The sequence below is a fragment of the Hyperoodon ampullatus genome, assembly GCF_949752795.1.
Source record: "Hyperoodon ampullatus genome assembly, chromosome: 12".
NCBI classification, from domain to species: Eukaryota; Metazoa; Chordata; class Mammalia; order Artiodactyla; family Ziphiidae; genus Hyperoodon; species Hyperoodon ampullatus.
In genome coordinates, this window is record NC_136925.1 from 41,378,553 (window position 1) to 41,439,500 (window position 60,948).

General features: G+C 39.9%; 3 protein-coding genes across 3 annotated transcripts; all 3 read left to right on the forward strand.

Moving 5' to 3' along the window:
• Window positions 1-11,412: 11,412 nt before the first annotated feature.
• On the forward strand, window positions 11,413-18,507 carry GTF3C6 (general transcription factor IIIC subunit 6; the record flags this gene model as incomplete). Its single annotated transcript, XM_079716290.1, has 6 exons — window positions 11,413-11,532; window positions 11,884-11,964; window positions 13,173-13,236; window positions 13,342-13,386; window positions 14,895-15,008; window positions 18,154-18,507. 6 exons carry the CDS (start codon window positions 11,413-11,415, stop codon window positions 18,453-18,455), a joined length of 726 nt encoding a protein of 241 aa, XP_079572416.1. The 3' UTR covers window positions 18,456-18,507.
• A 6,938-nt stretch (window positions 18,508-25,445) lies between these two features.
• Window positions 25,446-60,677, forward strand: RPF2 (ribosome production factor 2 homolog). The gene is made up of 9 exons (XM_079716225.1): window positions 25,446-25,517; window positions 26,465-26,502; window positions 31,839-31,878; window positions 36,333-36,414; window positions 37,080-37,156; window positions 43,056-43,155; window positions 52,633-52,735; window positions 59,568-59,712; window positions 60,489-60,677. The coding sequence occupies exons 1-9, from the start codon at window positions 25,461-25,463 to the stop codon at window positions 60,666-60,668; spliced, it is 822 nt and encodes a 273-aa protein (XP_079572351.1). The 5' UTR covers window positions 25,446-25,460; the 3' UTR covers window positions 60,669-60,677.
• LOC307061600 (ubiquitin-conjugating enzyme E2 D3-like) lies at window positions 39,198-39,641 on the forward strand (the record flags this gene model as incomplete). Its single annotated transcript, XM_079716784.1, has 1 exon — window positions 39,198-39,641. The coding sequence occupies one exon, from the start codon at window positions 39,198-39,200 to the stop codon at window positions 39,639-39,641; it is 444 nt and encodes a 147-aa protein (XP_079572910.1).
• Window positions 60,678-60,948: the final 271 nt, after the last annotated feature.

Consider the following 60,948-nt stretch of genomic DNA (forward strand, 5'->3'; position numbering starts at 1 on the left):
CTTTGATCGTTCATCCATAAGCAAATGCAATTTTATTTTAAATTCTCTTCTCACTCTGAAAGAAAATGCTTCAGTGTATTAGGGGAAAATAGGGGGGAAAACAGAGAAATCTTTGTTGAGTTCAGCAACTCTCAAATGAGCAAACTATGAACATGTTTTATTCTTTCATCATTTAGGGCACCAAAATACTCTTTAGTAAATACCTATTGAGCTAAAAGACTGTATTAATAATTCTTACAGCTAGATTTTTATCTACCATTGTTCAAGTCAGAAGATGCTACAATTTGAAAATGATGCTATCAACAATGATTATTATCTGCCTGAGTGGGTGTTGCTGAAAAGACCGATACTGGATTACTCTAGAGTTACTGGGTGTGGTACACTTTTTCCAGTTAAGAATTAAGGTTAGAAGGGCATCATGTCTGCAACTCACTCTTAAATGTCTCAGAAAAAGAAAAAGAAAAAGAAAAAAGTGGATACATGAATAGAACTAAAGAAATATACTATATGTATGCAATGTTTTAAGGTGAAGACTATCCAGGAGATTCTTTATACTATTCTTGCAACTTTTCTGTATATCTGAAATTATATTTAAAAATCTTTAAGTATGGGCTTCCCTGGTGGCGCAGTGGTTGAGAGTCCGCCTGCTGATGCAGGAGACACGGGTTCGTGCCCTGGTCTGGGAAGATCCCACATGCCGCGGAGCGGCTGGGCCCGTGAGCCATGGCCGCTGAGCCTGCGCGTCTGGAGCCTGTGCTCCACAACGGGAGAGGCCACGACAGTGAGAGGCCCGCGTACCACAAAAAAAAAAAAAAAAATCTTTAAGTATAATTAAAGTTCATGGAATTGAAATATACTTTTGATGAATGATGGAAAATTAGAATCATTTTTAATTGAGATATAATCATATACCATAATGAAATAATTTTTTAAAAGAATTTTTTCATTAAAACATCAATTAAAATTATGATCCCAAATTATTATGAAAAATATGTATTCACAGAAACCATAAAAATTCTATATCTTATGTTTAACAGCAAAGCTTCTATTATATTCTCATTAGATGAAATACTAGAAAATAATTCTTTATGTTTTTAGTCATTAGCTAGATTGTCAGAAATAATACCAAAAAAGTAAAATACCAATGCATTAAAATTTTTGGCCTTCAAGCAAAAATTTCATCATTTCCCCAATTTTATCCCTTTGTTAATAGCAAAATTAACTAAATTCCACATGTTTTATTCCTGACCCAACCACTTACATGCTCTTTAACCTTAAGTAAGTCCCTCAACCTCTGTGGACCTAGCTTCTTTATAAAAATTTACTGAGTTGTATTAAATTCTTAGATGTTCCTTCTAGCACTAACATTCTAAGTTCCTTTTTACAAATAGGGAAATAGAAATTCTAAGTAACTTTCTAGAAGTCACATGATAAAAGTCTAATTTTAAAAGAGTCCATTAATCATATCCAGTCTGGAGTCATACACCAACATGAAACCCATTGTCAAAAAACCTTCCTAAACTTCCCAGGCACACCTGCTGTCAAGGACTCATCCTCGAGTCATCAGTTGCCAAAGCTCATCTCACTCTATGAGGGAGAGTTATAAACTCTCTGGTTTGGTCTTGGGAATGTTCTCCATCCACCAGAGGCTAACAAGTGTCCTGGAGACAAGAGTAGGAAGGAAGAAGAGGCCCCACAGTCAAGGTGATCTCCACAGAGACTTGGGACAAGAGATGACTTGGCTGTAGGACTGTGGCTACAATAGGCTGTTTTGTTACTCTTCGTAGCTATCCAAACACTTTCTGGTAAGTGAGAAAACACGTTAGACTCATTTGAATCCCTGCCCTTTTTATTTGATTTTAATTATGGGTAAGCTGTACAAAAGACTGAATACTCATCTCCGGCTCAGCAGCGTGTGGCAAAAGATCTAAGCATTCTTTGTGCAGGTTTGCCCTGCAATAAGGTAATACCCTATCCTGAAGTGTCTACTCCTTTAAAACAGAAAAGGAGAAAGGAAATAAAGAACAAACTCTGCGGGTTAGGTCTTCTTACAATAAGACAGGCTATATATAGAAATGTATCATTTTGTTGGAAAGTACATACTTTTCTGATAATGGGAAGCATACACGTAGTATTTACACCAGACTCTGTATTTACACTGGCCAGACTCTGTTCCAGGCACCTTACATATACTGACTCATATAACCCTCACAACAACTTTCTGAGATAGACTGTTCTTCCCATTTTGTAGATGAGGAAACTGAGGCACAGAGGTTAAATAGCATGCCCAGAACATACATTTAGTGATAAGCTAAGGCAATCTGGCTTCAAGGTCTGTGCTCTTAACTGCTGAGCATTCATGGGCCTTGTTTATTAATCCTACAATACCTTGTACTTAGGGCAATGGTGTTCAGACTTATGGGAGCATCAGAATCACCTGAGGCACTTGTTAAAAGTGCATATTTCTGGTCTTCACACCCACCCACCCACCCACCCAACCTCACCCCCAGAAGATTCTGATTCTGGTAGGTCTGTGGCTGAAGAATCTCTATTTTTAACAAGCATCTCAAGTGATTCTAATATAGGCGGTCCAGTATCACACTGAGAAACACAGACTTACGGAAGGAAGACTCTTTCTTCTAAGGGTAAAACATTTTTCTTTGCAATATATTCATCCACCCCAGAAACATTTATTAAGTATCCACTGTAAATTCAGAATTATATTAATTCTAAAAATTTGTGTGTGTGAAATTACTTCAAGTATTGGGTCCCTGCAATGAAAGAACTTGTACCATTATTGCAAAGGCAACAGTAATTCCTTTTAATAATTAATAACTGTTTTCTGAACACTTAACATGTGTCAGTCACTGAGTCAAGTCTTCTGTAGAGAAGAAATAATGTAAACAGTGAATGAATAAGGGTAAAAATTGAGTGATTCCAGTAAAAAATGCTTATGGAGGACTGCACAGTATAGAGATAGGTCACTCAGCTGAATCATCTACAACATAACCCTCAAAGCTGTTTGGACTTATAATGACTTTAAAAAAATAATAAATTTATTTATTTATTTATGGCTGCATTGGGTCTTCGTTGCTGCGTGCGGGCTTTCTCTAGTTGTGGCGAGCGGGGGCTACCCTTCGATGTGGTGCGTGGGCTTCTCATTGCGGTGGCTTCTCTTGTTGCAGAACACGGGCTCTAGGTGCGCAGGCTTCAGTAGTTGTGGCATGTGGGCTCAGTAGTTGTGGTTCACGGGCTCTAGAGCGCAGGCTCAGTACTTGTGGCGCACAGACTTAGTTGCTCTGCGGCATGTGGGATCTTCCCGGACCAGGGCTCGAACCTGTGTCCCCTGCATTGGCAGGCGGATTCTTAACCACTGCATCACCAGGGAAGTCCTTTGAATGACTTTTATCTAGTTAAGACTTAAATTCTAGTTAAGTATTTCCCTCAAATCCTCTGAGTTAAACCAGTTTCACATTATTTAATTCATCCATCCACCCATTCATTTAATAACCTTAATGAACCCACAGCAGTGTGCAAGGAAGCCAAAAAAATTAACTCAAAGGGGCTTCCCTGGTGGCGCAGTGGTTGAGAGTCCACCTGCCGATGCAGGGGACACGGGTTCGTGCCCCGGTCCGGGAGGATCCCACATGCCGCGGAGCGGCTGGGCCCGTGAGCCATGGCCGCTGAGCCTGCGCGTCCGGAGCCTGTGCTCCGCAACGGGAGAGGCCACAACAGTGAGAGGCCCGCGTACCGCAAAAAAAAAAAAATTAACTCAAGGCACTTAAAATCAAGTTGAGAAAAAAATACACATACGTGAACTAACAAATACAAAGCAGATGTGAGCAATATGATTTAAAGTTGTCTTAAAAGATAAAGTGAAGCATATTAAAAATTTTAAGAGTTTATTTGAACAAACATCAGGTCCAATTAGGCAGTGCCAAACTGGAAGTGGTCAGGAGTGCTCCATCCACAGAATCTGGGGACAGACTTTTTAGAGAAGACAGGGAAGCAAAGTAAGGAATTTATTGGTTGGTTTTAGCTTAAAGCTTAGTTGGCTGTTTGTGATTGGTTGTCCTTAGGTTTCAATTTCATAACCTTGAGGCATGTACAGGCTTAGATCTCCAATTGCTTACTTAGTCTGCCACAGAATTAGAACCACTTCAGTCTAATGTACTTTTTGTTTAATTAACAGCTGCATAGAGAAATTCATAGGAAAAGTAGAGGGAGGGTCTGGCATATATTAAGTGCTCAGTAAATGTGGGTTGAATGAATGAATATACTATTAGAGTAGGCTAGTCAGGACAAGTTTCCTGGAGTATGAGAAGTAATAGGCAGAGAGAGACTAAGGAGCAAAGGTCAGCCTGGCAGAGCAAATGACATTAGGAAAGGCCCAGTGGCAAACAGAAGAAAAAAAAAAAAAAGGCAGGATGTAGAGTTTCAACAGATTGGCTTGGTTGGAACAAAAGGGTTAGTTGATGGGTGAAAAGGAAGAGTGTGAGGTTTGATAAGGTATGGTACATTGGTACATATGGTACATTCTGATACAAGCCAAACTGTCATAACAAATTAAAACATTTGTAACACCCTAAGTATAACAGTTTTATTCTTAAAACTTTGACTTCCTCTCTTGAAATGTATTGATAATAAAACGTTAATTCTGTAAGACCAAGTTATTTAAATAAGTAATATTTTGTATATAGAATAAATGCCATCAAGATGATAAAGCAAAAATATAACGGTCTAGGCAATGTCATGGATGGAGAAAATTTAGAGATTATCTCTTCTAATTTAACCCCTCTTTATAAGCTGAGGGGTCAAGGATCCAGGCAGATTAGGGTCCTAAGGTATTGTCAGTGCCAAGCTAGGCTGCTGCCCTATTTACCAACAGCTGATGGAATCTTTAATGTTTACAACTCCACCTGAATTGCATAATTGTTATTATTTGAAGATCAATACAGAAAATATGAAGCATGTAAATAATTAGAAAAAGAAAAGATAAAGACATCATATACAGAAGATGTTGAAATTGAAGGGTGGGAAGTTTAGACCTGGATTAGGGCAGTAGCTGAGGAAAATGAAAGGAGAGGTCAAGAGATATTCCAGCTAAAAGTACTAGAAGTAAAAAGTTTGTTTGGGTTTTTCCAAATGAACTTTTTGGCCAACCCAATACTTTTTTGAGTGACTGCCTGAATAAGGAGGCCAGTAAGAGAGTAAAAACAAACAAACAAAAAACTGCAAATATGAACCTGAGCATCAGACCTGATGGTTAAGTTTGGAAGTTGCTCAGTTGTTCAGGTGGAATGGTGATAGTATTAAAATAGATTTCATCAAAAATTAGTTCTTTAAAAAGCAATTCTTTGGGCTTCCCTGGTGGCACAGTGGTTAAGAATCTGCCTGCCAATGTAGGGGATACGGGTTCGACCCCTGGTCCAGGAAGGTCTCACATGCTGAGGAGCAGCTAAACCAGTGCGCCACAACTACTGAGCCTGCGCTCTAGAGCCCGCCAGCCAGAACTACTGAAGCCCGTGTGCCTAGAGCCCGTGCTCTGCAACAAGAGAAGTCACCACAATGAGAAGCCCACACACTGCAACACAACAAAGAGTAGCCCCCACTCACCTCAAGTAGAGAAAGCCCACGTGCAGCAACAAAGACCCAATGCAGCCAAAAAAAAAAAAAAAAAAAAAAAAAGAATAGATACCTCAAACACCTAAAATTAAAAAAAAAAAAAAAGCAATTCTTTGCAAGATGAAAAAGTTCTGGGAGTTCCCTGGTGGTCCAGTGGTTAGGACTCACGCTTTCACTGCCGTGGCCTGGTTTCAATCCCTGGTCAGGGAATTAAGGTCCCGCAAGCCACGTGGTGAGGCCAAAAAAAAAGGAAAGAAAAAGTTCTGGCGATTGGTTGCACAACAATGTGAATATACTTAACCACTGGACTGTACACTTAACCATAGTTAAGATGGTAAATTTTATTTTAGAAAAGAATAAAAAATAAGTGCATAATTTTTTTAAAAGGAATTATTTCTATTAAACTTTTGCTCCATCTACTCTGGAGCTATATCAGCTTTTTATGTTTTAGGAGCACAGACTCACAGGTCACCTCAAGTAACTGGAAGCCTATCTATTTTAAGGATACACATGACAATAAAAGATAAGAATATCATAGGTACCTAAGAATAGCAGTATGATTAGGCTTCAATTGGGAACTGAAATGAACATGGAACTAGACAAATTCCATGTGCACCTAGAGACTGGGTTAACTTGTCACTCTTGGCTGCCGCAGGAATGCAGTATTCCCCAGCCATAGTGTGTCACCATTCCTGTGTCCCTGTGACTACCAGCCAACCACCTCATTTAGTTAGTTACTCTGCTTACTCATAATTCCAGCTTACTCATAGTATCTATGACTGACTTCCAGCTTCTCTCCCCACAACCAACAGACTGATCCTCTCTGTATATCCATTTCAAATTCTTAAAAGGAAAAAAAATCTGGCCTAGCTCCATTTTCACCTTAAGTGTGAATCAGAATCACCTGGAGAGCTTGTTAAACCACTAATTGTTGGGCCTCATTCCCAGCATTTCTGATTTAGTAGCCTGGGGTACGGTCTGAGAGTTTGCATTTGTGGCAGAATCCCAAGTGATGCTGACTACACGGGTCTGGGGACCACACTTGAGAACCGCTGGTCTGGTTAGTCCCTCTTGTATCTGTTTGGACAGAGCAGATGGGGCTCTACCTCATGTTGTAAATACCATACTTCTGACTCTCAGGCTCATAACTGGAGACTTTTTAAAACTTCCTTCTCTTTTTTAAAAATTTTATTTATTTATTTATTTATTTATCCTGTGTTGGGTCTTCGTTTCTGTGCGAGGGCTTTCTCTAGTTGTGGCAAGTGGGGGCCACTCTTCATCGCGATGCGCGGGCCTCTCACTATCGCGGCCTCTCTTGTTGCGGAGCACGGGCTCCAGACGCGCAGGCTCAGTAGTTGTGGCTCACGGGCCCAGTTGCTCCGCAGCATGTGGGATCTTCCCAGACCAGGGCTCGAACCCGTGTCCCCTGCATTGGCAGGCAGATTCTCAACCACTGCGCCACCAGGGAAGCCCAAAAACTTCCTTCTCTTAATGGCCTCTTCATTTAGGCAGTCACCCAAGTCCTATTGCTTGTTCAACTGGAATGTCTCTGACCTGCCCTTTTATTTTCCTCTGTCACTGCCCTAATCCAGGGTCTCATTTCCCCACACCTGAACATCTACAGAAAAGCGTCCTGTTCCAAGCCACGCCGAACTACCTCTCCCACTGACAGTCCCCAAATGCTTTTTCTATTGGCTCCCTTTGCCGATCTCATGAAACTAATCACTGTAACACCTCTAAATTTTTCCCTTTTAAGTCAATAGTATTTACATGCTTACTTTTCCACACTGACGTTTCCTTTCTATCATGACCTCCCACTCTTTCCCTTGAGAAACCCACCTATCTGAGAGCTCTTAGGACCAGATTTACTTAGGAAAAAACTTCAACTTCTTTTTTATAAAGATGACTCTAGAATTTAACTTCTAAACCCTCTCAAGTTCCATCACTACATTTCAACTACTAGCTGCTAGCTCCACCTAACTACTCTGAGAAGCTCGAACTCGGTGTCCAAAGCCAACCTCAACATTTATCTACTCATACAAGTTCCTCCTCGGGTTTTTCTTATTCCTTTAAAAACAAAACAAAATAAAAAACAACACACACACACACACACACACACACACACACACACAGTCCCGTTGTACCAGTCATCCAGGCTCTTGATCACAGTAATTTCGATTTCTCTATTGGCTCCTCTTCTTTCCACTCCCCTCACCCTACTCCATCTAATGAGAAGCCAAGTTCTACAGATTGTACCACATATCACAGGTGCTGCTGAAACCTGGCAGTTTCCAACTATGAATGTCATCGTGATGTTCTAAGCCATCAACCATTTTGATCTACACCAGTATTCCTCCAATGTTTCTACAAAAGGACCTCTAACAGCAGAGAAAATATAAACGGTGGGGAGGAGGGTACCCTTATGGAATGTAACCCTTAGCGGCTTTTAAAACTTTCTATACCCACTTTGGAGAAATTTCTTTGTAGACTCTTGTTATCTTTTTTTTTTTTTTTTTTTTTTTTTTTTGCTGTACGCGGGCCTCTCACTGTTGTGGCCTCTCCCGTTGCGGAGCACAGGCTCCGGACGCTCAGGCTCAGCGGCCATGGCTCACGGGCCCAGCCGCTCCGCGGCATGTGGGATCTTCCCGGACCGGGGCACGAACCCGTGTCCCCTGAATCGGCAGGCAGACTCTCAACCACTGCGCCACCAGGGAAGCCCCTCACTAAAGGCTCTTCTACTAGAATTCTGCTACTAAATATAATTTTCATATAGGTTCTTCTTAATTTAGAAAATGTGTTCTAAAGGAAGAAGAACAGGTTAAACAATTTTTAGTTCATTTGTCTCCTCCTAGTGGCAGGCTTTTAAATATTGACCACGACAACCTCATTTATGTTTCTCAGAAATCATAGCTCTGAATTTTTTTTCATGATTCCTCTTATTAGCTACAATTAAAGTCAATTGGCCCTCCTACCAAATTACATAGATTCTTCTATATTAGCTCCAACTATGGCTGTAGAAAACCATGTAATTTATCTCTTCCTTGGCTCTTTTTAATCTGACTTGTAAATCTTCCCTCATTTTGTTACCAACTTCTTAGCAGTAGAAATTCATTACTTAGAACATTTGAAATAAGTTTTCTTCCTTTACAGAATGTCAACAACATCCAGGTGTTCACCTTTATTCCTCTCACCACCGCTCCCTTTCTGGCAATGCCACGAGAACCACACAAAATCTCCAGGGTACTGGGAGAGCCACTGCCTCCGAATCTCTTTTCAGTGAGCACTTTGAGCCCTCAAGCCCCTAGGCTATATTGACTTAGGGTGTGAACAGATTCCTTTGACTCTTAAAATCAACAAGACAGGTTTGATTTCTTCCAAAAGATTTTATTAATATGGCAGGATAATTTATGGAGATACTAGTACACTACATTTTCCCCTTGATCCCTTCCAAGCGGGCAGCCAGGCCATTTGTATTCCTTTGTCTTGGATGTCTAAAGGATGGAAAGCTGAAGCTACTTGAAGACCGTGGCTTTTCCCATCTATTGTTAAGAGTCTGAGCTCACTGAAGAAATTATGCTACATGTCTGAGAGGTAAAAGGGAAGAGGTGCCTTTATTTACACTGGAGGAAATAAATGAGATTTCCTTAGGCTGGGAAGGAGTGTAAACTGGTGCATCCTCATTCCCCTAGCAGCACCCTGGAGAAGTGTCAAGACCTATGGTCTGCTTAGAAAGGCTAGACCGCTAAGCACTAATTGCCTATAGAAAGGGGAGCTGGGGGAACAGGGATGGAAGGCTTACTTTTCAGTCTCTTATCTTTTCGTAAATTGTTCAAAATAAAAATAATAATTATGTCTTAAATAGTAAACAATAATAACCTCGGCTAGAAGTATGAGGCTTGTTTCTTTGAAAGGGACATCTTGCGTCATTACACTGACCTCGTAAAACATATTTTCATTCCTCAAGCCTTCACTGTCTGCTGCTCCCTCAGCTTGGATTGTCCTTCTCCTCTTTATCCTCCTTGAACCCTCAATAAAATCTGACAATTTATATGATTTTTCAATTTACAAAGCACTTTTTTTTTTTAATTTTTTGGCTGTGCCGCAAGGCATGCAGGATATGAATTCCCCAACCAGGGATGGCACTCTGTGGCCCCTGCATTGGGAGCAGGGAGTCCTAACCACTGGACCACCAGGGAAGTCTCCTACAAAGCACTTTTAGATACATGATCTAATCTTCAAACAAAAAAAATATATATAGTGAAGATGAATAATTTTATCCTCATTCAATAAATAAGAACACAGGGGATGAGAAAGTGCAGCAGCTTCTGCCAGGTCACAATTATTATATTTCAGAGCTATAATTCAAATCTACAACTGCTAACAAGTCCAGTGATTTTTCCACTTTTTTTAAGCTACGAAATCCTATTCATTTAATGGAGGAAGTGGGTAAAAATGCACAAAGATGTTTACTGAAGTGTTGTTCAATATCAATATTGCACAATAAAGACCACCACATAGATCTGTACTTATCATGGAAAATATGGACAAACATCCATAATACTACATATAGTGAGAAAAGCAAGTTTAAAACAGATGTACACATAAACAATGTTTTTATGTAGAAAGAAGCTGGAAAGATATATTGTGTAGGAAAATGCGTTTTTTGAATAAACTTTTTTTTTTTTTTTACTTTTTATTATTATTTTTTGGCTGTGCCATAGGGCACGTGGGATCTTAGTTCCCCAACCAGGGATCAAACCCGTGCCCCTGCATTAGGAGCTCGGAGACTTAACCACTGGGCCACCAGGGAAGTCCCCTCGTTTTTTTTTTGTTTTGTTTTGTTCGGCCGCACCGCGTGACTTGCAAGATCTTAGTTCCGGGACCAGGGATTGAACCCAGGGTCACGGCAGAGAAAGCACCAAGTCCTGCCCACTGGACCGCCAGGGAATTCCCGGAAAACGTTTTTTAAAAGTTGTAATGCTCTAAATTTTTATATATTATTACTAATACCAGATTAAATGCATATTAGTGCTTAATATGTGCTGAATAGTGGGCTTATCTCATTTAATCCTCACAATAACCAACTTGCCTAAAGGCTTACTGTTAAGTAACGCAGCAGAACCGGACGGGTATCAGACCCCAAACCTCATGCTCTTTGGAGGTAGATCATCCTGTCTCACGTACAAAGATCATTTATTTTATAATCAGAAAAATCCATGAGGTTACTTTAGGAAAATCCTGTTCAAAACTTCACTTCTCGGAGTCTTCTGTACTCCCCAAACAATCTGGGTCTCTTACAGCACCTAGGGCCATCTGATTAGCATTGGTTGGTCCCTAATTCTACGTCTCCTGGCTGCCTGAAACCCCAGCTCACTTCCTCGCGCAGTGGGCGCCCGATACGTGGAAACTGAGAACTGCCCTTTACTTGGCTCGTGGAGAACTTGAATTGATGATCAGTGCTCACACGACAGTAGGAATTTCTTTCCAAGCATTGGAGGCTGGGGCCACACGAGGCCTCTCCATTTCCCTCGCGCACCGTAGCCTCCTTGCCTGCACCTACTTCATCCCCTCGGCTTCCACAGTGCTCTCGTCCCACCTGGGCCGGGAGCCCGAGGGTTCCCTAGGTCGCGGGACCTGCCCGGCCGACCCGCCAGGGCCCCGGCTCCGGCTCTCGGGACAGGGACAAGGGGCTCCACGTGGGCCCCGGAGCCGCCATCTCGCGTGCTGGCAGGAGCAGCGGGCGCTGTCGGAGCCGCGGCGGGGCGGGAGCTGCTGCCCGTACTCAAGATGGCGGCCCCGGCGGGCGGGGTCCACGGCTCGGAGGCCGCGCGGAGGAGCGGCGGCATGGCGGCGGCGGCCGAGGAGCCGAGTCGGGGGTACTGTGACGAGGAGGAGGAGGAGGAGGCAGTGAGTGCGACGGCGGAAGCCCGCGCGGCGGTGGCGAGGGTGGCCGCTCGGCTGTGTGCGGGGAAGGGAGTCGGGACGCGGCGGGCGTGCGGGGGCTCCTGGCGGGATTGTGCCCCAGGGCGCGCGGAGCGGCGGGCAGCTGGCCCCAGCCCTACGGGCCACACGGAAGTTCGAGGGGAAAGGAGGGAAGTTACCTTAAGTAACGGCGCGCGCTTCCTCTTGTTGAAAGCAGGACCTAGTTTTCACAAAGGTGGGATCGTTGCACTGGGGAGGTTTGGCTTCTCTCGTTAATGCCTGCTTCTTCCTGCACACTCGCAAGCTAGCGCCTTTAACCCCTCTTTCTTCCACCAGGAGCAGTTGGTTCTGGTGGAATTATCAGGAATTATTGACTCAGACTTTCTCTCAAAATGTGAAAATAAATGCAAGATTTTGGTGAGTCTTGTAGAATTGGGGGGTTGTTGTAGATTTTCTTAAATTTAAAACAAGAATGAGTGGTGAAATATACCCGTCCCTAAGATTGATATATTAATTTCACGTGAACAAAGCAGTGAACGCTGGAGACAATCACAGAAGTGCAGGGGGACTGTGGGAGCAGCTGGGAGAAAGTTAATGCCTAACTCTGCCTGAGTGTCTGCCTGTGTGGCTGGAGAGAGGTAAAGATTTGGAGGGTTAAAGCATTTTGATATGGAACATTAGGTTTTGAAAAAATACACCGTTTTATATAGTGAGGAGGGTGAGAAAAACACAAAGGGTAGAGAGGATAGTTAGATATGCACACAGAGATTAAACAGATGCAAACTGGTATATATAGAATGGGTAAACAACAAGGTCCTACTGTATAGCACAGGGAACTATATTTCAATATCTTGTGATAAATGATAATGGAGAAGAATATGAAAAAATGTATATATGTATAATTGAGTCACTTTGCTGTACAGCAGTGATTACACAACATTGTACTTCAACTATACTTCAGTAAAAAATAAAATTAAAAAAACTTCAAAAAATAAAATAAAATATGGAAAACAAACAAAAATAGTGTGGAGAAGGGAGAGAGAATACCTATTAAGAAAGGACTTCAGAGACCTCACACTGTGCTGTTGACTTGTTACGGTATCGTGAGTTACCATCTGTTTTATGTTTAAAATCTTTTGAGCATTTTTGACAAAACTTCCTCTGTTCTTACTTTATCTTGAAGAGGATGTTAATTGAAATAGACCTTGCTACTTGGGTATGAATTAAGTAGTCTTCAGTTTGTAGCTGCTGTGATGAGAGCAGTTTTAGCTTATCTTTTACTTGCTAGGACAAGAAGCTCCAGAGGTTCCCCAGCTTTGGAAATCCGTCTCCTTGGTAGCAAGGTTTCATGTAAAAGTCTTGTTCTTTTTTTGCCATGCCACACGGCATGCGGGATGTGGGATCTTAGTTCCCTGACCAGGGATCGAACTCGTGCCCCCTGCAGCGGAAGCGCAGAGTCTTAACCGCTGTACCACAAGGGAAGTCCCTTGTGCTTTCTTTTTTATTCATTTTATAACTGGAAGTTGGTATCCTTGGAGCCCCCCCTTCACCCATTTCACCCATCCCCCCACCCCCAAGCCTTTTTCTAATGATGATTTTTTTAATGATCCTATATTCTGTTGTAGGGAATTGATACTGAGAAGCCCATTCTGCAAGTGGACAGCTATGTCTTTGCTGGAGAGTATGAAGGTAGGAGGAAGTCAGAGAGATGAAACTCCCTTTTTTTTTTTATATGCCTTTCCGAGAAAGTAGCTCTGTTACTTCTCAACAAGTTGCCTTCATGTTGTTCTGCAGACACTCTTGGGACCTGTGTTATCTTTGAAGAAAATGTTGAACATGGTAAGTGATTGCTATGTTGACTCAACTCTTTTTACTATGAAATATTTCAAACATACTTATGTATGGTGGATATTAAAATTATAAGATCTCATGTACCCCTTGTCTAGCTGTATCAGATCCTCCCTTTTGGTTAGGTAGTTAAAAAACATTCCACATACCTTTGAAGCCCCTTGTATACCCCTCTCCAAACCTACTCCCTTCCTCTGTCTTCAGAGGTAATCACTCTCCTGAATTTGGTGTTTTTCTTTCCTATACCTGATTTTATATTACATGTATGTATGTATCCGCACACAATAGCACTTTCTTGTATTTTCACACGATATAAGTTATAGCATATTATACATGTTATTCTATGTCTTTTTTCAATTAGAGATGTTTCGAGATTTATACGTGTTGATATATATGTTTTCCCTGTTGCTTAACATTCTATTTGTGACTATACCACAGTTTATTCTCCAATTAATGGACATGTAGTTGCTTCCATTTTTACCAGTAATTATTAATAACTATTAAAATTTATTGAGTGCTTTCTGTATGTCAGGCACTGTTCCAGGTGCTATAAGTACTAACTCATTGAATCCTCACCACAAGTCTATGAGGTAGATGCCATTGTTATCTTCATTTTATATTTGAAGAAACTGAAGCACAGAGAGGTAAGTAACATTCCCGAGGTCATACACAGAATAAGAGGCAGAGCCAGGATTTGAACCCAGGGGGTCTGCTCCAGAGCCCATTTTCTTAATTATGCTTATTAACTCACTACAGGAATGCTGCCGTGAATATTTTTATGTTTCCTTGTGCATATATGTAAAAATGTCTCTCAGGTATACGCTTAGAAAAGGAACTGCTAGATTGATGAGTGTGTGTACTAGATCCAACCATATGAAATTACCAATTTGGGCTGAATAGCGACAGTTTCATGTGGTTGAACTTAATAGATGTCACTGTGTTGCTTTCTAAAGTGTAGTATCAGCCACACACTGGCAGGGTGTGGAAGTTTTCCGTGTGCTTCATATCCTTAGCACAGAGCCTCATCCTCCCTCCTGCCTACGCCCACAGTTTTTATAAAGCTGTGACCCCCAGCAGCAGGTTGGCAGCAGTTCTTTTCTCATTTTCTTTCATGATCGGTAATGTTCTCCACTCCAGTCCGGCTTCAAGCAGGAGGTCTGCCTTTGGTCCTTCCCTTTGAGTGGCAGAGTTTTCGACCTCATTACCCTGTGAGGCCAAATTCCTGGCCCCCCCTTCCTGCTTCCGGGCTGGAGCCTGATAGGCCCATAGCTTTAATCTCACTTTGTGTTTCTGTCCCCTGGAGATGTTTGTTGCCTTCTGTTCTTATGTATTTTATCTGATATTTCTCTGTGCTTGGAGCTGGAGGAATGAATTAAATCTTGAACTTACTACACTATCTTGACAGGAAATAGTTTAACTCTCTAAACTGGAATCATTGAGGCTTAACATGATTATTTGATGGCATCAAGCAGTATAACAGTGTTCATTTTATATTCTAGTGGATGCAGAAGGCAATAATAAAACAGTGCTAAAATATAAATGCCACACAATGAAGAAGCTCAGCATGACAAGAACGCTTCTGACAGAAAAGAAGGAAGGAGAAGAAAACATAGGTTAGTTCACTTAGTTCTCTGAAAATAGGTGATTTAGTATTGGCTTTATGAAACACTGCTGCCAGGATGTTCTTTGTACTTTGTAGGAATAACTATATGTGATAGGTAAAGTATATTAAAATTGAGGGTACTCCATGAAAAGTACCAAACATAGATTTAAAATTTAGTTGAATTCTCACATAGCAGGGGGCACTGGAGACATATAAGAAATTTCTGTCTTCTTTGCATTGGAAATGATTGTGAGGAGTTTGTCAAGAAACTTGACATGATTTCAACCCCAGGGAATTCAGCAAATACTTCTCTCTCTCTCTCTCTCTCTCATTAAAACTTCTTTGTAAGTGCAGAAGATATGATGATAGCAGTTCTTGATTCCCAAGGAGTAACCCCATAGGATCTCCTGAACTTTTGGCAGATGCAGTAACCTTCCCCAAGATGCTCAAAACTGGAAGAAGCTGGCTTTATATGTGGGAGGGACTCTAGGACCAGAGTTGTTAGTCCTGTGTCTCGTTCTTAATAAGCATCCATTTAGCCTTCTCCAGTTGCTCGTCATCCCACACTAGAGACCTTAGGCCAGGGCTTCTTGCACCCATAGCAGGCGCATGTTTGTGGAGATGAACAAAGAAACACTTGGTGGTTTAAAAGCCCATTGCTCACCACACCAACCTCTTTCTCTTGCCCTAGGGAATTTGGGACACTGTCAGAATAAAGGTGTTTGTCCACCAAAAAAAAAAAAAGGCTTATTGCTCAAAGACATATTTGAAACTCTAGTAAATGAGACCCTATTGATGAATATTCATGGTTTGAGTTATTGTATTTTAAGGAATAAACATTTGAAGGTACATTAATCATTTAGAAATTAATTATACCAGCTACATGTAACTATATAACACATCTTTGTTCTTATATATTCCACAATTATGTGCCTTTTTTAGGCACTCCAAAAATAATAGGAAGTAGGCACTTGAAGTTCTAGAATGAATTCGAAAAGCAGATACATACCAGATAGCTTAGCTATCATTTAGATATTCTTTTTAAAGGAAGTTATACAATTACCTCTCCTATAGTCCTTAATAATCTAATAGATCTTTGGGAAGATTTGGGTGTATCTTTCAATTAAATAAATTAGTAACCAACTATTCAAGGCTGTATTGGTTATCTGTTGCTGCATAAAAAGTTACCCCTAAACTTAAAGGCTTAAAACAACAACAGAACACCATCTTACACGTTTCTGTGAATCAGGAACTGGGGAGCAGCTTAGCTAGGTTGTTCTGGCTGGGGTCTCTCATGAGGTTGTAGTCATTGTGTTGGCTGGGCTGTAGTCATCTGAAGGCTTGAGTAGGGCCGGAAAACCTAATTGTAAGATGGCTCACTCACATAGCTGGTGAGTTTGTGCTGCCTGTTAGCAGGAGGCCTCACTTCCTCACCTCCTCACACTACCGTTTGAGTGCCTTCCTGACACGGCAGCTGGCTTTTCCAGACTAAGTGATCCTTAAGAACAAGGTAGAAGCCACAATGTCTTTTATGAACTATCCTTAGAAGTCACATTCTGTCATTTCTGTGATATCCTATTCCATGTGGGAGGGGACAACACAGGGGCATGCATTTCAGGAAGGTGAGGATCATTGGGGACCATCTTGGAGGCTGGCTGCCAAATATGGCAAGATGCTGGAGGCAGAACAAAACAGACAGGAGATATGGTCCTTAATTTCTAGGAACTTGTACTCTAAAGCAAATCACATTGAAACAGACATGGATGACTATGACTCGACACCCATTTCACTCAACTTATTTTAAGTATCTGTTATGTGCCAAGTATTATGCTAGATAACAGAGTAGGCTTTAGGATGGCTTTGAGGTTTTGAACTTGGTGACTAGGAGAATGACATTATAGCAAGAAAAAACTATGAAGTCAATAGTTGAAGCTGAACTGGAGGGAAAGAACAAATCGATTTTTGAAAGAGGGAGACTTTATAGTAGTAATACATGAGAAGAGATACGGGATCAACAGTAAGGATGTTTCAACAAACAGCTGCAGAAGAGTTAGTTTATGATGGGGGACAGGAACAGATGGATGCATGAACAGGGTGACAAGATAGGTTGGTATATCTTACAGATATCTAACGGAACTTTGAAGGTGAGAGTAAACAGCTTGGGCTATAGGAATTGAGGATCCATTGAAAATACTTAACTGAAAGGGTCATAAAGATGAAAGAAAAAATGGCTAGCATTATTGGAGCAATTTTTTTTAAAGATTTATTTATTATTTATTTATTTTGTTTATTTTTGGCTGTGTCAGGTCTTAGTTGCAGCACACGGGATCTTCGTTAAGGCATTTGGGATCTTTCGTTGCGGCGCATGAGCTCTTCATTGTGGTGCACAGCCTTCTCTCTAGTTGTGGTGCGCAGGCTCCAGGGTGCGTGGGTTCTGTAGTTGGCAATACGCAGGCTCTAGTTGAGGCGCGTGATCTCAGTAGTTGTGGCATGTGGACTTAGTTGCCCTGCAGCATGTGGGAGCTTAGTTCCCTGACCAGGGATCAGACCCATTTTCCCCTGCATTGTAAGTAGGATTCTTTACCACTGGACCCTGGAGCAATTCTCGATTATGGGAGTTCATTGACAGGTAAGGGCTTTGACTGTGAGTATGGAAAGGAACAAAAAATTTTTTCATGTGTTTTTTTGGAGAGGTGTCTTCTTTCACAATTGGATTTTTCAACTCAAAATGACAAATAAATGTTGACTCAAGATGATAGAGTGGTATTATCCACTGTATTATGAAAACTGAATGGGTAAGGAGAAAATTGTAGGGAAGGGACAAAATTTTCTTCAAGACAAAAGATGGCAGTGCGAGCTCAGTTATCTCTCAGAATGAGTTGGGAATTGGACTCTGGGAAAAGGGCTTGGAATAGTAACTGAAGTTGATTACTTTTAGTGATTTTGATGATGCATACCCTATAGGCATTCCAAGGTCTCCATGTAAGATGGAAATTACATGATCATTTATCAACAGGTACAGGCACCATGTTCCTTTCTTTACGTTGGGGTTTTATTTTGATAAATATTCATATGAACATTTAAATTAAAAATATATAAGTAACTGAAATTACTTTTTCATGTTTCTTGGTTTGTCCTCCTGCCCCCTCCATTAGGTGGTGTGGAATGGCTGCAAATCAAGGAAAATGATTTCTCCTGTAGACCCAACATGATTTGTAGTTTTCTGCATGATCATGAAGAGGATGAAGTTGTAGCTCCAGACCCAGATAAATCTTTGGAGTTGGAAGAGCAAGAGATTCAAATGAAAGATAATTCAAACCTGAGTTATGAACAGGAGAAACCACCAAACTTGGATATAGAGGATTCTGGTCCTCTTATTGATATCCCTTCTTCTGAGACAGAAGGCTCTGTTTTTATGGAAACTCAAGAAACTGCCTTAGAAATCACTCCTAGATGAAATGTTTCTCATAAAAACTAGTCGTGAACTTTTTATTAGAGTTTTTATATAAAATAACAGGCTTTGTAGTTTTCAGTTCACAATTTTATTATTTTTGTTGGCTATATACACATTTCCAATTATAATATAGTTTAATATACTAGAATCATTAAGGACCAGATACGAGTTTTTAAAAATATGGTTTCAATGACTGTAGGCACCCTTCTGTGATGAGTCCTTTAAAATGGGGGTTTTACTAAGGTAACTGTGAGTTTCTATTGCAGCCGTCACAAATTACCACAGACTTAGTGGCTAAAGTGTATTAAGCTACACAAATGTATTGTCTTTTAGTTTTGTAGGTCAGCCATCTGACATGGGTCTCACCTGGGCTAAAATCAAGGTATTTGCAGAGCTTCATTCTCTTCTGGATGTGGCGTGGGGGACTCCATTTCCTTGTTCATTAAGTTGTTGGCAGAATTCAGTTCTTTGTAGCTGAAGGATCATGGTCCCATTTCCTTGCTGTTGGCTGAGAGCCATTCCCAGCTTCTAGAGGCTGCCTGCATTCCTTCACTCATGGTCCCCTTCTCTTCAAAGCCAGCGATGGTCAAGTCCCTCTCAGTCTTTGAATCTCTCCTGCTTCTTCCATAATCCTATTGATGATGGACCCTTCTGCCTTCTTTTAAAGGTCCATTTGATTACACTGGGCACATCTGGGTAATTTCCCTATTTTAAGGTCTATAACCTTAATTCCATCTGCAAAGTCCCTTTTGCCATGTAATTTAAACAGGCATAAAACTGAGAATTATGGCATGAAAATATTTGGGGGGCCATTTTCCAGTCTACCAAAGTCAGTATTACTCCTAAGAACAGAAAAAGAATTCAGAAGTGCTAAGGGTGAAGGTACAGTTCTGATATTCCAGCTGTAATTTCACTTCTTTCCCACTGAAGAAAGATGATTGGAATTCAGCTGTAACATTCTACAATATTATGGTGATAACCTAGATCTACCCTAACTTGTATTTTTTAAGTAAATTAGTCACAAACTTTGATACAGGTTGAACTATATGAAACTACCAATATTTGTTTCTGACTATAAAACTCTGCAATTTTATATGGTTTAACCTGGTACTAATAAGTTAAAACACTCCTCACGTTAATTACATCTCACAACTGTTGGAGGTGTAACTTTGTTGTGACAGATTAGAGAACTAATGTTCTAGGATGAGGAATTTTTTCCTTCAGTAGGTTTTGTAAATTTTTACTGTTTATTTGGAAAACAACTTACCCTGATTAAAAGCATTTCCAAATCATAAGTGTGTATCCTCCCAATTTTTATATGACTTTAGTGTCAGCTTTTGTTTAATCAAAAGCTTTTTTTTTTCTACCAAATGGTATGAAGTCTCTATGTGGAGAGACTGCTAATTACTTGAGCCAGCACCTGGTCTTCCTTTATTTCTTTGTAACAGAATCCCAGAATTTATTCAGGTTAGCAGTGTGCCCAGCTTTCCTCATGTATATGAAAGTGGCCGTATTATCTAGATGTTAGTTCTTCCCAGCTTGATCTATAGTTTCAATGCAATCTGAAATAAAATCACAGCAAGGTTTTCATGGATATTGTCAAACCAACTCTAAAGTTTATATGGAGAGGGAAAGACCCAAAATAGCCGATACAATATTGAAGAACATAGTAGGAGGACTTCACGACTTACTATAGAACTACAGTAATAGAGACAGTGGGAACTACTGAAAGAATAGACAAATAGCTCAATGGAAGAGAATAGGGAGCCCAGAAATAGACATACATATAGTAAACTGATCTTAGATCAAGGAGCAAAGGCAATACAATGGAGCAAACATAGTCTTTTCAATAAATGGTCCTGGGACAACTGAATATCTATATGCAAAAGAATGAAGTGGGATCCCCCCATCTCTACTATATGTATATACAGATTTAGTCAAAATGGACCAAAGGTCTAAATAAATGTAAGAGCTTAAAATGATAAAACTCTTTGAAGAAAATATAGGTATAAATCTTTAGAGACTTCCCTGACGGCCCAGTGGTTAAGAATCTGCCTGCCAATGCAGGAGACATGGGTTCAGTCCCTGGTCCAGGAAGATCCCACACGTTACAGAGCAACTAAGCCTGTGTGCCACAGCAACTGAGCCTGCACTCTAGAGCCTGTGAGCCACAACTACTGAGCCCATGCTCCACAATTACTGAAGCCTGCATGCTCTAAGGTCTGCGTGCTGCAACTATGGAAGCCCATGCGCCTAGAGCCCGTGCTCCCCAGGAAGAGAAGCCACCGCAATGAGAAGCCCATGCACTGCAACGAAGAGCAGCCTCTGCTCGCTGCAACTAGAGGAAGCCTGCACGCAGCAACGAAGACCCGATACAGCCAAAAAAAAAAACCAAAAAACTTTTATTATGTTGGATTAGGAAATGGCCTCTTAGATATAACATGAAAATTGCAAGCAATGAAAACAAAATGGATACATTGGACTTCATCAAAATTGAAAAGTTTTTCGCTTCAGAGGACACTATCTAGAAAATGAAAAGGCCTACTCAATTGGAGAAAATATTTGCAAATTATATATCAGATAAGGGACTTGTATGTAGAATATATTGGAAACTATTACAACACAATAATAAAAAGACAACCCAATTTAAAAATGAGCAAAGATTCGAATAGACATTTTCCTGAAGAAGGTATACAAATGGCCAATCAGCCCATGGAAAAAATGCTCAAAATCGTTTGTCATCAGGGAAATGCAAGTGAAAACCACAATGAGATACTACTTTACACCTGCTAGGATGGCTTAATGAAAAAAGATGGACAATAGCAAATTTTGGAGAGGGATGGAGAAATTGGAACCTGTGATTAATAGAATAATGCTCTCCCCAAAATGCCCATGCCTAAACTCAGGGATCTGTGAATATGTTACCTTATTTGGCCAAAGGGAATTTGCTATATGATTACGTTAAGGATCTTGCGATGGGGGTTATTATTGTGGATTATCCAGTTGGGCCACATGTAATCACATGGGTTTTATAAGAGGGATTCAGAAGTGTCAGAGAGAAAAAGAAGTTGTGGCAGTAGAAACAGAAGTTCAAGTGATGCCTTTTGAAGATGGAGGAATACCAAGGAATGCAAACAGCTTCTATAAACTGGAAAGGCAAAGAAACAGAGTCTCCCTGGAGCTTCTGGGGGAATGTAGCCCTACTGACAACTTAATTTTAGACGTGTAAAACTAATTTTAGGCTTCGGGTTTCTAGAACACTAACATAATAAATTTGTGTTATGACAGTAAATTTGTGGTAATTTGTTATAGCACCAATAGAAAAACCAATTCCAAACCCACTTACATTGCTAATGGAAATGTAAAATGGTGCAGACATAAAATAGTTTGGCAGTTCCTCAAAATGTCAAACATAGAATTACCACATGCAATTCTACTCCTAGAGAACTGAAAACAAAAGTCTACACAAAAACTTGTACGTAAATGTTCAAAGCAGCATAATGCATAATAGTACAAAAGTGGAAACACAAATGTTCATAAATTTTTGAATGGATAAACAAACATGGTATATCCATAGAATGGACTATTATTCAGCCCTAAGTAAAGAAATTAATGTACTAAGAATGAAGTACTGATACATGTTACAACACATATGAACCTTAAACATGAACACTTATGAGCATAGTAAGTGAAATAAGCCAGATACAAAAGGCCACATATTGTATGAATCCATTTATATGGTATGTTCTCAATAGGCAAATCTATGGAGACATAGATTAGTGGTTGCCAGGGGTTGACAAGGGTGGAAAGTGGAGAGTGCTACTGGGTTATGAGAGGGGTGATAAAAATGTTTTGGAATTAGATAGTGCTGATGGATGTACTAAAAACCAAGAAATTGTACACTTTACGGGGGTAACTTATGGTATGTGACGTATATGACAACTTAAACGTTGGGGGGAAAATAACGATCAGAAGTGTTATTTTCTGCATACATTTTATGTGCCAGGCCCTGTGGCAGTTATAAACTCTGTTTATAAACTCTGCCTCACTGATCTCACAGTTTTGTCAACAGTGCATATTTCACATTGATAATTTTAGTGACTATGTGAGTACCTACCATGCCACCAACCTTTCTAGCATCCTGGAGGATTCCCAGATGAATAACACCTGGTCCCTGAATAGCTGAGTCCAGGTATACACATGAGACAGGCTGGGACCTGGGACCATTTCCTGCAGTGCTGCAATGCTTGCACCTGAACAAACGTCTCCTGGGGTAACAAAATACAAAGAAACTATGAGAGACTAAAAATATGTGCATGCACAGTTGGGGTAAATTATGGGCAAGAAACAAAAAGATCAGAAGAACCCCACTGCCACTTCTGGAGAGCTGGAAGCAAAGGGAGCAAAAGCAGGGTACTGTGCATGCCCCCTGCAACCAACACCACCAAATGCATGAGCAAACCACCTAAGCTACCCCTCCAGCCCACCCCTGGACACACCCTACCCTCATCCCATATAAGGAACCAGCTCACCTGCGCCCCACCCCCTACCTTCGGGAACTAGCAAGGGAACCTGTTACTTGGTTTTGCTCCTACCTGCAGCCACAGAAGCCCCCCAAAAGCCTTGTCTGAATTTCTTGACTGGCCTCTTACCAATTTCTATTGATTGGGGAAGGCCGAGAACCCTGGTCTATCACACACAGGTGTGTACATCAAGCTCCAAGAGGAGCCTGTTGATTTCCGGAAAAGAGCCAAGACAAACACCTGTAACCAAGGAAACAGAGCGCTATCTCATCCCAAACAGCCGCCAGCGCCTCCACGTCGGCGGCGGTGCCAGGAAGTGACGTCACGCCCAAGTTCCGGTTCCGCCTCGGTCGACGCGCTGCGGTATCTCGTGTAACACTGAGGTACACGTGCGTGCGCCAGGTGGGCGCTGCGGTAGCATGGACGCTTTGGATCGAGTTGTGTAAGTGGAGTGGGTTTTTCCCCCGGGTAACGTTGGGGAGAAGGGCCTCTGTAGCGGGACGGAGGAGTAGCGCCTCTGCCTCGCGCTCCTCCTGGCCGCCCACGCTCCGTCCTCACACCCGTTGCCACTCCGTGCGGATGTATCCACTAGTTTGGGTCTCCGTCTGTTGGGGCGGCCTGCGGGGAGACGGAGAGCAGGGAAGGCCGTGTGTGGGAGCCGCGGCGTGGAGGTGGCACCGAGGCGTTGGCCGCTTTTATCCTAGACAATTAGAAGTGTCTCGGCTTCCGCAGAAGTGAGAGGAAGGTGAGAGAGGTGTTCTGGGCACAGAACACCTGAGTGAGGTGCTCTGAGCACAGGCCTGGGAATGTGACAGATTTAGGTGACAGTCCGGGCCCGTCCACTTAACGCTGTGCGACTAGGCCATTTAGTCTCCCTAAGTCTCAGTTTACTCTGTAAAATAGCGTTCATAATAGTCGTACTTCATAGAACTGTGAGGAATATTTGCGAGAATTTATGTAAAGGTTTTGCGGCAGCACGTAGAGATGCTCATTAGCTTTTTTTCTTTTTCCCAAACTTGTACACTTCTCTGAGTTATCCTTGGGTAATGTCTGCTTCATATTAGTCCAGAAAATGTTTATTGATCTCATAAATAGTTCTGCTATTATTTGCTATGGTTTTCTTGCGTTTTACCTGGGTTAACATGTAATCAAAAGGACAAATTATTCTTTTGGTCATTAAATCAGGGATTTTTGCACATGTGCTGAATACTCCTCTGCAGGTGTGGGGACCACAAAGATGAGTAAGACTAGTGTACTGTCTCATTGTGGGACAAACAGCTAATAAAACGTACAAGGTGTTATTTGCATTAGTTGCTGGTTAGTCAGAAGTAATAAAGCACATGGAATATAGAACATATAGCACTTTTATTGGGTTATAGACACACTAAATCTCTCTTGGTTTGACTTAAAAAGTACTGTGTATCTTTATCAACCAGTAAATGATTAGAAGCTTTCAATGTGCTTGACATTTTATCTGGTGAATTTTTTAAGTCTGCATGGTAAAGTAAGTTTGTGTATATTCTGTTTTGCTTTTACTTCACGAAGTATGTGTGGGACCGGAAGGAGGGAGGGTCATAGTTATTTAAGAGAAGAGGAATTATTTCAGTAGATGGCAGAGAACTGTTGGAAAATCAAGATTCTCACCGTAGTGTAAGCAGAGGTGAACAGAGTGTATAAAAGCGTTCTACTCCTGCTGTCACATCATACAATCAGAATAATGGATTTGTTTTCCCTTCATAAATTGCAGAGTGATTGGTCTAGGTTAGTTTTGTTTTTTTTAAAATGCCTTTTGTATTTATTTTTTAATTTTTTGGCTGCATTGGGTCTTCGTTGCTGCGTGCGGGCTTTCTCTAGTTGTGGCGAGCGAGGGCTACTCTTCGTTGCAGTGCGCGGGCTTCTCACTGTGGTGGCTTCTCTTAGTTGCAGAGCACGGGCTCTAGGTGTGCAGGCTTCAGTAGTTGTGGCACGCGGGCTCTAGAATGCATGCTCAGGAGTTGTGGCGCACGGGCTTAGTTGCTCCGCGGCATGTGGGATCTTCCCGGACCAGGGCTCGAACCCGTGTCCCCTGCATTGGCAGGCGGATTCTTAACCATTGTGCCACCAGGGAAGTTCTATCTCTTTTTTTAAATAAAAGGTTTAGAAAACAGTAATAAAAGAATGCTGGGAATATAAAAATGGGAGTCTTTTTAAAGACCATATCTAATAAAATTAACACTTCTTTAACAGTAATAGCTGAATATCTTTTACTAATATTCCCCTAAAAAGTGAGATTTTGTTTAGTGGTGGAATCCTAACTGATAAATGTCATGTAATGTCTCTGTTGATTTTTAAGAATTTGCACATAAGTCATGGTTTTGTAATATGAGGAAAATGTTTTAAGTTGCTATGAATTGTGATTTTTCTGAATAGAAAGCCCAAAACAAAAAGAGCCAAGAGATTCCTTGAGAAAAGAGAACCGAAACTCAGTGAAAATATTAAAAATGCTATGCTGATTAAAGGGGGCAATGCAAGTTCAACAGTGACACAAGTACTTAGAGATGTGGTACGTATATATATACTTACTTTTTAAATGGTGTTGAAATCATCTTAGGAAATTTTTAGCATACTAGTTGGACTGCCTGAGAAATACATAGATAAATTTGGCTTGCCTTAAGAAATGCTAGCCTTAGAGAAAAACTAACATCTCACCAAGGCACTGACTACTGGTTTTCCTTACAGCAGCTAGTTCCCTTAGTAAATTTCACCTGATTTCAATTACTAGCATTTGATTTACTCACATTTCAGGAACATATCTAACTTGTAAAACGAGGTAACTGCATATTACTATCTATTCTTTCAACAATACCAACTACTGTGCTAGGTGCTAGGGATTAATAGTTACATAAGACACAGTCTTTCCCTTCAGTGAGCTTAGTGAGGAAGACAGACAAGTAAAAGTTAACAGCATTGTGAATGAAGTGCTGTGCTGGAGGTACACACAGGATAGGATGGGAGGCTGAGTTAAAATCCCATGGGGGTTGCCACACACAGGACGGGCTTCCTAGAGATGACACTTAAGCATCATTTTGAAGGAGGAGTTGGAACAAGAAGGAGAAAAGGAAGCGGAAGAGAAGGGCTTCCAAGGCTGAGGAAAATGCTTGTGCAAAAGGGCGTGTGAATGAGCATGATGCATTTGGGGAACTGCAGATAATTGGGGATGGCTAAAGGAGAGTGGGCTAGATGAAGCTAGAATTTAAGGAAATGAAGGGAATCAGTTAAATTGGATAGAATATTGAAAGGGCATAGAAATTTTTAATTAGGAAAATCCCAGCTAACAAAATTAAGCTCGTGTTGCAAGTTATAAGTGATCAAAAGGGAGCCATGCAGAAGATAGCAGAATAGGATTCAGGGACCAGGATAATCTTGTATAATGACTGTTACAATGCTTGATTTTTACCTCTGCTTTTCAGAATGTGTTTTGTTTTGAAAGCTATAAATTATGTTTTACAGTATGCACTGAAGAAACCATATGGAGTTCTGTATAAAAAGTAAGTCATGATTTCTTTTTTTTCACTTATTAAATTATATTGTTTCATTATAAAAGTAACAACCAACCACTTTATGGGAGATTTAGAAAAATATTTTGGTTAAAAAATACTACAGTTCCTTACATACATAGCTATGAGTATTTTACTTTTATTTAATTAATTTATTTAAAAATATTTATTTATTTGGCTGCACTGGGTCTTTGCTTGTGGCATGCGGGATCTGGTTCCCTGACTAGGGATCGAACCCCGACCCCCTGCATTGGGAGCATGGAGTCTTAACCGCTGGACCACCAAGGAAGTCCTGCTATGAGTATTTTTTTTTTTTTTTTTTTTTTTTTGCGGTACGCGGGCCTCTCACTGTTGTGGCCTCTCCCGTTGCGGAGCACAGGCTCCGGACGCGCAGGCTCAGCGGCCATGGCTCACGGGCCCAGCCGCTCCGCGGCATACGGGATCCTCCCAGACCGGGGCACGAACCCGTATCCCCTGCATCGGCAGGCGGACTCTCAACCACTGCGCCACCAGGGAGGCCCTGCTATGAGTATTTTAAAATTTGTTTCTTTCCCGTCTGTGTTTTCATTTGTACTGAATATTCTTACAGAGTTGTAATCATAGCATGTATGTATTATTTTTAAATAGTAATAGACTTACAGAAAAATTACAAAAATTGTAGAGTTCCCATATACCCTCTCCCAGCATCTCTTAAATGTTATAACTTCCATAACCATAATACAGTTATCAAAAGTAAGAAATGAACATTGGTACAATAATGTTAATTAAATCACAGGCTTGATTTGGTTTACACCAGTTTTTCCTTTTTTATAAATTTATTTATTTTATTTATTTATTTTTGTCTGTGTTGGGTCTTTGTTGCTGCGCACGGGCTTTCTCTAGTTGCAGTGAGTAGGGGCTACCCTTCGTTGCAGTGTGCGGGCTTCTTGTTACGGTGGCTTCTCTCATTGTGGAGCACGGGCTCTAGGCGCACGGGTTTCAGTAGTTGCGGCATGCGGGCTCAGTAGTTGTGGCTCACGGGCTCTAGAGCACAGGCTCAGTAGTTGCGGTGCACGGGCTTAGTTGCTCCGTGGCATGTGGGATCTTCCCGGACCAGGGCTCAAATCCATGTACCCTGCATTGGCAGATGGATTCTTAACCACTGTGCCACCAGGGAAGCCCCAGTTTTTTCATTAATATTCTTTTTCTCTTCCAGGATCCCACATTGTGTTCAGTTGTCATGTCTCCTTAGTCTTCTCCAGTTTGTTACAGTTCCTCAGTCTTTCCTTGTCTTTGATGACCTTGACACTTCTGATGAGTATTTGTCAGTTATTTTGTAAAATACCTTCAGTTTGCACTTAAGTTTCTCATGAGTGGATTGAGATTATGCATTATGGGCAAGAATACCACAAAAGTGATGTGCCTTTTTCAGTAAATCATACCAGGGAGTACATTATGTCTTATTACTGGTGTTGTTAACCTTGGTTAAAGTGGTGTCTGCTGGGTTTCTCCACTATAAAGTTTCTATTTTCCCCTTTGTAATTAACAAACGTTTAGAGGAGATACTTAGAGACTATGCAGATAATCCTATTTCTCCTCAAACTTTTGCGTATTCATTTTAGCATTCATCAGTGGATCTTGTCTACAACAGTGATTACTGTGGTGTTCTAGTAGTGGTTTTCGATTTCTCTCATTCCCTCTACGTTTATTAATTGGAATTCTGTAAGGAAAATCTGTCCCTTTTCCTCCATTTGTTTAATTAATTATTTATGTCAGTGTGGACTTACAGATATTTATTACGTTCTTTGGGGTTATAATCCAGTGCTGTCATGATTTATTTATTTATTTAATTTTTGGCTGCATTTGGTCTTCGTTGCTGCGCGCGGGCTTTCACTAGTTGTGGCGAGCAGGGGCTACTCTTTGTTGCGGTGCGCGGGCTTCTCATTGCGGTGCTTGTCTTTGTTGCGGAGCAGGGGCTCTAGGCTCGCGGTCTTCAGTAGTTGTGGCACGCAGGCTCAGTAGTTGTGGCACATGGGCTTAGTTGCTCTGTGGCATGTGGGATCTTCCCGGACCAGGGCTCGAACCCTTGTCCCCTGCATTGGCAAGCAGATTCTTAACCACTGCGGCACCCGGGAAGTCCTGTCATGATTTATTTTGTTGCCTAAATTGTTCTCTATTTGGCCATTGGGATCTCTGTCAGGTTGGCTTTTCAATTTGGCCCCCTGTGTTTGAGCACTTCCTTTCTGGCACCACAAGATGCTCTGGGTTCATCTTGTAGTTTTCATTGCCACAGCCTTGGAGTCAGCCCTGGTTCCATATATTGGAGACAGATAATTTAGAAACGGATCTATGCTCAGTTGCTACTGGAGTGTCATTGTCTCTAGGTCCTCTCAGCAGACAGAGCTTGAAAATAAATATTATGTACATTAACCTATGCATGTACGCATGTCTATATTTGTTTATATTTATTTATTTAAAAAACCTGAGTTGATACTGATACTTCCTAAAAAATCATGAGTGCATACTAGTGCTTCCAATTCCAGTCAAATACCAGAGACTTCATTCCAGCCTTTCTCCTTTTTTTCTTTGTATCTTCTATCTTCTGACAGTATGAAACCTTGCTTTTGTTATAATATATTTACTTATTTGTGTAATTCTAGTAGTTTCAGAATTTCTAACCTTATAAGAAACAATTTTACTAACTAGAGTATGGAATTTATGTGCAGTTCTTTTTGTCTTTAACCTCACAATATGCAGTAAAAATATTGTTTTCCAGTGTAAGTCAGGTTAGGTTATTTTTGTCCCTTCAATGTGATTGATTGTGTTATTCATTTCTACTATAGTTAAGGTAATTTATTACAGTCTGTATTCTGTTTTGGGTTTTCTATCACTTCCTGGTTGTTGTTTTTTTAATTTATGTATGTAAAATTTACTGTTTGTGGTGTATACTTTCATGGGTTTTGACAAATACATTGAGTTGTGTCTGCCACTGCAGTCATGGTACAGAAACAATTTCATTATTCTGACAATTCTTTTGTGCCTTTTTCATTTGTCTTGTAAACATTTTTCTATTGATAGGTGTCCTTTAGATATTATTTTTAATGCTAGTGTAATGCCTATTAAATGGTTATACTAAAATTTACTTAACTGTTCCTTAACTTGAGGAAATTTTGATTTTCTTTTTTGTTGTTGTTGTTCTTATAAATAATGTTAAAATGGCCATTTTTACACAAATGAGTTCTTCTTTTGTATTGGTTCCTACATGAGATTTCTAGACGTGAGATTACTGGGTATAACTTCATGCCCAATCTAGCATATTAACAGTAGTGCTTTTTGAGAAGTTTGGCAGAGTAAAATGTACGAGTTTCATGGGTCTCTACCTACTTTTGGTTTGTTTTTTAAAATTAAGAAGTGAAAATGACATTTTGTTTAAACTTGCATTTTCCCAATGTTTCCAACAGGTCGTATTTGCTTATTTGTGAATTGCTGTTAGCTGTTAATCATAAAGGCTGCAGTAATTTTTCCTGATTTGTTTGTCTTGCATCATTTTTTAAATACATTTTTTGTTTTTTACTGATTATAAAAGTAATATATATTTATTTTAGATAACTGGGAAAAGAGTAAATAATCACCCATAGATAAGCACTATGTATATTTGCACTATGTATATTTTCTCTTCATGAAGTTTTATATCTATATATATAGTTTTTCTTTGAACAAAATTGAGATCATGTGTATATGATTTTATTTCTCTTTAAATTCATAAAAATTATGAACTGTTTTATACTTTACGTACATGACTAAAAATCCAAAAATATACAGTGAAAATATAAACACACAGCCACTATCATTAGTTTCTTATATATCTTAACAGAATTTCTTTATGCATATTTAAGCAAATAAAAATACATAATCTTATTTTTCTCCCTTTTGCATGAAAGATAGCATTCTGCGTTTCTCTACCCACTGTTTCTCCATCTCCACTACTACTATTCTTGGTCCAACCCACCATTTTTTTCTTTCTCTCCTGGATTACTGTGATAGCTCCTTACTAACCCCTTCACTCTTGCTGTGCTACATTCCATCCTTACATAGCAGACAGAGCAGTCCTTTAAAAAGAACATTTGGGGCTTCCCTGGTGGCGGAGTGGTTGAGAGTCCGCCTGTTGATGCAGGGGACACGGGTTCATGCCCCGGTCCGGGAAGATCCCACATGCCGTGGAGCGGCTGGGCCTGTGAGCCATGGCCGCTGAGCCTGCACGTCTGAAGCCTGTGCTCCGCAACGGGAGAGGCCACAACAGTGAGAGGCCCGTGTACCGCAAAAAAAAAAAAAAAAGAACATTTGGGGCTTCCCTGGTGGCACAGTGGTTAAGAATCCGTCTGCCAATGCAGGGGACATGGGTTCGAGCCCTGGTCCGGGAGGATCCCACATGCCACGGAGCAGCTGGACCTGTGTGCCATGACTACTGAGCCTGCACTCTGGAGCCCGTGAGCCACAAGTACTGAGCCCACATGCCAGAACTACTGAAGCCTGCACACCTAGAGCCTGTGCTCTGCAACAAGAGAAGCCACCGCAATGAGAAGCCCGTGCACTGCAACGAAGAGTAGCCCCCGCTCACCGCAACTAGAGAAAGCCCGGGGAACGCAACAAAGACCCAACGCAGCCAAAAATAAATAAATAAAATAACTAAATTAAAAAAAAAAAAAGAACATTTGAATCCAATCATATCACTGTCTTGCCTAAAACCCCCCCAGTGCTTCCTGTTACTCTTTTAGTAACTTACGTTCCTTACCTTGACCAACAAGGCCCTACATATTCTGGGCCGAGTCTACATCTTTGACCTCATACCCCGCCGTTAACCCTTTGTTCACTAAGCTCCAGTGACATTTGTCGTCTGTTTCTTGAATAGTCTAAGCTTGTTTCCATCTCAGAATCTTTTCTTATTCTGTTTCCTTTTCCTGGAATACTCTTAACCTCAAAACTTTTCCATGGCTAACTCCTCATTTATCAGGTCTCAGCTCAAATAATCATTTTCCATTCTTCACTCTAACACAGTGCCCTATTTTATTTTTGTCACAACAGATATTACTTTTTGAAATTGTTCATTTTTCCTCTAGAATGTAAGCTCCGTGAAAGCAAGGATCTTGTTTGACGCGGTATTATGGTATCCCTAGCTCCTAGAACATTTCTGTGCCTGGCACTTAATAGGCACTAAATAAATATTTGAATGAATATTCTTCTAGCTTTTTTTTTGATCATCTGAATATAAAATTATCTTAATATTTATTGTTATGGGTGAATTACTTATTAAGATTATTAAAATTAGGGTAACTTTTTTTTAATATTAGGAAAAATATTACAAGACCATTTGAGGATCAGACATCATTGGTAAGTAGAATCTTTCTGATTTAAGAAGGCATGTAAGTGATTATTCAAACTAATTTGTTTAATTTAATAGTACTCCTAATTTTTGATTTTGAATTAGAAATCATCCTATGTGAGGGAATTTTGATGCAGAATGCAGGGGAAATAAGACTTTTATGCTTTCAAAAAGATTACTATAGAGCTTACATTTCACTGTGAATGTTATGTATTCACTGCTTGCAAGTATATTGATAGAATTTTAAAAAATTGAATTACATTTTAAGTGCATAATTAATGGATTGTCAAAAGGAAGCTTGTTATGGATCTATTTTTATAGAGCAAGTTTGATTTAAAAAAATTTTACTTTTCTTTTTTTGAGTGGTTTTAGAACAAGAAACACTACCCAAATGATTACTAACAATTGTCAGTTGCTTTTCTAGAGTTAATCAAATTCCCGTTTGAGTGTGTTGACAATCAAAACTAAATGAAAAAGTCTAGTGAAGGAAATCAGAAGGTAAAAGGTGGTATATAATAAATGGTGAATGATAAGTGGACTTTGAGTATGTGATGATATTAGTTTCTTACTGAAGCAAATCTTAAGGGAATACGTGGATTAAACTATTTAAGTTGACTTAAAAAAAATCAGAACATGATTATGTTCTCTTGACAGGACCGCCATTTTTTGTTCTTTTAGTTAGTGAATTTAAAAGAAAAAATTTTTGAAAAGAATCTCAATAACTAATTAGAAAACTGAAACTGAGCATCTTATCCTAATTTGGCAACTAACTGCAGTGAAAATTATATTAAAAAATATTGTCAAAATAAATAGCTTTTTAAAATAAAATTGCTTTTATCATAGTCTTGGGTTTTTCACCATCATTTTTGAAGAGATCATGAAAGTAAAAATGGAGGGTCTAACCCAGAAATCTCTCTCTTCCACACGTGACTTATCCAGGGCTGATTTTGTTTTGTGACACCATGGTGCTTTCAGTTGAGTGACCACTTTGTAGAAGTGTTATGTTGTAGAATCTGTAGCATTCTGTACTTTTTTTTCAATCCAGTGTCAATATGACAGCTTTTCTTATACTTAAAATTGTGGCATTTCCTCTCTTTGATCTCCCGCTTCCAGAGACAGAAGATATTTCATTGGCTGTAAATCTCAGACCACTAGAGCTCAAAATGGCTGTGGAAACAGTAATCATGTTGGAAATTTGGTTGAATTCCTCCTCCTGACTGCCCATCCCCCAATAGCACATTTCTTCTGCTGTAATCTTGGAACTGTGCTTTAGCACAAGAGTTAGCAAATATACCTCCTGTGGGCTAAATCCCTGTTTCTGTGAGGACCACAAGCTAAGAATGGTTTTTATGTTTTTAAAGTTTTTTTTTTTTACACCGTATAAAAAGTCTAAAATATATACTATCTAGTCTTTTGAAGATAATTTGTCTACTCTTGCTGAGAATTTTAACAAAAAGCAGATTTTATGGAGAAGGATGACAGATGAGTACTATATATATGTGAAAGGTAGTTTATGGAAAGCTTTGGGGTGTTAACATGCGAATGTAAAAAAATTTTTTTTTTTTTGCGGTACGCGGCTTCTCACTGCCGTGGCCCCTCCCGTTGTGGAGCACAGGCTCCGGACGCGCAGGCTCAGCAGCCATGGCTCACGGGCCCAGCCGTTCTGCGGCATGTGGGATCCTCCCGGACCGGGGCACGAACCTGTGTTCCCTGCATCGGCAGGCAGACTCTCAACCACTGCGCCACCAGGGAAGCCCCCAAATTTTTTTTTAAGAAAGGATTTTCATTGATTTGGACATTTAAAAAACATTTTTGAACACCTGCTTTGTGCCAGACACAGTGTAAGTTGCTTTCACATATGACGTGTCACGTGGCCCTTGCAGATTTTTTTCAGGAAGTGTTAATTGTCTTTGATTTACACATGATAAAACTAATTCTCAGAAAGGCTGACCAGATCCCATAGCAAATGGCAAAGCCAGAATTCTTGGACTTTCTGACTCTGTATCCTCTACACAGGGAGTGGATAGGCAAGTAGGCAGTTGTTTGTTCCTATTTGCTTCTGCTTAAACACTGGAATGAATGATAACCAAACGAGGGGCCCATACCTCAGGGGGTCTTGCACTCAATAAAGAAAAGTTGAGGACTATGGTTGCTTCGAGTGTTCTTTAACATTTTTGTCATTAATTTAGGAGGCTTTTCCAACTATGCTAGAAGTAGACAAGAACACATTCAATCTAATTTTTGTGCTAAGATTGGGAATCTCAATAAACTGAATCAAAGTATGTAGGATATAAAGTTTAGGCACTAGTGTAGAAGGAGCTGTTCAGGATTGAAACCCCATAATTGTGTTTCCATCCCTCTCAAATCTGTAATAGAAGTCAATATTTTTGAGAGCCAGATGGAGGAGATATCTCTTACTGGTAGGAACATCATAGATCTGTCAGTCAGTCCTGGCTTGGTATATAAAATGGAACTAGTCACAGCTGGGATGGTGTGGAGATTCTAGGGCAAGAATCCTGTGTGGATGAAGTTTGCAGTGAAAAGTAGTTATATGCATTGTAAACTCATGAGTACAGTTATAAACATCCAAAGGAACCATATTGATTAATTCATATAAGTCCCCAGTATATTCGTGTGTGTCCTTTGAGTGAAGGCATTTGTTCAGCAAATGGAAAACTTGGTGTGCTATTCCAAAATAACTGCATAGCTGAAAATAAAGGGCCTTTTAAAATTTATTAACCTAGTAGTTTTCATATATTTTTAGTCTTAAACTTATATCTTTTCCCTAGGTACCCCAAATCAGAAAATTTGAAGTAAAAAGCTACAAATAAAGTCCTTTTTCTTTGTTTATTCCTATCTAGTTCATTAAGTCTTCTTTAATTTCCACTGAAAAAAAAAACATGTACATTTTGTTTTTAGTTCAGAGGTACAATTCTTTTTTTTAAATTGAAGTATAGTTGATTTACAATGTTGTGTTAGTTTCTGGTGTACAGCAAAGTGATTCAGTTTTATATAATATTCATTTTCATATTCTTTTCCATTGTGATTTATTACAGGCTATTAAATATAGTTCTGTGTGCTATACAATAGGACCTTGTTGTTTATTCTTCCAGTAACAAGAAAAACCCGAACGAACTTCTTGGCCACCCCAATATATATAGTAGATTGTATCTGCTAATCCAAACTCCTAATTTATCCCTTCCCCACCCTCTTTCTCCTTTGGTAACCATAAATTTGTTTTCTGTGCCTGTGAGTCTGTTTCTATTTTGTAAATAAGTTCATTTGTTCCACATATAACATATATAACACATATAACACATATATCATATGATAAGTGATATATTTTGTCTTTTTTCTGTGTAATTTCACTTAGTATGATAATCTGTAGGTCCATCCATGTTGCTGCAAATGGCATGATTTCATTCTTTTTTATGGCTGAGTAGTAGTCCTTAGTATAGGTATGTATCACATCTTTTTTATTCATTCATCTGTTGATGGACCTTTAAGTTGCTTCCATGTCTTGGCTATTGTAAACAAGGCTGCAGTGAACATTGGGGTGCATTTGAATTATAGTTTTGTCTGGGTATATGCCCAGGAGTGGGATTGCTGGTTCATATGGCAACCCTATTTTTATTTATTTATTTATTTATTTTAATTTTTTGCGGTACATGGGCCTCTCACTGTTGTGGCCTCTCGCGTTGCGGAGCACAGGCTCCGGACATGCAGGCTCAGGGGCCATGGCTCACGGGCCCAGCCGCTCCGCGGCATGTGGGATCCTCCCGGACCGGGGCACGAACCCACGTCGCCTGCATTGACAGGCGGACTCTCAACTACTGCGCCACCAGGGAAGCCGTCTATTTTTATTTTTTAAGGAACCTCCATACTGTTTTCCATAGTGGCTGCACTAACTTACATTCCCACCAACAGTGTAGGTAGGAGGGTTCCCTTTTCTCCACACCCTCTCCAGCATTTGTTACTTGTAGACTTTTTAATGGTGGCCATTCTGACTGGTGTGAGGTGGTATCTCATTGTAGTTTTAATTTGCGTTTCTCTAATAGTGATGTTGAGCATCTTCTCATGTGCCTCTTGGCCATTTGTATGTCTTCTTTGGAGAAATGTCTATTTAGGTCTTCTGCCCATTGTTTGATCAGGTTGGTTTTTTTGTTACTGAATTGTATGAGCTGTTTGTATGTTTTGGAAATTAAGCCCTTGTCAGTCTCATTGTTTGCAAATATTTTCTTGCAGTCCGTAGGTTGTCTTTTTGTTTTATTTATGTTGATCAGTTCTAGTAGTTTTTGTGTGGAGTCTTTAGGGTTTTCTATATATAGTATCATGTCATCTGCGTATAATGACAGTTTTACCTCTTCCTTTCCAACTTGGATACCTTTTATTTCAAAGAGGTACAATTCTTAAGGTTCTTATATTTATGCATTGATTGAAGGAGATTTCTTTGGTTTTACAGGAATTTTTTTCAAAGAAGTCAGATTGTTCTTTATTCATGTTTGGCTCCCATAATAAGAAGCGGCCAAATAATCTAGTAATAGGTAAATATCATTTACTTTTTAATACTTTTATTTTATAGAGTCAGTTCTGTGACTCAGATTAATTGATGGTATTGAGGATTCAGGAGTAGCCAGTTAGCACTAAACTAGTTTTTTATTTTCCTTGTGAGTGTGAATAAAATTTGTTTTTACCTACCAGTCTTCAGGTAAAGAAGGGGCATGTAAATATCACCCTACCTCAAGTTGTGGAAGTTTTTCAAATATAAAACATATATCCTAAATCAGTATTAGAGTTAGAAAAAAAGTAGCATACTTACACACACAAATTAACCCTTCCCTAATAAATACCTGTGTAATGAATACATTTGAAAATGAACCCTTGCCCTGTATTGTGTATTGAGGCTTGGGCTGACGTGCTCACTGGCTTAGGTAAAGCCCTTTACCCTCTGTGGGCCTTTATTTACTCTTCTGTAAAGTAAGGGAGTTTGGCTAAGTGATCTTTTAAGATCCTTTCCAGGTCCAAAGTTGCAACAGTACATTCTAGGTAGAGTTGAAAATTTAAGAAAGAAGAGACATGTTTGGGAGGTTTAAGGAGAAAGAAAAGAGGCAGATATTAGGACATTTTGAACACACAGATAAGTAGGTGAATATAAGGCAGCTGTTTGGGAAGAAATAAATGGTTAAAAGAAAATGTATTTTCCTTCTAGGTCGTATGTATGACTACCACGTGCTGGATATGATTGAAGTAGGTATCGAGAAGTTTGTCTCCCTTAAAGATATTAAGGTAAGATACTGATCATAAAAATAAGCATTTTATAATGTTGCTCTTGGGCAATAGTGACATCTTGTGGTAAAGAGTAAAGATACAGTTTTGTAACTTAAATAAGAAAGAACTTTGGTTTTATTCTAGTGTGCTCTAAACTAAAAAGCACAACTTCATTTTACCTTTAAAAAGAGGGAGATGTTTACAGCGTATAACACATATGTAGGCAATTAGACTTCAGAGTCGTTACTAACTCTTGTCTAGGCCCATAGTTGAGATGCTCTCCTCTCCCTCTGAATTATCACAGTACCCATTTTATGGAACCTCAGAAATACCACAATTTTCTTTGTTTCTTTCTTTTTTAAAAAATTGTATTTATTTATTTATTTGTTTATTTTTGGCCGTGTTGGGTCTTCGTTGCTGCACACAGGCTTTCTCTAATTGCAGTGAGCAGGGGTTCTGCTCTTCATTGCGGTGCGCGGCTTCTCATTGTGGTGGCTTCTCTTGTTGCGGAGCACGAGCTCTAGGTGCGCGAGCTTCAGTAGTTGTGGCATGTGGGCTCAGCAGTTGTGGCTCGCAGGCTCTAGAGCACAGGCTCAGTAGTTGTGGTGCGCGGGCTTAGTTGCTCCGTGGCATGTGGGATCCTCCTGGACCAGGGCTCGAACCCATATCTCCTGAATGGGCAGGCGGATTCGTAACTACTGCACCACCAGGGAAGTCCCCACAATTTTCAAAGTGAGCCCTGTTTTAAACCTAGGAAGCTTTGGCTGATCCTACAGTATTTTGGCTGCTGGGAACCAAATTGCTAGCTCACTTTTCCCCTTGAGGACTTGCATCTTTGTGTCTCCTTTGTTTGAATGGGATTATGAAACAGAAAGGCAAGAAAACTGTCCTAATGCAGTTCCTGGATCCCAACTGGGCTTCTGCTCCCTCAGACCTCTGCTCCTGGCTTAATCTAGTCCATCAAATACGTTATTTCACTTAAGACCTCTTAGCTACCCTCTAAGGCTGAAATTATTTTCCCTGTTATATAGATTTGATGACTGAGACCCAGAGGAATTCCACTGGTGACCTAGAGTCATACATACAGTAAATGGTATAACCATGATTAGGACTGAAGGGCTTTGAAAGAAAGGATATTGAAGTTTGTAATGGAAAGTTACATAATTGTTCTCAGTCCATGGGTCTTCATATAGTTGAAAGAATTATAGCAAATATATAATCACTCCTTTCCTAGCCTCCCCTAAGAAGAGGACGTGCCTTCTAAGTTTCCTGTGTGTTTGAAAAAAGGCTCTTACCAGATCCCTACTTGGTCAGCTATACCACCTTCCTCAGGTACAGGGCAGAACAGTGAGATTGGATTTGGAGGCAGAACACTTGGGTTTGAGGCCTTTCTTGCTCATTTAGATAGCATTTGTGACCTGACAGTCAGTTACTTCCCTGACCCACAATCGCAATCAAGTATTAAACAGGTATGACAACATCAAACGAGATGATATATGTGAAAATGCTTACCAATGAATCTAATATATTGAAAGGTATTTTGAAAACTGTATCAACTGTGATGCTTTATTATGGATGCCATCATTTTATTACAGTTTATTACAGGTTGTCTTTGGGGCTGTGTGTGAATTCCTGGAGATGAGCAGTACCACTGCTGTTAGCATGGTTACCAGTTAGTGGGTGTGAGCACTGGCTGATGCCTGCATGCTAACCCCTCTGCTCTTTCCACTTCCCTTCCAAAGCAAAGAAATACCCCGTCACTGTGCAGCTTCTAAACTGAACCACAAAATCAGTAGCGTTTGGCAGGCGTGTTCTTAACAAGAACCATTTAAGTCGAGTACTGGATCTTGGGGCTGTGTCGTGCGCGTGAGCCCTGTAGGGCCAGGGAGGCACCAGTTGCTGCGTGGGGAGGAGGCCGAGGCCCCTCTGCACCTGTGTATGGTAGAGCTGGTGTGAGACCAAGAGACAATCCTTCCCAGCCACTGGGATCATCAAGAGTTTTGGCCGGAACTTTGAGCACACACCGAAATAGTGAGGAGCCAGGTGAAAAGCACAGACGATGGTGCTGAAACGGATTAATAAGGAACTTAGTGATTTGGCCCGTGACCCTCCAGCACAATGTTTTGCAGGTCCAGTTGGGGATGATATGTTTCATTGGCAAGCCACAATTATGGGACCTAATGACAGCCCATATCAAGGCGGTGTATTCCTTTTGACAGTTCATTTTCCTACAGACTACCCCTTCAAACCACCTAAGGTTGCATTTACAACAAGAATTTATCATCCAAATATTAACAGTAATGGCAGCATTTGTCTCGATATTCTAAGATCACAGTTTTCTCCTGCTTTAACTATTTCTAAAGTTCTTTTATCCATTTGTTCACTGCTATGTGATCCAAACCCACATGACCCTCTAGTGCCAGAGATTGCACGGGTCTATGAAACAGAGAGAGATAAGTACAACAGAATATCTCGGGAACAGACTCAGAAGTATGCCATGTGATGCTACCTTAAAGACAGAATAACCTGCATTATAGCTGGAATAAACTTTAAATTACTGTTCCTTTTTTGATTTTCTTATCCGACTGCCCCCCATCAGACCTCATCTTTTCTAATTTTAGTTTTTGTTTACCTCTCTCCATTCATTCACATGCTCATCTGAAAAGACTTAAGTCCTTCCAGCTTTGGACAATAACTGCTTTTAGAAACTGTAAAGTAGTTACAAGAGAACAGTTGCCCAAGATTCAGAATTTTTTTAAAAATAGAGTATGTGTATTATGTGGCCAGCGTCTTCACTCTAACTTGGTTATGAGACTAAAACCATTCCTCACTGCTCTAACATGCTGAAGAATTATCTGAGGGGGAGGGAGATGGATGCTGAGTTATCACATCAAAGGAAGCAGCATTATTCTAGCAGCATCCATTCATGTGTAAGCCTTCCACTGTTAGAGATTTGAGGTTACATGATATACTTTATGCTCGTAACTGACGTGGCTGGAAAATTTGTATTGAATTTATAGCATCAGCAGGACAGAAAATGTGATGTATTTTATGCATGTCAATAAAGGAATGACCTGTTCTTGTTCTACAGAGAATGGAAATTGGAAGTCAAACACCCTTTGTATTCCAAAATAGGTCTCAAACATTTTGTAATTTTCATTTAAATTGTTAGGAGGCTTGGAGCTATTAGTTAATCTGTCTTCCAGTACACTGTTTAATATAGCACTGAATAAATGATGCAAGTTGTCAATAGATGAGTGATCAACTAATAGCTCTGCTAGTAATTGATTTATTTTTCTTCAATAAAGTTGCATAAACCAGTGAGTTAGCTGCCTGGATTAATCAGTATGGGAACAATCTTTTGTAAATGCAAAGCTGTTTTTTGTATATACTGTTGGGATTTGCTTCATTGTTTGACATCAAATGATGATGTAAAGTTCTAGAGAGTGAATATTTTGCCATGTTCAGTTAAAAGTGTGCTGTCTGTTACAGGCTGACACATTGATTGACCCAATTTATGCAGAATTAATAAGCTATTCAGATAATGTAGCTTTAATATGCTGCACATGATACTGACAGCCCAGGGATTCATAGATGGACTTGGGACCCAGCAGTTTTGAAACATGTATATGGAGTTTAAGAAATTTATTTTCCAGGTGCAACCCCCATCTAACTAAATTTTTTCTTTACCTTGTACACTTGACAGCTGAAAAAACCATAACATGGGAGTAATAATGGGTCAAAATTTACAAAATAAAGTACTGTTTTGGTGTGGGGAAAAAAATAAAAATAAATTGAATACTAAATTTTCACTCATGGAGCATATCCATAACTATAAAATTCATTAATGATGAGAATGTGCTTACATTGGCAATTCCTACATAGACTATTAGCCAGTCCCCTTCACTTTGACCCCGTTATTTGGTTACAACCTCATATTTTTAGTTTGTTTTGGAGTTGCATGTTCTGTTGCACTTGCCTTCCATATTTATTTCTTTATTTCTACCTCCTCGGGTTTTTTTTTTTTTTTTTTTTTTCTGCGGTACACGGGCCTCTCACTGTTGTGGCCTCTCCCGTTGCGGAGCACAGGCTCTGGACGCACAGGCTCAGCGGCCATGGCTCATGGGCCCAGCCGCTCCGCGCCATGTGGGATCTTCCCGGACCAGGGCACGAACCCGTGTCCCCTGCATCGGCAGGCAGACTCTCAACCACTGCACCACCAGGGAAGCCCCCTCCTCGTTTTTAAGACATCTTTACCAGGCATTTCTTTCTTACTTGCCCACTTTTATTGCCAAGCCTCATCCCTCTGTTAACTCTTAAGCAATAGGTGATTAGATGCTACCAGGAAATAGAGTGATTGTTCTAGAAGCCTGTTTTCTAAGATGACCAAAATTCTAGGGATGGTTATTCTGCATAAAATAAGCCTAAGAAATGAGATGATTTAAAATTAAAGGTTAGTTGGGCACAGATGGAACACAGAAGAGTCATTGGGCCTGGAAGGTCTATTCAGGCCCTCAATCAGACAGACAGATTTTAGGCCCATCTCCTAAGTATAGACAGTTCAGGTTCACACTGGAAGCAGAGAATGTCAAGAGTGGTCATGGTGAACAGGGAAGCAACACTTGACCTCTGGTCCAAGGGCAGAGGATGTTTGTTTGTTTGTTTGTTGTCCTGTCTCCCCCCACCCCCTCCACTTGGATAATCCTTGATTAGTGTCAGAGCAGAGATATTAGAATCAGTGGGAAGCTCAGACCGATTCTTCTTCCTCCATAAATTAACCCTTCAATTAAAGAATTTTTTCTATTTGATTTTTTCTTTCACTTTGGTAAAACAAAAATTCACATTCTTTTTGGTATAGAAAATCCAGAACTAGGGAGTTCCCTGGCGGTCCAGTGTTAGGACTCCACACTTTCACTGTCGAGGGCTCGGGTTCATTCCCTGGTGTGGAAGCTAAGATCCCACAAGCTGTGTGGTGCAGCCAAAAAAAAGAAAGAAAAGAAAATCCAGAACTAGGCAAAATATTTTTTAGAGTAGAGCTTCGATCCTGCTGAGTGAGAATTGCCCATATTTTCTGTAGCTTGTGTAACATTATATTGCTTCCCATGTGAATGTTTAGTTGGTAGTTTAGCTTTCATTTAAAAATACTGCTGGTGTGACACAGTAGGAAAGGCACATTGTTACAAATAATTCAAAGAAATTAAATTTATTTTGACTCTGACATGTTGGCTGTTAGAGGGCTGTGTTTGTTTTGCAGCAAGTTTAGCTTTTTATTTTATTCTTTGCATAGAAAGTGATAAAAAGTAGCTTACATCATTCTTTAATCACTTATTAATTTGGCACTAAGAGGGAGTGGAATGAAAAATTATTTTTTAGTATAAAAATCTGTAAATTAAAAAATCCCCACTCTGGTTTTAAGTCTAAAATCAGTGTTCATAGGGACATCCTTGGTGGTCCAGTGGTTAAGGCTCTGCGCTTCCACTGCAGGGGGCACGGGTTCGATTCCTGGTTGGGGAACTAAGATTCTGCATGTCACACTGTGTGGCCAAAACAAATAAAATCAGCATTCATAGACATACTTTTAGGACAGTTAAGAAAATGTGAAAATGAGTCACTGTATATCAGCGGTCCCCAACCTTTTTGGCATCTGGGACCAGTTTCATGGAAGACAAGTTTTCCACAGATGGATGGGGGGATGGGGAATGGTTCAGGCAGTAATGCGAGCGATGGGGAGCAGCAGATGAAGCTTCACTCGCTCGCCTGCCGCTCACCTCTTGCTGTGCGGCCCGGTTCCTAACAGGCTGTGGACCGATACCAGTCCAGGGGTTGGGGACTCCTGCTATATATAAATATTGACTGCTTTAAAATCAGCATATAAACAATTTAGACTTGATAATAATTACTTTTTTTTATTTCCTAGAATAGTAAATGTCCGGAGGGAACAAAACCCATGTTAATATTCGCAGGTGATGACTTTGATGTAACAGAAGACTACAGAAGGCTAAAAAGCCTTCTTATTGGTAAGTATTTTAATACATATCTGCAGGATAGCTCAGGTAGGCATTCTAAGAGTTGCCATTGGTTGTGGCACTTTGCAACTTCACTCTAGATATACAGCTTTTTCTCTTTGATCTCTTTTTTTTCCTTTTCATTATTTTGTTTATTCCCCACTAGAAGCAGGAGAGAGTTAAAAGGATGTTATACTCTACAGATCATTATTACTTTTTGATGGTATAGTAACTTTGGTACCAACCTATTTAATGCTTGCACCCATCTCCTGTCATTATTGACATTATTAAATTAAATTTAGAAAATTGAAAAGTTAAATTTTCAAGATTATTATACATCATCCACTTCCAATTCAAAAACCTCTATTAGGGCTTCCCTGGTGGCGCAGTGGTTGAGAGTCCGCCTGCCGATGCAGGGGACATAGGTTCGTGCCCTGGTCCGGGAAGATCCCACATGCCGCGGAGCGGCTGGGCCTGTGAGCCATGGCTGCTGGGCCTGTGCGTCCGGAGCCTGTGCTCCGCGACGGGAGAGGCCACAACAATGAGAGGTCCGCGTACAGAAAAAAAAAAAAAAGAGGAGGAAAAACCTCTATTAGTTTTTCTTAGTGTGATATACAAGGCTTTTCACACTGTAACCCCATATAACTTGCTTTCTTAATCTCCACCAATTTCATTCCTCCCTTTTCCATTTAAAAAAAAAAAACAAAAAAAACCTTGTAAGGTTGTTCTAAAGGTGATCGGTTCTTAGTGAACTCTGCTCATTCCTAATGTTTTATCTAATGACTACATTACTTTTTATGTGTTCACAAGCCACCTTCTTAAAATCCAATATACAATATATAGTTATTTTCTGAGATTGATGTTAAATTTACCAATTTTAAACCACTTTTTCTCTCCTTTTTTGAAAAGCTGGCATTATTGTTCTCCATGATTTCTTAACGGTTACTAATACTTAATATTGTGTGATCACATCTGCCAGCTCTGTTCTAACTCTGGAAGGTAATTTAGTTCATCCCTAGAGATATGAACTCTTCTTATACTCAGTGGCATTTTCTAAAGTTTAAATAATTTATTCTATTTGAGCTTTTCTTGCACCATTCTTACAAGCTATGGCTTAACTTTTTTGGTTGCCCTTCTTTTGGATTTTTATATACTTTGCCTTAGATGACTTTTGAAAAGTTGGTGGGGTATATATTATAAATAAATTATATGCATGCTCTTTACAGATCTGAGCCAACCAAAGAAGGTTTGTGGGCAGACACATTGCTTTCATTTTTCCTTATTGGGATTACTTATGCTCTTATTGTTAGGAATACAGTTTTCGGGACTTCTCATTTCTCTTGTTCATAATGGCTATTTTTGAAAAACTAACTATCACTGTTACCTGTTTAATCCTTACTAAAGCTCTTGAGTTTGGTAACATTTCATTTTACACATGGGAAGTTGGAGGCTCAGAGAGGTTAAGAGCTATTATAAGTAGGTGAAGCAGAATCAAAACCCAAAGCCTGTGCTTTTCTGCTTCTGCTCTTCATCCTGCCCATGGTGAATAATTCCTTTACAGAGTCTTTGCTATAGGTTCTTACCTCTGTTTTCCATGAATTAAAAAAAAAAAAGAAAAGAGAGTTCCCTGGTGACGCAGTGGTTAAGAATCGGCCTGCCAATGCAGGGGACACAGGTTCGATCCCTGGTCCGGGAAGATCCCACATGCCACGGAGCAGCTAAGCCCATGCACCACAACTACTGAGCCTGCACTCTAGAGCCTGTGAGCCACAACTACTGAGCCTGCGTGCCACGACTACTGAAGTCCACGCACCTAGACCCCGTGCTCCACAAGAGAAGCCACCGTAGTGAGAAGACTGTGCACTGCAACGAAGAGTAACCCCCACTCACCTCAACTAGAGAAAGCCCGCGCACAGCAACAAAGACCCAACGTAGCCAAAAAAATAAATTAATTTAAAAAAGATCATACATGGAAGACAGCAACCAACATTTCTTTGAATATTACATAGCCCAAAACATCAAGGGAGTTTTTTTTAGCCAAGATTCCTAGTACTTGTACTGCGTTGGCTCAGATTTCCAGCTTTTTTCCCCTCGTTCTTCTGTATAATTATTATTAGTGAGGGAAGTACTTATAATTTGTTATAACAGAGCTTTGTTGCTTCTGTTTAAATGGTTTTATCTTACTATTTTGTGCTTCCACTAGATGGCAGGAATAACCACATAATGCAGTAATGAGAGGGAGGGAGTGAAAACCAAAAAGGAATAAAGAAAGAAGAAAGACAGGTAGCAGGATGGAGTGACATTGTCTGGCACTAAGCAAAGTTGAGTTAATATAAATAAGACGAAAGTTGCAGACTTCTTGGTTTGTGTTGTGTGTTCAAATGAAATAATGTAGAGCAGTAGGTAAAGAGAATTTTATCAAGGGTTTTTTCCTGTTTGGAAGTTGTGTTTTTGTTTTCTTTTTGTAATTGGCCAGAAAGAAAAGTTAACTTCAGTGTTTTCATGCCAGATACCCATTTTGTTCATTCGAATTTTGCTTCTCTTTTGCTTTAAATATTATATAGATTTGTAGTTAATCTTAGCAGGTCCTGCTTTTCTTTACAGAAAACCAATGCCTTTTTTTTTTTTTTGGGTGGTACACGGGCCTTTCACTGCCGCGGCTTCTCCCGCTGCGGAGCACAGGCTCCGGATGTGCACGCCCAGCGGCCATGGCTCATGGGCCCAGCCGCTCCGCGGCATGTGGGATCCTCCTGGACCAGGGCACGAACCCGCGTCCCCCGCATCGGCAGGCAGACTCCCAACCACTGCGCCACCAGGGAAGCCCACCAGTGCCTATTTTTTGATTCAGTCCATCCTAATTTTTTTTTTTTTTTTTTTTTTTTTAATTCTAGTTGTGCCGTGTGGCTTGCGGGATCTCAGTTCCCCAAAAAGAACCAGGGATTGAACCTGAGCCACAGTAGTGAAAGCGCCAAATCCTAACCACTAGTCCGCCATGGAACTCCCAGTCCATCCTACTTTTTATGATTATTTTTTAGTATGACTACTCCTTGTATATAAAGATGATAATGAATCAAGTAATAGGTTAGTTTTATTAAGTGTCCCTTTAAAGCCTATCTTTAACTTAACTACCTAACTGGGTTTTTTTTTTTTTTTCTTCATTGCCTTTGTCTATATTAGTGGTCATATCTACACCTGTGGTCATTGTTTTAATTTTTTTAACCTTTCTCATTTCCTAATTCTTATTCCACTTTAATACAGATAATAATCAAAATAACTGCCATAGATTAGGTCAGGTAATTTGTTAAATTTAATCCTTTCTACAGCTCTACAGAGATAATTATATTAGTCTGCTCGGGATGCCATACAAAAGACCATAGACTGGGGGGCTTATAAGCAACAGAAATTTATTTTCTCACAGTTCTAGAAGTCCAGGTTTCTGGTGAGGACTCTCTTGCTGGCTTCTTGCTTTGTACTTACAAGGCTTTTCCTTGGGGAGGAAGGGAAGGAGGGAGATAGACAGAGGAAAGAGGGGGTTAAGTTTTCTGGTGTCTCTTATATGGACTCTAATCCTGTGGGAGCAGACCCTACCCTTATGACATACCTCATTTAACCGTAAGTACTTCCTTAGAGGCCTCATTTCCAAATATAGTCACACTAGAGCTTAAACAAACATTCAGTTCATTATGGTAATATTATTCCCATGTTGTGGATGAAGAAATTGAGACCAGCTCACTTACGTCCAGAGTGAAGAGTTAGTAAGTGTCAGAATCAGTATCTTATCCATTCTCTGACTGCACATCCCCAGGTCTTTCCCGTCAACACCCTGGTCATCCTCCTGTGCCCTTTCCCAGTGTTTTTACTCATGGACACAGTCACACTAAAGGTGTTATTTTTGTTTGGAATTGATCCATTGAAAAAATGTCCAAACTGGGGCTTTCCTTCTAATTATAACCAATTTATCTTCTACCCCCTTATTTCTGTTTAACCAGGTTTTTCTCCTTATCCCTGTTCTCGTAATATCTCCCTTTTTACCTCAACCATCATTCCTGCCCAGTTTAGGGTCAGCCTTTTTGACAGTGCTCTGAGTTTCAACACATTTTAATCCATCACCCCCTTGATGTTTTAGACTCCTCTTGTACTTCAATTGCTCCAGTCCTGGAATCAGCTATTTCTATAAGGATCTTGGGGTTTTTTTAAGTGAGAAATTATTTTAGAAATCACATTTTGTGTGCTAGGGAGTATTTCTGGGTTGGTCATTGTTTCTAGGCTTTTTCAGTGGACAGAACTATGAGATTTATTTGTTAAGATAAAATATATCCTGAGTTCATACTGAAACTTCTAACTCAAATTTAGGACAGAAGGATATGTACACATACGTACCTTCTTTCATCCATGACGAAAATCCAGGTTCTCAATGACTCCAACATAACGATGCATTTACTTTATACTGTGCTACACATAGAACAGTCTCAGAATAAAATACCATTATTACTACTGGTAATATGAATATTGAGTGCAACTGGAGGGTGTTTGGTTTTGTTTTTTTGTGTGTGGTGTTTTTTTTTTTTTTGCAGTTCTATATGTCTATATATCCTATTAGGAATATGGTCAAATTACTGTGTTTTGAAGTCACTTGAAACAGTCCTTTTCTGTATGATTATGCCTTCAGCCCAATACACAGGTTCATTTCATTTTGTTTTCAATTTTTAGGGATAACTTTATTAAGTTTTTTCATTTTAAATTATTTTTAAACAATTTTTGGGGTATGATTTACGTACAATCAAGTGCACATATTTATTTTTAAATTCTTTTTTTTAAATTATTTTTTGGCTGCGTTGGGTTTTTGTTGCTGCACACGGGCTTTCTCTAGTTGCAGCGAGTGGGGCCTACTCTTCGATGCAGTGCACAGGCGGTGGCTTCTCTTGTTGCGGATCATGGGCTCTAGGCGCGCGGGCTGCAGTAGTTGTGGCACTCGGGCTCTAGAGCACGGGCTCAGTAGTTGTGGCGCACAGGCTTAGTTGCTCCGCGGCATGTGGGATCTTCCTGCACCAGGGATCGAGCCCTGCATTGGCAGATGGATTCTTAACCATTGCGCCACAAGGGAAGTCCAAATGCACATATTTAAAGTTTTAAAATTTAATGGATTTTGACATATTTATATACCTCTAAAACACCACTGCAATAAAGATACAGAACCTTTCCATCACTCCCCAGAATTTCCCTGTGCCCTTTGGTAATCCATTATTTTTCTCTATTCTAAGCAAACATTGATCTGCTTTCTGTCATTTTTGCATTTTCCAGAATTTTAGATAAATGGAATCATACAGTATGTACTTTTCTTGGCCTGGCTTCTTTCACTCAGTTTGTTTTGAGATTCATTCATGTTGTTGTATGTATCAACCCTCCATTTCTTTTTATAACTGAGCAGTATTCCATTTATAGCTATTCTGCAGTTTGTTTATACCTTCATCTGTTGATAGACATTTAGATTGATTCCAGCTTTTAACTATTACCAGTAGAACTGCTATGAACATTTATATACAAATTTTTGTGAGGACCTATGTTTTCATTTCCTTTGGGTAAATACCTAGGAATAGAATGGTTGGATCATTTGAATAGTGTATGTTAAACATTTTCTTTTTTTTTTTTTTTTTTTGCGCGGGCCTCTCACTGTCGTGACCTCTCATTGCGGAGCACAGACTCCAGACGCACAGGCTCAGTAGTTGTGGCTCACGGGCCCAGCTGCTGCACGGCATGTGGGATCCTCCCAGACCAGGGCTCGAACCCGTGTCCCCCACATTGGCAGGCAGATTCTCAACCACTGCGCCACCAGGGAAGCCCTATGTTAAAACATTTTTAAGAAACTGCCAAGCTGTTCTCCAACATGGTTGCACCATTTTGCATTCCCACTAACTTTAGGTGCTCCATCTCCTTGTCAATACTTGGTAGGCCGTTCTTTTTAATTTTAGTTACTCTAATAGGTGTTGAATACTGACAGTAATATGTTTCCAAAGTCAAATCTACAAGATAAAGGAGTGGTAGCATTGCAGTTTTAGTTTGCATTTTCTGGTGACTAATAATGTTGAACATCTTTTCATGTGCTTATTGGCCATTTGTATATCTTTGGTAAAGTGTCTGTTCAGATCTTTGCCTGATTTTTTTATTTGGTTATTTGTCTTATTGAGTACTAATGTGGAAGAGTGTGTGTGTGACAGAGAGAGAGAGAGATAAGTCTTTTGTCTGTCTGACATATAATCTTTGAATATTTTCTCCTGGTCTGTGGCTTGCCTTTTTGTTTTATTGATTTATGTATTTATTTATTGGCCACACCATGCAGCATGTGGGATCTTAGTTCCCCAACCAGGGATCGAACTCGCTCCCCCTGTAGTGGAAGCACGGAGTCTTTAACCACTGCACCGCCAGGGAAGTCCCTTGCCTTTTTGTTTTTAATGGTGTCTTTAAAAAAAAATTTTTTTTTATTGAGGTATAGCTGATTTATAATATTATGTAAGTTTCAGGTGTACAACATAGTGATTCACAATTTTTTTTTTTTCTTTGCGGTACGCGGGCCTCTCACTGCTGCAGCCTCTCCCGTTGCAGAGCACAGGCTCCGGACGCACAGGCTCAGCGGCCATGGCTCACGGTCCCAGCCGCTCCGTGGCATGTGGGATCCTCCCGGACCGGGGCACGAACCCGCATCCCCTGCATCGGCAGGTGGACCCTCAACCACTGCGCCACCAGGGAAGCCCCTCATTGTGCTTTTGATTAGCATTTTTCTGATGATTAGCAGTGTTGATCACCTTTTCATGTGCCTGTTGGCCATCAGTATGTGTTCTTTGGAAAAATGTCTAGTCAGGTCTTCTGCTTTTAGGTTTAAGTAGGTCCCATTTGTTTATTTTTGCTTGTGTTTCCTTTGCCTTAGGAGACAGGTTCAAAAAAAATATTGCTACGATTTATGTCAAAGAGTTTTCTGTCTATGTTTTCTTCTAGGAGTTTTATGGTTTTTGGTCTTACATTTAGATCTTTAATGCATTTTGAGTTTATTTTTATATATTGTGTGAGAAAATGTTCTGATTTCATTCTTTTACGTGTAGCTGTCCAGTTTTCCTAGCACCATTTACCGAAGAGATTTTTCAACATTGTATATGCTTGCTTCCTTTGTCATAGATTAATTGACATTAAGTATGTGAGTTTATTTCTGGGCTCTCTATTCTGTTCCATTGATCCATGTGTCTGTTTTTGTGCCAGTATCATACTATTTTGAGTACTGTGGCTTTGTAGTGTAGTCTGAAGTCAGGGAGCATGATTCCTCCAGCTCTGTTCTTTCTCAAGATTGTTTTGACTATTTGGGTCTTTTGTGTTTCCATACACATTTTTAAATTATTCTAGTTCTATGCCATTGGTATTTTGATAGGGATTGCATTGAATCTATAGAGTATTATGGTCATTTTAACAATATTAATTCTTCTAATCCATGAACACAGTATATCTTTCCATGTGTTTGTGTTGTCTTCAATTTCTTTCATCCATGTCTTACAGGTTTCCAAGTATAGGTCTTTTAACTCCCTAGGTAGGTTTATTCCTAGGTATTTCTCTGACAGTGCGCTGTTAGTGTGTAGAAATGCAACAAATTTCTGTGTATTAATTTTGTATCCTGCAACTTCACTGTATTCATTGATGGACTCTAGTAGTTTTTTGGTGGCATATTTAGGATTTTCTATGTATAGTATCATGTCATCTGCAAACAGTGATGTCTTTTAAAGAGCAGAAGTTTTAAATTTTTGTGAAGTGTACTTTATCCAATTTTTTTCTTTAATGGTTGTTCATACAGTGTTTTGTTTTAAGAAACCTTTGCTTATCCCAAGATTGCAAAGATTTTTTTTCCTCTTATAAATATTTTTTTGAAGTCTTATAACTTTAGATCTTACATTAAGGTTTATGATCCATTTTGAGTTAATTTTTGTGTATGGTGTGAGGTAAGGGTCAATGTTCTTAAAACTTTCTACCTTGTTTCATTCTTTTTTTTTTTTTCTTTCTTAAAAGCTTATGGAAAAAGCACATGCCTGTAAGGTTTGCATTACAAAAACTGTTTCAGGGGAGACTGGAATGTACATATCTTGTTCCCCAGAATGACTCTGACTTCAGTAATGCTGCCACAACCGAGAGTGGGGCTTTATTAACTTGGCCACTGAAGGGGAGTCAGGTTTTGGCAAAACTATGGGAAAGTTCTTCATTAATTAAAATCAATTTTTAGATCAAAATACCTTGAAAAAGTACATATTTGGTTTATAAAAGTACTCCCAAGGGATTTTTATTTGTGGTAGTAAGGAAGGGTGGTGTGTACAAGGGTATGCACACTTAACGTCTGCTTTATGTATGTTAGTGATGTGATTTTCTTTTAGTTACCTATAAGAAGGAAAAAAACTATAAAAGATGTATATGTCCATGCACATGGAGATAATTCCCATCTTATGAGCTAATGGGAGGAGGGAAGCAAGTGCTAAGTGGCTATAGATTGGGACAGAATGAGATATATTTCCTGTTTATGACATCACCTGTCTTAGGGCACCTCTTCCTAAGTAATTAATTTGGATGACCCTTTATGCATAACTTTTTCTTAACTAGATGTTATTCGTGTGTTCCCATTTAGCCTCCCCCCAAGTTCAATCTTTTTATCTGTAAAATGAGGTGACCAAACTTGTTTGCTGTTTTCCAAACTCTTTTCATTCATATGCCACCTTCATGACATTAGCCATGTCCGTGTAGTATCCATAGCATTGTTCACTGGAGATTTTTCTTTAAATTGACTCCTCTTTTTAAAAGGAAATTTTATGTCCCTACTCTCAATGGAAAATGGTGTATGGTAACATAAATAATGCATTGTAGATTATATCTGTCTGTGTATCATTTAAAATTATCTCATATGTGCCACTTGGGTATTATTACCACTCTGTGGGAAAACAGTCTACTCATTGATCTTGATGGTTCTTTTCTGACTTTGACACTAGATAGCTTTTCTTTGCTCGTATAATTGAGATTCCTTGTTAGAATTTTCTTGCTTGTTGGCGTCTGCCATATAACAAACACTAGTTCAATTTAATAGTCAAAGTTTGAACAGCCGTTTTTATAGACTTTTGCCATCTTAACCTATCTGTCTTAGTTGATTAAAATTTTATACCTTGTTTTACATTTTCTAAAAAGTTACTATTCACAATAAACCTGTTATACTCTGGTGCTGAGCATTGGCTTAGAGGGAGAACTGCAAAACTGAAAAATTACATGGCTCAGTGAACTAAACAGAAATACAGTCATGAGATTAAATGGTAGAGGGGCGGGACCATCAGATTTTTCAGGCATCAGTTTTTGTGCTGCTTTTTAGATAAGATACAGAGAGTTGCGTTTAGAACGCAGCTGATTTGTAACTGAATTTTAAAGGTATGGTAATCTTTTTTTTTTTTTTTTTTTAAACAACCTGATGTGTGCTTTTAGATTTCTTCAGAGGCCCCACAGTATCAAATGTCCGCCTGGCTGGTTTAGAGTATGTTCTGCACTTCACTGCACTGAATGGGAAGATTTACTTTCGAAGCTATAAGTAAGTGCATTTCTTAACATGTTTTTGTTAATCCTCAGGGTTAGCATTTTAGTGTGACTGTTTTATAGAGCTCAGACTTAGAATTGGTGTCTGGCCAAAAGTTTATTTGGAGAGTTTGCAGAATAGCAGTGACAAAGTAGCTCTGTGCTGATCCTCAGGTCTGTCACTCCCCTGCTAACTTCTGCCTCCCGGAAACCCTGCTTTTCCAGGGCCCTGGGGCATCAAACGCTACACTCCCTCTGAGCTTAGAACGCTTATTCAGTCCTGACTCGCCATACTTTTATGCAGTATCTCCCTGTTTTTCTTGACTAAATTTAGAGCGCCAAGCCACAAGTCTTAGCCCAGCCAAAGCAAATCTCAAAGTCCTGAGTCTAAAAAATGGAGTCTGAAAGTAATAAGAAGATTCAGTGGCTAGATTCATTTTACCTTCTTTCTCCAGCCCAGGCCTCTACCTGTACCCCCACCACAATATAAATATAAATCCTAACAAGCACATTCTGTTTTCATAAAAACCTTAATGACATGCTGCAACTGCTTTTTGAGGTAAGCATGACTTGTTTTTTTCCTTATTTAAAATAAAGTGTTAGCGCGGATTGATGGAGCGCACACTTTCCTAGAGAATACATTGACTCCCACTAACTGCCTCCCTTGGTACATTGAATTCAGCCTGACGTCTGCTTCGCGCTGTGGCGTGGCAGTGCAGCCTGAGCGCCGACAGCCCAGTGTTGACAGTGTCTTCGTGCAGTGGTGCCATTTGTGCAACCATTCGTGGACTTCAGCATTTCATCCATGGTTTTAATTTTGTTTTTTATCATAATGGAATACATGGTTGACCAGCTTGTGTCCAGTGAACATCCAAATAAACTAAGTAATCACCTCTTTTTTTGTTAGTAATTTCCATCTTTGTCTCAACTGTATGGAGTCAGAGATGCTCAGTTCTTTTCACCACATGAGTGGTACCACCATTTCTATTTTTCTATTTTTTCCTCATTTAAATAATAACGGGGGCTTCCCTGGTGGCGCAGTGGTTGGGAGTCCTCCTGCCGATGCAGGGGACGCGGGTTCGTGCCCCGGTCCGGGAGGATCCCACATGCCGTGGAGCGGCTGGGCCCGTGAGCCATGGCCGCTGGGCCTGCGCGTCCGGAGCTTGTGCTCCGCGATAGGAGAGGCCACAGCAGTGAGAGGCCGCCATACCACCAAAAAAATAAATAAATAAATAAATAAATAAATAATAACGGGCAAAAAAATAATTTTTTTCTCATTTAAATAATAATTTTATGATCATTTTTAACTAGTTGAGATGGAAAGTCCCTATAATCTGTTGTTTGCATTTCCAAACTTGATTTTGGGGCAGTTAAGAATATTATGAAGGTGACTCCTATTTATAGAGCAAGATATAAAAGATGAAAAATCACTAACAAAAAAAAATCTTTTTGAAAACTTATGTTAAACAAGGAGACCCTGAGATACAAAGGAGCTAAAAATATAAAGATAAAAGTCTTTGAGAATGAGAAATGAATAATAACAATAATCTAAAACTCATGGTGAACAATTTCAAAGGATGTATTCTCTTGTATCAGAACTTGTATTTAGTGAAAAGAAAGATAAATTTGTAAAGAAAGAAAGAAAACACAGAGAAAATAAAGCAAAATGGACAAAAAATTAGCAAATCAGGCTTAAGAACAAGGATAAATAGGCAGTGTAACTACACATATTTGTCTGTCCACTTACTTTAAGAAGTATGTAATTGCTGGAATCACTGTTAGGTTAGCATGGCATCTACCATAATGAAAAAAAGATTTGAATTTTTTACGAAATTATTTTATTTATTTATTTATTTATTTATTTATGTATGGCTGCATCAGGACTTAGCTGCGGCACTTGGGGTCTTCTTTGCGCCATGCAGGATCTTTCAGTTGCAGCACGCAGGCTTCGCTAGTTGTGGTGCGTGGGCTCCAGAGTGCATGGGCTCTGTAGTTTGCAGCACATGGGCTCTCTAGTTGAGGCCCATGGGCTTAGTAGTTGTGACAGGGCTTAGTTGCCCTCTGGCATGTGGGATCTTAGTTCCCTGACCAGGGATCGAACCTATGTCCCCTGCATTGGAAGGCAGGTTCTTAACCACTGGACCACCAGGGAAGTCCCAAGATCTGAATTTTTAAGATCAGAAACCCTAGTGTAAAATTTTAATCCCAGGTTTTCATATCTATATCCTGTAATACCTGCTAGCTATTGATTTGAAATAGAAAATGGACAGTGTGATTGAGAGCGAGCTGCTACTGGGGAAAATCCCTGGATGTGGATTAGCTTAGCCTCCAAGGGCTGTGCTCTGCTTGGGAGGGGAAGGAAGAGGTGGTCCCAGAAATGAGCATCACCTCTGAGCCTAGTGACCTGGCTCTGTGCCAGGCTTTGCCACATGACATGGGCAAGTCACTCCTCAGGGCCCCTGTTTTTCCTTTGCAAAGTGTAGTGGTATCATATAGGTAATTCTGAGGTCCCTCTGAGATGGATAATTCTCCTTTATGAGAGGGAGAGGGGTGCAGATAGAGGTGGGAATGTGCCAGAGAAGTGTGTCTGACCTAGTGTGGCTCCTCAGGCATTCTCACAGGCTGCTCTTGGGTGTCCTGCCCTCTTCCAACCAGCCCTTAGGCAGTTGGTTAAAGGTAGTAGTTAATATTGACACTTATTAATTTGTGAAGATCAATAAGGCTTATAAAATGGTTTTGAGCTTCTTGTATGAAAGGAACTCTGAGCATGGAATTACATTAATAGAACCTTTGACCTTTCCTCTTTTGGGGAAATAAATCATAGTGTTACTGGCACCTGCCTGTATATCCTATAATAATTAATTCCTTGGAGAATTTTATTCACTATAGGGCCAGAGCTATTAGTATGAAACTGAAGATCTTTAGTAACTGCCACGTATGCCTTTGCCATGGCATTGGGTAGGTTTTATGGGGAGAAATATGCAAAGCAGGAAGTATTAGCATACCTTAAAAAGCAAACACAACATTCTAGGCAAGGAGTTAAGTAATGAAAACAGAATGTCAACAGAAGAGAGGGATATGGAAGGGAGAAAAATAAGGAAATTGCAATTTAAACAAGAGTGGTAATGCCAGTCTTTGTCAAGAAATAGGCAAATCATATTTAAATATATTATAGAAATTACCAATTAACATATCTGGTAGCCTAAACCCACTCTGAGAGGGAAGGTACTGAGTTCTGTTTGTCTTTGTGTCCCTGCATCTTATACCATGTAGTCTTGCAGAACTGAATGTCACTTTTGATTTAGAGCTTATAGGGAAACAAAACAAACAGAGCTTGAGGTTAAGATCTGAAATGGAGATTTACATGGGGTGTAAAGGTTCTGGGCAATAGATATTTGGCTGGAGATACGAAAGCCTGGAATCAAAATGTCTGTCTTTAAAAAGAAGTGCAGTGTCTATGATGGCATTGAGGGTAAAGGAAATGGCTTTCATTTTGTTTTTTTAGAGTCGATGTTTAATAGACTGTTCATTTTCCTTAGCATAATCACAAAAATCCTTTATAAATTCTCTATTAATACATTTCCTCTGAGAAAGAGTAAACAGGTTGTTTTTTTTTTAAGGATTAACAATTGATTTTTTTTAAGCTTTCCGTTCGTTTGTTCTTTCCTTCCTTCCTTCCTTCCTTTCCTCCTTCCCTCCTTCCTTCCCTCCCTCCTTCCCACCAGGTCTTAGTTGCAGTGTGTGGGATCTTCGTTGAGGCATGTGGGATCTTTTAGTTGTGACATGCGGGATCTAGTCCCCCTTCCAGGGATCGAACCCAGGCCCCCTGCATTGGGAGTACAAAGTCTTAACTGATGGACCACCAGGGAAGTCCCAATGATTTTAGATTCTAGATTTCACTGTTAAAAGCTGTTAATAAAAAGAAAAGATGATAGCCCTATCACGAGAAACCATATGAAGAGAACTGATAACTGGAGAAAGTTTCCTTTTATTTCTATCAAATAGAATAGTGAACATATTCAGTGAAGTGATTAAGATAAGATCATCTACACAGGCAGTATGGCACTGTAACTTAATTCTTCAGTAAATAGCAACATATGTAGTTATATGTAGTTACTTGGAAAAAATTTTCTATACTGCTCAAAAGATTTACTTCGTTAGGAGGGCACTTACATAAATAAAAAGATACATGAACTGTTCTGGATTGACAAGTTCTCCATTTAGTTGAAAATTAGCATCCTAAGTGGTAGAAAATTTTTTTTCATTGATATTTTATGTATGTGATTTCCTTGATTTTTTTTTTTTTTTTTTTTTTTTGCGGTACGCGGGCCTCTCACTGTTGTGGCCTCTCCCGTTGCGGAGCACAGGCTCCGGACGTGCAGGCTCAGCGGCCGTGGCTCACGGGCCCAGCCGCTCCGCGGCATGTGGGATCTTCCCAGACCGGGGCACGAACCTGTGTCCCCTGCATCGGCAGGTGGACTCTCAACCACTGCGCCACCAGGGAAGCCCGCTTGATTTTTTTTTTTAAAGTAATCTACTGAACACAATATATTAATCAAGATTTAGTCTTTTTTTTTTCCTTTTTTTCTTTTTCTTTTCTTTTTTTGGCCATACCATATAGCATGCGGGATCTTAGTTCCCTGACCAGGGAGTGAGCCCGTGCCCCCTGCAGTGGAGTTGTGGAGTCCTAACCACTAGACCGCCAGGGAATTCCCAAGATTTAGTCTCGATATGAGTTCAGCATGGTAGATATCATTTATTTGGAGGTACTGAACATGTGGATGCAACTGCATAAGTACCTGTGATATAAAAGATCAAATGGTCACTGACCGCATATGCGTGAATTAGGTATTAGGGAAGATGCCATGATGTTAGCCAACTTAAGCTCCTAAAAATGTTTTCCCTTACGGTAGGCCTGAGATAGGCCTTCTCTCAGGTCTCTTCTCCTGGAACCACTGTGAGGAGAGTGACCTAAAGACCCTTGTTTAGGTTCTTTTTCCCTGTGCTTGTTCCCTTCAAGCCCCATACTAATATTTATTTGATCTTATAATGTTAGTATCTTTTTGTTTCTTTGTTTAACATTTCTGCTCTTTACATATCCTAGGTTGTAGGTTGTGCTTTTTTTGTGTGTGTGTGTTTTTTTTTGCCTTGTTTAATTTGGTATAAATTACTGTGTCTGATACAACGTATCTATCATTATGACTCTTCCATAGCCAGTAAATGCACCTCCCGTGAATGGACTGTATTGATTGGTTGTCTTCATGTGATGCACGGCTGTTAACAAGCTTTTGCACTCTCACTCCTGCTTCCTGGTGTTTGCTGCTCTCCTGGGTATTCTTTTTTTTTTTTTTTGCGGTATGTGGGCCTCTCACTGTTGTGGCCTCTCCCGTTGCGGAACACAGGCTCCGGACGCGCAGGCTCAACGGCCATGGCTCACGGACCCAGCCGCTCCGTGGCATGCGGGATCCTCCCGGACCAGGGCACAAACCCGCGTCCCCTGCATCGGCAGGCGGACTCCCAACCACTGCGCCACCAAGGAAGCCCTCCTGGGTATTCTTTACTCTGCTTTCCTCTTCTGTTCTTTCTCTTCTCTCATGTCACTTGTTGCCTCTTTTCACACTCCGGCTTTTATGTGAAAAGGCTGATCTTTTTAAAACATTATTATTTAGTCCTTTTTTTTCCCCGTATGGAGATCTGGCCACAGTAACAAATTGAGTCTTTTAACTCAAATAATCTTCAGGTCTTTGAGCAGTTCTTGTGGTATCTCTCACAAAAAAAGAATTTGTGAGTCTCCCTTCCTCCCCATTGTATCCTTCATATGCTTTCAAATCCAGAGCTACTTGGACATATGGTATCCAGAAAGTTGTGGTTTTGTTTTATTAAGTTCATTCCAATTTATAGAGATCAGTAAATGTCTGTGCTATGGAGAAAAGTTGATTCTGAATAGGTCTTAGAGAAATAAGAATTTGTTAATCAATCATGTAATATAATGTTTCAAAAACCCAGTTAAAGATTTTTTTATAATCATGTAAATCTTGCGTAAGATGAAGAAGTCAAATCAAAGGATTCCACTTCTTAGAACTGTATCACCTGCTGTTTCTCAACAATATTGCATCCTCTTATGTTTTATTTTTGAAAATAAGTAGACTAAAGAAAATACTTGGTCTTGGGGCGTCCCTGGTGGCTCAGTGGTTAAGAATCCGCCTACCAATGCAGGGGACACAGGTTCGAGCCCTGGTGCGGGAAGATCCCACATGCCGCAGAGCAACTAAGCCCATGCACCACAGCTACTGAGCCTGCGCTCTAGAGCCTGCAAGCCACAACTACTGAGCCCACATGCCACAACTACTGAAGCCCATGCACCTAGAGCCCGTGCTCCGCAACAAGAGTAGCCACTGCAACGAGAAGCCGCGCACCGCAATGAAGAGTAGACCCTGCTCGCTGCAACTAGAGAAAGCCTGCAAGCAGCAACGAAGGCCCAGTGCAGCCAAAAATAAATAAATAAAATAAATAAATTTATTTAAGAAAAAGAAAATACTTGGTCTAAGTATATAAAGTATTAAGGCTTAGCCTTTCCTTTTCTTTTCTTTTTTTTAAAAATCTTTTTGACCATGCCATGTGGCATCTGGGATATTAGTTCCCTGACAAGGGATCAAACCCATTCCCCCTGCATTGGAAGCGCAGAGTCTTAACCACTGGACTGCCAGGGAAGTCTTTAAGCTTAACCTTTCTAAACATTTTATGATATTTTATGGAACTGTAATCTTCTAGAACAAAAATATTTGCAGGGGTGGGGTGGGACTTTTATCAAAGTCAAAGCAACATTTCTTTTTTGCTATTTCATAAAGGTTGCTGTTGAAGAAATCTGGCTGCAGAACACCTCGGATTGAATTGGAAGAGATGGGACCCTCATTGGATCTGGTTCTGAGGAGGACACACCTAGCATCAGATGACCTTTATAAGTTATCTATGAAAATGCCCAAAGCCCTCAAGGTACATGACTTGTAGATGGGTGCCATGTTTATTTGTATATTCCATTCTTCTTTCCAAAAAAGGATTTGTGGCATATTATATTGAAGAGCATACATAAAGAGGTCAATAAAATAGATAAAATTAGACTCTCAAAGAAAAAAATTAGACTCTCAGAGCCAAAGAAAGGAGGAAGAAGCAAATAAGCCAACCATAATTGATAATAAAATTGTAGAAACCAGGCATCAGGTGTTGCTGAGAGCTTCCTGGTAGTCAAGACTGCCAGTTTTCAGCAAAAATGGGGCTCATTTTAGGCATTGTGAAAATGTAATTTCAAGCATAGGATGTGTAACCCATACTTGCATAAAATGTGTTTTGACTCTTGAATGGTTTTAAAAAGCAAGTAGAAATGGCATCTCTGGAATGCCAATAAAGATTGAAATGATAGTTATAATCCTTAAGCTAAACACAGGAAATCCTCTCAGTGCATGACAGTGTTGCTGTCTGTTGTGTTGCTTCTCAAAATATGGTCTGACAATTTACCTGAGAATTGTTAGAAATGCTGAATTCTCAGATCCCACATAGTCCTACTGAATTAGAATTGGCATTTTAACAAGCTCTGAGTAATCTGTTTATACCTAAGTTTGAGGAGAAAGGGCTGTAGAGCTATAGACTCTGTATCATTAAAGGTGTGCTCACTAATGGAGATTGTTAATATGATAGTTGTTGTACACTAGATTTTTACCAGTTCATGGTAGTAGACCCAACTAAATATATATTTATATATTCTTGTTTCATAGCCAAAGAAGAAGAAAAATGTCTCTCATGATACTTTTGGTACAACTTATGGAAGAATTCATATGCAGAAGCAAGACCTAAGCAAACTACAGACCAGGAAAATGAAGGGGTTGAAGAAGCGACCTGCAGAAAGGAAAGCAGATGACCAGGAGAAAAAGTCAAAGAGAATTAAAAAGGATTGATGGAATATAGCCAATAACTGCATTTTTATTATAGTCTTTACTTAGAATTATCAAGCATCAATTATTTCAGAGTTTCTTGTAAGGTTTTATTGTATATTTTTATAACTTGATAATTTACCTAAATTATATATTACATACATTGTGAACAGTAACATACTAGTATTAGGTTGAAAGTCAGGCTCTTACTGGAGACATTACACCCTGGTATGCCGTTTCCTGTCTGTGATGTGACATTTCCCTCTGCCAACCCCCTACAAAGTCTCCTATCTCATTGGGTGGG

Excerpts from the sequence above, each read along its gene's own strand:
- RPF2 (XM_079716225.1), top strand. The coding sequence starts at position 25,461 with ATGCTGATTAAAGGGGGCAATGCAAGTTCAACAGTGACACAAGTACTT. Across the intron at positions 36,415-37,079 it reads GCCAAATAATCTAGTAATAG|GTCGTATGTATGACTACCAC; the intron begins GTAAATATCATT and ends TTTTCCTTCTAG. Across the intron at positions 43,156-52,632 it reads GCTAAAAAGCCTTCTTATTG|ATTTCTTCAGAGGCCCCACA; the intron begins GTAAGTATTTTA and ends GTGTGCTTTTAG.